Source organism: Saccostrea cucullata, unplaced genomic scaffold (assembly GCF_032062105.1).
Source record: "Saccostrea cucullata isolate Sc308-1 unplaced genomic scaffold, CSIRO_AGI_Scuc_v1 ctg31, whole genome shotgun sequence".
Classification (NCBI taxonomy): Eukaryota; Metazoa; Mollusca; class Bivalvia; order Ostreida; family Ostreidae; genus Saccostrea; species Saccostrea cuccullata.
Genome location: NW_026918875.1, coordinates 1393543 through 1465631, shown reverse-complemented (window position 1 = coordinate 1465631; position 72089 = coordinate 1393543). Strand labels below are relative to the sequence as shown.

The following is a 72089-nucleotide window of genomic DNA, read 5'->3' as shown; positions in this document are numbered from 1 at the left end:
TAATATCATACTATCTTATACAATTTTATTTCCCAAATTTTGATTCAGTTCAAATTGTGGGTAAAATTTACCTGATAAATGCATAATACAGATATATGTACTTTGATTTAAGTTGTTATTTATGACAATTCCAGATTTCCATGTTCATGATACGATAGTATGGATGAGGTGGGAAGGACTTCCTATCTTCTTTGGAATGGTGACTGCTGCATTTGAAGGGATTGGATTGGTAAGAATTAATTAATATAAAAGAGATAACATATTTTATGTTCATGTTTACATTGCTTAGAAGACAGTATTTTATAAAATTTGTGATGTTTAATGTTGCATTTTGGAAAACTAGGCCTCACAGGATGTTACGTTACATTTAACTTCAACTATTGTAGATCATCCCAGTTGAATCCAGTATGGAGGGAAATCGACACAACTTTGCAGCCTTTTTACATGGAGCCATTGGTGTACTGACCGTGATTCTGGGTGGATTTGGGGTTCTGGGATATCTCCGATTCGGTGAAGAGCTTAACCAGATGCTTAACACTAACATTCCAGCCTCCAGTTGGGTGTCTGTAGCAGTCAATATCTGTGCAATCCTAGGAGTTCTGTTAACATTCCCCTTACAAATTTACCCTGTGATAGAAATGTGTGAAATTTTCCTGTTTTCAGAAGGTAAGCTTGATAGTGTGAATTTTGCCAGAAAAATATGAATTGATTGAAGCATTTGGATTTGAATATTTTTCATTATCAGTTTCTTTGAAGAATTTTCTGCAAGGCATATTTATTTGAAATTTATTTCTGATGAAATATTGTTGGGGGAGATGGGATGAGCTCCCAAAAGTAAGGTTACATTACTTTGAAATATTACTATAAAGTACAAGAGAAAAAACCAAACCTGTTCATGTAAACAGTTGGTAACAGGTGTCTTTTTGACTCAGTTGGAATGGGATGGGAATCTTTGTAACTTGTATGTATTTTAGAGCCATTTCAAAAATTATCAATTTGCATGTAATTTACATCAAAAGATGCCAAACTTTCTAAACAGGGGCCTGCTGTGGACCTAAGAAGAAGACCTCCTTTCTAGATGAGGAGGGGGATGGTAAGGAGTCCCTCCTCCCTGACTCCTCAGATAAAACATCAGCTGCTCTCCCCATCAGTGTGGCAGCCCACATACCCAAGTCGGTAAGAACTTCGTCAATTACTTACAGTTACAATGACCATGGATAGAACTTATCTTGTGAAATTTATACTGATAAGTAATGTAGAATTTGCCTTTTTTTGTGCATTTGAACTGTGGATTCCGCTAACTTTTCGATCAAGCTGTAAATTACTTGCTATTTTAATTATTTTTTTAAAAACAAGATTCGGAATTCTTTCATATATTTATACATATATATTTTCATGCTCATATTTCTATGTTCACTTAATCATAGTTTGCTATTTGGGTAAGTTTAATAAAAAGCAAGGGATTGCTGAAATAACTTTCCAGTATTATATTCATCTTCATGATGTTTTAGCAAATCACTTCTCTGAATAAACAATGGGATCTTCTTTAGATTCGAAATATATAAAATGTACTGTGGTAACTTCAGGTGCCAAAGTCTTGTCAGATGTACAAATACTTAAATGAGTAAGAATTTTATTATGTGTTGGTTTTTTACCAAGATCATTTATGCATGAATTTGTTGAAAACTCTTCCAAGATTATTTAGTTTGAAACCTTTCTTATGTATTTTTTTTGTTCACGTTTTGTGGGCTATTTTGATTGTATTTATTGCATGTACTGATGATGTAATGATGAAAGAGCTTAAAAAAGGAAATTAAAAAAACTTTATAATTCCTTTCACTAATGAAAAAGAATTGAATAATATTGCATAAAAGGAATGAATAAATATGATGTTACGTATTTAAAGGTATTAGGTTACCGAAATAAATTATATAGAGTGGCATTTTACCTATAGGTACCGACCTGGAGGAGGAATGTCTTACGGATGCTGATTGTATTGACAGCTACAGGACTGGCTATTATATTTAGAAATAGTTTTGCTCTAGTAGCAGCATTTACAGGTTAGATTTTTTTCTAAATTATCTACCCACTTAAAATTTGACTTGTTATCAAGCAAGAGATAATTAAGCCGATAAACTGATAATTTAGTAAGAGCAAATTTATAAGAATAACAGTATTGTTTAGAGAGCAAAAGACACTTTCAAAGTATCTATTTTATGGTATGTTTAATGGACATGTACCTCAAAAAAATGTCTGTTACACAATATTTCTGACCCCCATAACTGAAGCAGTTTTGATTTTTTTTAAAAAGTCTAAGACTGCTTCATGACCTTGGAATCATTTTTTTTTTCATTTGAAATTTCAATATGACCAAGTTCAGACATTTATTCCCATTTATTTTAGGTGCCATAGGAAGCTCCATGCTGGCCTACATTCTGCCTTGTTTATTTCATCTGAAATTGTGTCACCGAGATCTGTCCTGGTTCATCTGTATCAAAGACGTCACCATCATCGTCCTCGGAATATTGTGTAGCGTCGTCAGTCTTTACTCAGTCATCATACAGCTGGTCAAAAACACAACTGTTTAGTCTTTCACTTTGCATATCACTTTATCTGTCTTCAGAGTCAGGAGAGTCTATTTATCTTGTTAATTTTCTGAATATTTATGATGCTTTTATTTATAATTTCATTGCTGCAGCTTACACTAAGTGGTGCTGTACTGTTAATGTAACTCATGATCATGTGTTAGTTTTAGCATTCCCCATGCACATTTCAAACATTGTACTTATCGAAAAACCTGGTCTGATCTTGATCTTTTTTAGCGTTTATTTTTGTAAAATGGATATCATAATTACTAAAAAAAAAAATGCAGTGTAGAATTCTTGCTACAAACAAATTTTTAAAGATGCTTGATTCCTGAACAAATTCTCTAAACTCTTCCACAACTTAGAATTTGAAGTCAGTATAGTAAGCCAAGAGCTAAATGTATGTTGTATGATTTGTTTAACTGAGAGAAAAATGATAGATGTATAGAGATATTAAATTGAGATTTCTGTGTATTATATAAAGAAATGATAATAATATCAGTGAAACAAAAATACATGTAATGTTGGAATGTTTGCATTTTTCTGGAGAAATCCTCGAGATAAAGCATAATGGCAATTCTAAAATATTATTATGATTCTGTATCAAATTCAGTATCCACTAAAAGTCTGATATTGTGTTTCTGAAGATGCGCCATCCCCCTCAGCTATGTTATTGTTTGTCTAATTATCATGTTTTTCATTGTTATTTGTTATGCTTATTTTTGTTGGATTTTTTTTTTTTTTGAAATAGAACATATATTTTTAATTGATGCTTAATATTTTTTATATCATGTTACACTATTGTTACAGAGATTGTTATAATATATGATATTAGAAAATCTTTTGAATGAATATACACATGTTTACGTACAAATGCAATGTAGATAATATTACTTCGGTGATTTAGTAAGGTCATATGGTTTATACAGTAAAACAGGCTTATAGCAAAATGCGGGGGACAGACAATTTTGTTTCGATATAACTGTAATTCATTATATACTTACAGTTCACATTATATTTTAAAAACATGGGTAAAGAAATCACTTCACTATAAGCAGAAATTTATTATAAGTGTGTTCGCTATAAGTGTGTTATACTGTATGTGCTTTGTATTTTAATCTGGTAAAATGGAGGATGGTGTGTGGAATTACAGGTAACTTAGAAATAGATTTATCTCAATAACATTTTGTATAAAAAATCTGAATCCTGCATATTTTTTACTGCACAAAATACACAAAGTTCTTTAAACTTGCTCACTTTTGAATATTCACTTTGTGTTTTCATTTGCGTAATGGTCTATATCACCAAACCTCTAGGATTAACATTTGTGTATTCATGACCCAATAGGATTAAAAAAATCAGATCGTCAGTTTGCTACTGTTGAATGTTGCAATATCTTGTATAACAACAATAGCAAAAAGAAGGAGCACAATTAGGATCTGATTTTTATCCTAATGGTTCATGAGCCTGTTCATAGGTGTGTGTGTGTGTGTAAGAAAAATGGAAATTTCTGGGGGTTTTTGCTAACGCTGTCGAGCGCTAGCAACTACGTTAGTCCAAATTCCTGGAACACGCATGCTCGACTTCACGGTCGTGCATTCTGGGAAAACTGTAAAGGTGGCAGAGGATAGTTTCGGATTAAGTAACGGTAAAAAATAAGAATAGAGAAACCTAACGTTTGAATGCATGTTATGTTATAATCACAGACCTTCCTTTCTGTGTTTAAAAATTGCTATGGCGCTAGCTCACCTATCTTTTTTAAAAGATAAACTTGTATTGTAAAAAAGCAATGCATTTAAAGATATTTTTCAGGAAAATCCGAAATGTATTCACAAGAATGTGGTAGAGATTATACCTAAAAAAAGATGGAAATCCATGCAATCATATTAGTTTAGTAGTTTACATATGTATTATTTATTAAGATTGAAAATTTAGTTCAGGTTTCTTATGACATTAATGAAGTTAAAATGGTTGTTCAAATTCGGCATCCTGAGTATATCTTGTATGTATTACACTTGTAGATTGAATGCATACATGTACTTTAAATGTTTCTACAGTATATCAACAGTTGGATGTTGAAACTAGAATGTAACTATATTTTATTCTCAATTTTGCTCAAAAAAAATATTGTTGTATGTATGCATAAATAAATACATGCAGAAGACATATAGGAGTCTTCCACAAATTTTGCTTATTTATATCATTTTACATACATCTGCATTATTGTTTATGGACACAATCAAGTTGAAGTTGAATATTTTTGATTATTATTTTGAAAATGGATGCATTTTTTAAAAACTTTTGACATGTCTCTTTTCATAATAAAGTTTTTCAAATTTAAATTCAAAATCTTTGGACAGTACATGTACCAAAGGACAAGATAGGGTAAGACCCCTATTTGGCCCATAGCTATGATTAGAACAATGCAATAGTTCATAACCAAAAACTGTTGTCATCTCTGTTAAAAATGAATTTTTCCCAGTGTTGGCATGTGCCAATTCAATATCAGTTCAAAACATTAGTTACATATATAGTAAATAATGTAATTGTTATGTTTAATTATGAAAAACATTCCAGATGTAATTGCCAAGACTCTTTTTTTACTCTCAGACATGTAATAAATAATTGAAATTCTTGTTTCCTTTTATTTGAATTAAATAGGTCTCTGTGGTTTGGTTAGAAAAATTTGAACAGAGATTTTGTTTCCTTTTGTATAGCAAATAAAATGCTTTATGGTTACAATTATGATATGATTCTTCAGGTAAATTACACATCTTGGATATTTTTATCATTAGTTAAATACTGAGGAGTGGGTATTGCAGAGCATTATATTTTCATTAGTACAATTTATTGATATTTACAAATCCCTTTTATTCAATTTCTGTTCCTTCGCCAAGCGCTCGGCACTAGAAGTGAAAGTCACGGGTCTTTCGGATATGACCCACGTAGGTCCCTTGTCATGGTTGGCGTTGGCACGATAAAGAACCCTTATTGCTCAATGGCCCTGAGTGCCGAGTATAGGTCTAAATTTGAAGCCCTTTACCGGCATACGGTGACGTCTCTGTATAAACGAAAAATTCTCGAATGGGACGTTAAACAATATACAATCATATTCAATCTTTGTTTGGTTGAATTTTTTGAATATTTGCATTGTGTTTAATTTCAGAATGCATGAATTTGTTTAGATCATAGGGAGTTGTGGTATTCATTGCAAAAGCTTAAAGGATTCTTGAGCTGTCTTTAAACAGAAGTGTGAAACACCTATAGAATGTAAAACTTTATGTCATTGACCTTTGACCTCGAAATCAAAGAGGTCACATCTAGCTCATAGAGAGGTACGGAACAAAATTTCATTAGAAGAGTCTAAAGGCTTCTTGAGATGTCTGGAGACGAAAGTGTGCAGCCCAAATTAAAATCCCCATTTTCAGTGAAAGCAGGAGACAAAAATGCAGGCAAAAGTGGGTTGATCGATAAATTTTTTGTTGTAGATTACGCCAGACGATGGGCCAGATATGAAAAAGAAGACGTTGACACTTTGTCAGAATGGATAAAATATATCAGATCCATGTTGAAATCGCGAATTAAAAGATTGAGGGGCAGTATGAAAACCATCTATCCTTCTGTATTCAGTAATCCGGAAGTGAAAAAAGAATTAAGATAGATTACATGATCACTACGTACTGGTCCCTGTTGACAAAGCAGGTAACAACATTGTCTTTGTTTGCAATGCTCATTATATAAAGTATTTAAGAAGAACTTGGAATTTATTCTACCAGTAGTAATCCAACTTATACTCCTAGTTCCCTTTCAAAGGAAGAAATTTTTTAAAATCATGTCAGTTTTGAAAATTTTTAATATCCCGAAGAACCAAAATGAATTTGAACAACCATATATATACTGAAAGGAAAAAGAAACGCAGGGTAAACTTTTGAGGTTAATTAAATTTATTTTCCTTTTTATTTTTGTCAGTATTCCTATCTAACTTATAAAATCATCTTGAAAGAAAAAGTAACCAATGTCCCATTTGATTTTGTCTTATAATTCATGAGTTATTGAAACTCATATAACGATACCCCCAAAAGTGAAAAATGAAAACTTTCATTATCCTCAATGTCTCCCCTGCGCATATGTCACAGCCTTGATTTTCCTTTTCATGGAATTCATCAGAGTGTTTATCTTTCAGACCTGTATCGGGCATGGGTAACCACGCCGAAAAATTGGTCAAACGACGCACGCAGTGAGAGGAACAAAAACGTAAAGTTGACCGGTGTCGCATAATATTTGGTCCGCCTCGTTTAAAGGTCCGGCCGGACCAAATACGATAACATATTAGGTCCGCCTTTTATAAGAAAAGGTCCGGCCCGTATAAGAAAAGGTCCCCCTACGTTTTAAGGTCCGGGTGGTGCAAAATGTGTTAATCTTGACTTTAACATATGATATTAAAGAGAATCAGTTTATACTATATGATAAGAAGGATTTACCCTATTGTGTTTTATTTTTTGTACAACATACACGTATCTCTAGACAAGAATCTACTCGTTTAGTGTGCTTTGCGCATTGCTGTTTAGGACCATAATTTCTTTAAAAATAATGCCACAAGTATTGTGCAAGTGTTTGTTTTTCCATAGAATTTACTTTGTGTGAATTAGTACGATTAAAGGTGTGAAATCTGTCGGTGTGTATAGCTAATAATACAATGGGGTGTGACGTATTTGTTTACCTGACAGGTATCCACAGGTACAGCCCGCAGCAGATGGCGCTGTCATTGAATGGTCGGTGAACCTAATGGTCATGTGTTAGCTTTATACATCAATAGATTTGAAGTTTTTAAATTAATAAATTATGCTAAGGAACAAAATATTCATGCGTACACTTCAAAACTGCGACATTTATAATAAGTATAATCGTATAGTCTTTACTTGAATATTTAAAGCTAAATATGGCGTATCATAATCTGAACTAAAATTTAAAAATACTAGATTAAACACCCAATTTTATGTTAACGCCCCCAAAATCTACCTGATTCAAGATCAATAATTTACCGCCTGTCAATCATTAAAAAAAAAATAGCTTCTGATTTGATTGACAGCTCAGCTACCTGTGCCTCCTGATAATCTGAGTTTGCATGTTTTGAAAACAATTCCCTGGTCACGCGTCAAACGCTTTCATGTACCCGCATAGTATACACGCGGATTAGAAAACTCCAGTATGTTTGAATTTTATTTCAAAAAATTATTGAAAGTAGATTATTAAAACATTGACATAATAAAATATTTCTTTTCTATCTTCATTGCTATTTGTCACTTGTAAGTTTTATATTGTCCACGTTTATGTAAGGGTTAATGTACGAGTAGCGCTCCATTCCTTAAAAGTAATGCAATATGTTTTCCAAGGCCTCGTTAGCTCAGTGAAAAGTTCTAGCAACTTAGATAGTCCTCTCCCATACATAATATCTCAATAGCCATACAACATTTACAAAATTTTACAATAATATATACATTTACATAGAAGAACAAAGACAATTGTTTTATGAATAAGGAAATAATATCAATTATTAATAATGGTGATAATAAATACAGTGTTGATATTATAAAAATATAATAATTTCAATAGAGATAACACAATTCATTGTTAATTAAAACGACCTGATTCCTGAATAAATTTTTGAACAATACCGAATATTTTTTCATTTTCCTGCGAAGATAAGGAATCATCTCCCCATAGTAATTTATGCACATTAATCATTTTTACATTATTAGTTACTAGTAGTGCATTCATCATTAAGCGTCTAGGTTCAAAATATTTTCTACAAACAAAGAAAAAATGATGACTATCCTCCTTCATACCACAAGAACAATTTGGATTACTTATGATATTACATCTATACAGATCATTATTTAAAATACAATTGTGTAAAAATAAAATAATTTCAATTTTGTATGTAAAATGTTCATTTTCCTGCGAAGAATACCTTCTACCATATGAAAAAATTCATCATTAAGCGTCTACTTTTCTACAAACAAAGGGAGGCTTATTATGATATTACATTTATACAGATCATTATTTAAAATACAATTGTGTCTTTTTTTGTATGTAAAATGTTCTCATGAAAAATACTTATTATCTTTATTATTACTCAATTTTCTTTTAAAACTTCCTATTGAGGTTATTTCCCTTGTTTCATTGCTCAGTGAATTCCATTTGCGTACAGTATCGGGGACAAATGATTTGTTGTATAATTCAAGCCTGCATTTAGGTAAAGAATAATCAAATGAATTTCGAGTATTGTAATTTGAAACAGTGTTTCTAACCATCGGTACAATGTTTTTTAGGTAATCAGGAGCTAGGTTATTGTGGATTTTAAACATTGTTAAAAGTTTGGCTTTGTCTCTTCTTATTATAAGAGGTTCCCAACCTGTTTCAATATACAACGAATTTCTTGATGCTAATACTGAAAGACCAGTCACTATTCTTGCGGCTGTCAGTTGAAGCTTTTCAAGTTTATCAATATCTGCCAGCGAACAGCCTGACCAAACTTCAGATGCATACTCAAGTTGTGGTCGAATAAAGGAAGTGTAAAGTTTGGATAACGTATCTCTAGACACTGAAAATTTAAGTTTTTTGAGAAGTCCTAGTTTTTTGTAGCCTTTACTGACAATACTATCAATGTAATCTGACCAACCTAATTTAGTTGAGAAAATAACACCTAGATGTTTATGTTGTGATACATATTCTAACTGACAGTCTTCAAAAAATAATTCAGGTAACTGGTTTGTATTTTTTAAGCTGAAAAATAATACTTTTGTTTTACTTGGATTAAATTTCAATAACCATTTTTTTGACCATTCATCCAGAATTTTTAAGTCATGATTTAGATGATGTTCAATGAGACGCACGTCACTCGAGCTTTTTTGTAAAGAATTATCGTCTGCAAATAGTCTGCAAACAGTTATCATGTTTTCGGCTACATCATTCACATATATCAAAAATAAAAGAGGGCCAAGGACAGAGCCCTGGGGTACCCCAGCATGCACATTTTTCACAGAAGAAAATAAATTTTTATACATAACTTTTTGTTTTCTATTGTACAAGTAACTTTCCAACCATTCTAACATATTACCGGAGATACCATACATTTTTAATTTATAAATCAAACCCCTATGCCAAACCCTATCAAAAGCTTTTGATAAATCACAAAAAACCATACAACAATGTTGCCCTTCATCAATACTTTTTACAATAGTATGATATGTTTCTAAAAGTTGGTACACAGTTGAGTGACCAGGCAGAAAACCTGCCTGATATTTGTAGAACAAATTATTTGTGTGAAAAAAATTATATACATGTTTGAATACAACTCTCTCAAATATTTTACTTACACAACTCAAAAGAGATACAGGTCTATAATTTGAAGTGACTGATGGGTCATCTTTTTTAAATAATGGAAGGACATGTGCTAGTTTCCAACTTTCAGGATAAACTTTGAGTCTAAGAGATTTATTAAATAACAGACAAAGTGGCTTAGCTATGGATTCTTTACAAGATTTTAACATTTTGTGGCTGATACAATCAGGGCCCACAGCTTTATTTACGGGCAGGATAGAAATAATATCAATAATCTCGCTTTCTTGGATATTTACGTCACAAAATTTTTCTTCATTTTTGGACTCAAAATCAGGTAGCTCATATTCTTCATCTTTTATATCAGAGATGGATGTAAAAAAGTTATTTAGTAATTCAATTTTCTCTTTATCGGAAAATGCGTATACAGGATCACCATTCTCATTCAACTGTTTAATAGGGGGTATTTCGGATGAAGTTTTAGTGTGAAAGACATCTTTTAGTAATTTCCAGTACAACTTGTTATTATTTTTATTTGCGTCGTTTAAATGAGAATCAATGTTGTCGTAGTAATTTGCTCTGGCATATTTTTTCATATTATTTACTTTATTTCTAGCTTTCCGAAATTCTTCTTTATCTGATTCTTTCTTGGTTTTCTGTGCTTTATTTCTTAATCTATTCCTAAGTCGTATAGCTGTTCTTAATAATGAATCCATCCATGGTTTGTCGTTTGGTCTTATTGTAACAGTTTTTTCGGGTATACATTTGTGTATAATTAGCATAAATTGTTGTGTAAAGTTTGTTGTTGCGGTTTCAATATCAGTTGATTTTGAAATAATGCTTTCCCAATCAAAGTTGTTTATTAAAATATTAAGTTCTTCTAAATTTGCTTCTTTATAGCTCCATACTTTACGTTTGTACGAAGAATTGTTACAGTAATTTTGTTTCACATATATATACGTAGCTTTGTGGTCACTGATATTTGTGTCAACCATTAATGTACCTGAATCGAACATAAATATTTCACGACTAATAATAATAGGGTCTATCAGAGTTTTTGTAACTTGTGTTACTCTCGTAGGTTCGTTTATTACGTTTAAAAGCCCAGCCATGTTCATGATATTATAAATTTCATGGTTTGGATTTATTTGAAGAAAATCTACATTAAGATCCCCAAGTATTATAATTTTGTTTGACATATCACTTATTCTTTCAATGGACCATGAAAATTTCCCCCAAAAATCATTGCTCGAGTTTGGTGGACGATAAACACAACAAATGAATAAATTATTGTTTGGTTGTTCAATTTCGATCCAAATACTCTCTATGCTTCGTGGTTCTAAATCTTCCCGTCGAGTAACTTTTAGAGAGTTAGAGACATATATCATGATTCCCCCTCCATATGAATTCCTATCCTTTCTAAAAATATTTCCAAATCCCTCAATATGAAGATCATCATTGCTTAAGTTTGAATTTAAATGGGTTTCTGTAAAGCATAATATATCAAAATCCTGTACTAAGTAAATCAACGAGTCTATTTTATTTCTGATACTTCTTATATTCAGATGTATTATATCAAGGGAGTTCTCAAAAGATGGACCAGGATTAATCTCAATATCCCCAGATAAGAGGATTTTCAAAAATAGGAAAAGCTGAGAAAGATAATTTATAATAATTAAATATGAACCCATTTTTTTAAGATGAATTCGAAATAATGTATTCAGTTTATGCAGAAAGTAAAATAAATCAGCAATGTTGAAAACCTTGAATGAGGACCTTTTCAGTATTCCTCTACATTTCATATAGAAAACCCCGATAGCGGAACGATATTGTTCTACAGTATTACCCATTATCAAAAAAATACAGAATGAACAAAATATAATAAAGCGCCGCAAACGGGGTGTCGAAGTCAGATGTAGACGTATGGCTAGTATGTGTTGTAAATTCAATATGTAAATAAACATGAAACATATAAAAACAATAGTGAAAAAAGTTAAAAATGAAAAAATAGTCAAAGATCATGCATGCTGTCACCACATAATAAAGGTGGCGGACTACAATGAAAAAACTCAAAATGGTGTAAACAAAGAAAACACAAACAAATGTCAAAAAGTGGCGACAGAAACTGATATAGTAGTAAACCTGGTATTTACAAAAAACGGCACTTTCATTGTAAGAAAGTGTAGCAAAACATTTAAATGTATTTGATCTGTTAAGACAGACTGCTATAACATATAGCATTAAATGAACACGTATGTACATAACAAATTTGGAATGTACTGGCGAAGCTCCGAAAAAAAAAGATTTTATTTGTTTATACATATGTTTCTATATTAATTTCTTTTTATCAGTTTTAAATTAAGAAGTGACAAACACAAAGCCAGTTTAAAGTTAAAATATAAGTTGTTATGCAACTGGCAGGAAAAACAACAACATGGTCTAAGTCTGTGTGTCTCTTGGGGCACCCTGTATAATATAATTAAGGTAAAGCGTTCAGAAGATCGGGATTTATTTATACACGTGGAGATATTTACATGTCGTTATGTCTACTTGTGAGCTTCACTTACAGGTGTTGAAGATTGGATTTCTTGTGCGTCTTCAATTGACAGATCGTTATCATCACATCCGCGAACATCTTCACCTGTTTGGAAAGGAATCAGATCTTCTTCTGAGCCTATAGTAATTTTCTTTCCCTGTTTACCGATTGTTTTTGCGAAAATCCTCCCGTCATAGGTCCAGCAGCTGTCCAGTTGATGTTCCTTCACTACGTTTCGCGTTTTCCACAATAGTGACGCTCTTTGTTTAGTTAGTGCCTCATTGATGAAAATGGAGCCTGTTTGTTTGGATGGATTTCGATTGTAGGATTTGAGATTGCTTTTTTTAGCATACACAATTGCTTTATTTCTGTAACTCAGAAATTTAACGATAATGTCTCTTGGTCTATTTGCTTTGGGGTTAAATCTGCCTACCCTGTGACTTCTAGAGATGTCGTTAATAGACATTTTCCCATCATTTTTTGTAAGAACTAGACTGTTAATGACATTTAACACAAGGTCATCTGTGTTTTCGTTTTTGTTTTCGGGTATCCCGGTAATTTTAAGACAATCTCTCCTGGAGTATTGTTCCATCTCCTCCATTCGAAATTTGAGTTCTTTTACTTCCTCACGGAGGGATGAAACCTCTGGGACGAGGACCTCTGTGATTGCGTTTTTGAAGTTTTCTTTTTGTAGAATTAAGGCTATTGCCTGCTTAAAGGAATTTTCATCCCCGGACATAGAGTCAAGCAGTTCGTTCAGTTGACTTAAATTCTCGGAGTTAGCACTGCTATCATACCTGAATCTCTTCAGCGGGTTGTCCTTTGTGTTTTTATTACTCGCCATTTTGGTGAGCGCGTACTCACGACCTTGTACAGTATCAGACAGAAGTTTATATTAGAGCGTTTTTTATATAAAATTATCTTCCATACCCAGAGTATTTAGAATATATACACAATACACTCACATCTGGTACATTTTCACAGAAATTATCCACTGGAAAAACACTCAATTAAACATTATACTTCGGAGCTCATAAAGCCACCTTCGCTCTATACATGCTGACCTCTGACCTCTCTGCTGACCTCTGACCTCTCAGCACAAATAAACGGCATAGCATAGTTTTTAAAAGATGTTTTATTTTGTACTATGGCTACAATCCGCACGATGTTGCACAGAAATTGATGTCAGAATTAATACTCGAATTTCCTCTAGCGTCTGTATATATGCGTAATGAAAATGTGAAGATAATTAAAAGTGATCGATTCTGAAAAGAAGTCTTTCTAACCGTAACATTTTGTTAACACACGAAGAATAAAAAATATGGAATATTTTGGACAACATTGTTGGCCATAAAAAAAATTCCGATCGCGGTAAATGCATGTTCACATGCTCGACAAATCATAAGGTGGATCAATAATTTTTTTTTATTTCAATTGTCAGACTTTTTTAATCAAGTGATTTCTTTTATTGAAGATTAAAAAAACGATAAATATTATTGATTTGTAGTTTTTACTCGTGAATTTTTCTTTTATGTAAGGAAAACATTTTCTAAAATGATATACATGAATCTTATCATTTTTTTTAATTCAAAACATTACCATGATTACGATGAAAGCGTTTAATTTACAATTAAATTCCATATTAAAATAATTATTTTACATAGTTTCACTCAAAACCAGACACAAAACACGTAATGTTGACCCTGATTACCAAACACAGACTTCCTGTGTAATGCTACATATACACAGATTTTTGACATCTTGGGTATTGGGGGTCTCCAGGTAAATAACACCACTGTTACTTTGACCACTCCCCCTCCTCAGGTAACCGTACGGTAAAAAAATTGGGTCTTTAAGCGTATAATAATTTACATGAGATTTGATATTTATGTTCAAATTTAAATTTTTACCGATATCGAACTTCAATATACCGACGTTTCTATTAGTTAAATTCAAACTAATTGAGTTAAAAATGTGTCTGATATTTAAATTCCGAGTCGATAAGAATCGGTCATTGTTTTAAATCTCTGATATCTATACATGAAACGCAATTGATTTAAATTTCGGTAATGGAAAATTTTAAAGAATAAAGTATAGACTAGTAAATCAAATGTCTTGGACATAAGTTCGGCGCAGTCTTTGACATTTAATTTAGTGTACAAAATGAATGAAAAAAATTCTGTTAACTAGACTTAGTGCTTCATGTACAGATGTATATATACAAAATTTTTATGTTAAAAATGTTGCGTATAATAATTTTTTCAAAATTCCTTTTCTACGTACATGTACCTGTTAAACATTAAATTGCCGGAGAGGTACCAAGCAAAAATTCCGGAAATGAAAAGAAATAAATGTCGGGAAAAAAGAGTAATTGTCGGAAATAAAAGAACGAAATGGCGGAAATGAAATGAAGCGGTTCTCTCTGTATATAAAAGAAAGATCTTTTTAATATTGTTAGTCTTAACTTATAGAAAAAAAAACGCCTTATATGATATAAAGAAATTCCTTATTCCAAGTGTGGAGTTTAATACTACATGAAAGATCGATAAAGGGTACATGTAATTCTCTGGTTTCCTGTAGTCTTTACATATACCTTTTGTTTTCTGTTTATAATCATATTTTGGTCCTTTATTATACCCCCCGCTTGAAAAGCGGGAGGGTATATAGTAATCGTTAATTCCGTCCGTCCGTCTGTACGTCCGTCAGTCCGTCTGTTACGCTTTGGGGTACCCATCTCTTATCCGCAACTCCTCTTATACCACTGAATGAAATTTGATGAAACTTTCACAGAATCTTTATTATATATTGCCATTGTGCACCTCCTAATTTACTTTTTGATCCGAAACATATTTTGGGTTTCCCATAGCAAAACATGGACGCTGCCATTTATACACATATGGGAGGCGGGGGGTATCATTTAGTGAGCCCATTGCTCACAGTACCTCTAGTTTGTGGATAGTGTAAAATATAACCTAATATTGAATTCGATCTCTATTTACATTTACTGCAGAAACAAAATACATGATTGTTATGTTCAGTTCAAGACTAAAGCAGCTCACACAATGTGGAAAACATATACATCAGGGGATTGTTTTACAAAAGAACTTACGACTCAGACCAAAAACTTAAGCTGATTGTATAATTTTATAAAATTAATGATTCTTTTTGAAATGACTGTAAATTATTTTCTATTATAACCGACATGGATCCTTTTGCGAAAAATTGTTTATAATTATTTATCTTACGCCTGTATGAAAAGGATTAAGCCTGAGGGGGAAAGTTTTTATAAGTTCTCGTCCATATACTCAAAAATAGAAGAAGAAAAAAGCATACATGTGTCTACAGTTGGATCCAGCATTGCATCACTTGACCCCCTTCATGTGTTGTGTATCAAGTATTTTTTATTTTTTTCCAACTACTGTCTACGGATAAAAACTGGAAAACATAAGAAAATACTTCGACAAAAAAGACTGATTTATTGATTAAATGCTGCTTACCGTCGCTCTCGAGAATTTTTCACTCATATAGGGACGCCACTACTTGCCGCCAGTGAGCTACAGATTTTATCCTTTACTCGGCACTTACGGCCATTGAGTAGGGAGGGATCTTTTTCGTGCCAGCACCTACTGCGACACGGGACCCCGGTTTATACGTTTTCATCCGAAGGACCGATTTCCACGTCCTAAAAAGGGATTCGAACTTGCGACGTAAGGATCAACTCCTTACTTCGACGCTCTAACCATGCACTCCATGTAATGCTATTGTTATGAATGTCATTTCTTTTTACAGTTTAATTTGAATATATAAGCAAGGAATATACTTATAAAATCTACGCAAGATAATACTTCCCTACACTGTAAAGACCATCTTTAGAATTTAAAATCTAGAAATAAAATTTCAATTGCTGTAACATCATTGGCGTCGGAAGTAAATTGGAGGGGGGAGGGGCTATTTCAAAGGGAAAAAAATTGTCAAACCTCAAAAAAAAAAACTTGACAAGCACAAAAAAGAAAAAGGAAATTTTAACCAGGGGGGGGGGGGTAGGTGATTTTAACTTTTTCCAGAACCAATTTTTCCCCAAACACTACCACTTACCCTTCTTTTACTACACTGCAACGTGCCCGTTGAAAGTGGGATTAAACATATGTCCCAATTTTCACTGCATATATCAATATAACTATCTATGCAAAAAAGTCCCCCCCCCGGTTTCGACGCCTATGTACATTGAGAGAGTAAATTTCTTAAATCGCACCTATTATTATATATACATGTAATTCATTGTTCTATGATGCTGTGAGTTCCTTTAACTTTTTCTGGTTCGTGACATACACTAGTAGTTTGTTTCTTTTTATACCCCCCGCTTGAAAAGCGGGAGGGTATATAGTAATCGTTAATTCCGTCCGTCTGTACGTCTGTCCGTCCGTCCGTCCGTCTGTCCGTCCTTCCGTCTGTCCGTCCGTCCGTCTGTTACGCTTTGGGGTACCCATCTCTTATCCGCAACTCCTCTTATACCACTGAATGAAATTTGATGCAACTTTCACAGAATCTTTATTACATATTGCCATTGTGCACCTCCTATTTTACTTTTTGATCGGACACATATTTTGGGTTTCCTGGCCACAGGAAAACATGGACTTTTTCACCAGTTATAACCATATGGGAGGCGGGGGGTATCATTTAGTGAGCTCATCGCTCACAGTACCTCTAGTTTTGTACAATTAAACTGACAAGAAGTCAAAACTGTAATGATTTCGGTTAACGATCCAGTGTATGTACAATTGAATATCTCTCTGAACGCAACAAAATAAACTATTTACAAACACACACAAGTTAAATTGATGCAAAGCATCAAATCGGCCGCGAACAAAATTCTGTATTTCAAAAAGTAATTTCACAATTAAAAAAGCATCTATGCTAGGAAAGCACACGATATTGAAAGCTGAAATAGTGATCATTTTTATTTCAGACTGCCTCAGAGGCGTAGTCACAAACTTAAAAGTGGGGGGGGGGGGGGAGGGCTCAACTCCAGAAATTCTTTGACAAACAAACCAAAAAAAAAGAAAAAAAAAAGATTGAAAGTTCCCAAACTCGAAAATCCTATTTCGTGGGGGATGGGGGGGGTGTTAGTGGCCAACTTTTTCAAAGGCAAGTTACTTTCAATTCCAGTTTTTTTCCCACAATTCTTAGATATCACTATACTATGGTCAAAAAGGAGGGGGGGAGCAACTATCCCTTCAATGAACATTTCCTATAGTAAAGGTTATGTTGGGGGAAAAAGTGTGTGTGTGGGGGGGGGGGGGGGCAGGTCTTGACGATTTTTAAATTACTATATTAAATTACTATATTATACAACTATTTACTTCAAGACAAATGCTTACTCAGTTGTTGAACATCAAAATATGCCATATCAAATTTAAAATAGCTGTGATTTTGTTCTTCATAAAAAAGTGGGGGGGCACAGACATACTCTTGCCCCCCCCCCCCCCCCCCCCCGATCTGAAAGTGGGGGGCTAGTGCCTCCGCTGCCCCCCCTGTGACTACGCCTATGCTGCCTTCAAAACAAAATAAATACATGTAGTTTAAAAAATAGATAAGTAGAAATTTTAGTACATTTGCTCATAAAATGGATTTATCGATGTAATAATTTCAATGAGAAATGATAAGAATTTATTGTCATCAAAATGAAGATGTAGGCCTCACAAGATGAACCACCTGGATCTTTGTCACATGATAATGTCACTGATTCTGCAGGATAGGCTATGCTGCAAGGCACGGTTCAAAATGAAGAGATATTATCCTTATGTCACTCTCAGCTCTAACATATATTCAAAACAATTTTTTACAAGTTGAACAACTTTTCAATTCTTATTTATGCACTTTTACAATGTCATTATTATCCGGAAAATTATGACGATATTCTTCCATATCTTACACACTTCCAAGTCAGGGAGTACCTATTTTAAACTCTTTTTTGTATAACCATAAATTGTCAATTATCTGACGAAAAATGACTATGAAGTTGAAACATAATTAACAACAATTAATATTTAGTTTAAACCAGTTTTTAAAAATATTTTACTCATGATTTTACACGTTATCATTTATCACGAAGTAGCTACAACCAGGCACGTAGCAACAGGGGGGCCAACATTACCTTTGCTTTAGAAAATGTCCATTGAGAAGATGATTGCCCCCCCCCCCACTTTTTACCACAGTTTATTTATAGCAAGGAAATATGGGAAAGAATTGGAAGTGAAAGGAAGTTGGCCTCGAAAAAAGTTGGCCACTCCCCCTCCCCCCCCCTCACGATATAGGATTTTCGAGTTTGGGCAATTTTTAATTTTCCGGGTTTTTCTTTTTTTGTTTTTGTTTTTTGTTTTTTTTTTTTTGCTTGTCAACTTTTTTTGGGTAAGTAAAAAATATTTTTTCTCAGGTTGGCCCCCCCACTACTTTCAAAAACGATGCTACGTGCCCGACAACGAAGTTTTTGATACGTCATGATATGAAAAGACTATTTCTATTTAATTTATAAAAAAAAAATGTATGCGTTTTAAGTTTCTCTTTAATATGTATTGGTTGAAAAAATTCTCCCTATAGCTCGTAAAGCAGTGGAAAGGGAGAAAAAAAATCTGTACTGAAGCAGTATTTCTCTGGTGGAAAATCAAGTCAGGGTTGTTTGTTAGATGCTAACGGGAAATTCTAGTATGCCAGGCTTCTGAAATTGGGGGTGTCTCTAAATGCAAGCTCTTTTTTCTGGGGGAAAAATGTGGGATATATACAGTGTATGTACATTACCGGTATTCTTTAATATTTTTAATTTTTTGACACGTATCCGCGTGATTTTACTACGCCCCCTCTCCTCCCCCCCCCCCCCCCGCCAAAAAAAAAAAACATTTAGGAGGGGCGTATAAAATAATAGGATTTTTATTGAAACCGAGAGACATAAGTATAAATACATGTATATCATTAATGCATTATATGAGCGACATGTATATTAAATATGAATAATAAAGGCATTTATAAATCCAGCAATCTATCAACTTTAGTTTGATTTCGCCAAGTAATGCACATTTACTTTGTCCTGGAGTAATATTTAGTGGGTCGCATTTCATTTCCGGAATTTTCAAAAAAAAAAAATCATTTCCGACAGTTTTTACATTTTAAAAGTTTTCATTTTCGACATTTGTCAAATTCATGTCAGTATTTTTTCGGCAATGAAAAAAAAATCATACTATGTCTTCCGTCATAAATAATATTATTTATTATATGATTGAATAATTTCCAACTCTCTGATTGCCTAAAATCCAAATATGTTAGAAAAATACTACATTGTATTGACCTGCATGTGACGTTCCAGGTCAATAAAAGGATTTATTTCCTCTACATTGATCTAAAAATAGATTGGGAAATTCCAAATTGATACAAATTGTTTTGGAAAGCTATTTAAACGACTGTGATTTTTTTTTCATGTGAAAAAAACATAAGCGAATATATATTTTAGGGTGAGGGTGGTAAGAGGGGATGCAGGGACCCCCCTCCAACACTTTAACTAAACAACATGTTTTTTTTTTTTTTTTGGCAGCCAGTTTTCCCTGATAATACCCCTTCCTTTCAAAATCTATCTTAAAAAAATACTTCAATTTTTTTTTTCATGGCAACTAAAATTGATAAAAAAAAAAACCATTTCAAATTTATAAGACTGGTTTATTCACATTTTAATTCTGTTTCTCTCTTGTATTTGGCGAGGACTTAATTAAATGCAAGTTAACAAGTAATGAGATGTATCATTTTATCAGTGAATCATATAATAAAACAATTATTGCTTTTTTTTTTCGGTCAATACTATGATTTAGCCATCTTCGAAGTACAATATTCACCTCGCCCTTCGGGCTCGGTGAATATTGTACTCCTCAGATGGCTAAATCATTGTATTGACCTCAAAAACCAGCAATAATTGTATAATAATACATATATACAATACCCTCTTAAAAATCTATTTCCATCTTTGTTATATATGTTAACCTTAAAGTGTCATAAAGTTATCTTTTAAAAATAATAATATCGGAAATGAAAATAAAAATGTCGAATTCCGAAATAATAACAAAAATTGTCGGAAAATGCAATGCAAAATTTAGGATATGAAATGCAAAGATCTAGTAGATATAATTATTAGCCTTTAAATACCCGGTAGGTAAGAAACAGTGTTAACTTATAAAAACACAGGGGATATCACCGTGTATATCCCAACATGCGGGGTGTATACTATGTTGTGCGCGGGGTGTATGCTTCCGAAGCGAGAGAAAGGGGGTCAATGTAGGTTCTTTGTCCATTTGCTCAACTTACGGATATTTTTCGCCAGAAACCATATGCCTACGGAAGAAAGCATTATCTAAGGAGTATATGGATACCTATGAAACCACTGGATACCTTCTAGTTTTATCAAACACCTCAACACAATTCCGAGGATCGGAGCAAGATTGACGCTACACTGTGTTTATGATCAAATATCAGAAGAAAGCTTTGCTTTATCATCACTTTTATATTATTGTTAAATACATGATTACTTTATAAACGTTTGTACAAATTGTCTGTTAATAAAACAGTTCGTATATGAAGATATTGACGAAAAATCAATGTTGTACGCGGGGTGTATACCCCATATTTTTCTTAGGATTGTTAGTGCAAAGTATCTATGGAAATATTATTTCCACAGGATTATAAGCGACAGGTAGTGTTGATAAAAGACCCTAATACTAATGCCAAACCAAAAAGTAAAGTCCATAATTATAAAACAATTTAACTAAATTTTTAAAAAATCAAAAGAATAAAAGAAAAACTAAAAACAAACTATCATATTCAAACATAATAGGCTCTAGATATGCAAGGAGAGATTGTTATCTGAATTAATGCTTCATTATAGGTGTAAATCTACGTAATCATAAAATCTCTCCAAAGGGGGCCCTCGCCCCCTCCCCCCCCCCCCCTCCCACCAATCCCTGCATTGAGAACACTTTGTCCTTTCTTCGCATCATTTTAATCTAAATATTTCGCCTGTTAAAAATAATAGAAACACAACATGAATGGTGTATTATGAATAAATCTCTTTTTTGTTTCTGCAACTTTTATGTTATCAATACATATAGCATTTATGACAGCGATGTAGAATCTTTATTGGAGGGGGGATACCTGGAAAAAAAAACCTTGACATAAGTTGACTAGCTATAAAAAAAGAGGGGGGGACTTATCGAAACTCAAAACTCCTATTTCAGATGTGGTTGAAGGTCCAATCTTTTTTCAGGAACAACTCTCCTTTTTTTACTTAAAATTATTACATAATCATTGTTTGACTATGCTGCCACAAAGCCGGGGGGGGGGGCAACATGAATTTAGATGAACAATTTCTGTAGTGAAAAAGTTTGTCTCGGACCAAAAGGGGGATGATACGTATGGTATATTAAATTAATTTTCCTTTCAATTTTTGCAATATTTGGACTCATTTTTCCTTATCTGAAAAGATTTCATATTTTACAAATCACAATAAACATGTAATGCACATTTGTAATAAGGGACAATTTTCTGAGGGCATGCACAGTTGGAAAAAAAACTGTTGTGGGTACAATTACAATTTTACGTTGACGTGTAATTAATATTAATTAATGTTCGTCCCTCCTCTACTTTATTATCGTATATACACGAAGTAAAGTTACCCCCCCCCCAAAAAAAAGTGACCTAAGACACAAATACACCTAGACAATATAATGCCTCAATATAAAAACAATAGTTTATTGCCAAATGTGACCTCCTGGGGTCAAAGTACACAGCACATAAATACTACATGATGGAAAACATTTTTTGCGGTGTTTATGACAAAAAGCTAAATATTTTTTATAAAAGAGGTGTGGAGATAACGAACATATTCAATCTCAAGTCCATAAAACAATACAAAAAATAAGAGCAGAGCAAACACGGACCCCCTAAACATCAGAGGTGGGATCAGGTGCCATGGAGGAGTGGGCATCCCCTGCTTACCGGTCACACCCGCCGTGTGCTCATTGTCATGATCGTGAAATAACGAAAAAATCCGTCTTCAATTCAGTGTATAATTAATGGACTAATTATAATTGGTATTGAAAACGTCACACAGCATTTGACTCAATGATAAATTGTATTTGCTGACAAAGCCATTGTATCGACCATAGAACTTACGAAATGATGACTTTAAACGAGACTGCTGATATTCTTGTTTCATTAACTTGCTTGTCAATACTTTACCTCGTTTAAGAAATTGTTCATACGTAGAGCATGCTCTTGCGTATCTAATCAATTGAGATATATACACTCCGTATGCAGTATCATTAAAAAATTGTTGAAACGGGTTAAGCAGAAATTATGAGAAAATGTAAAATGTTCAAAATGATGCATGAGTGAAGCATTTATTAAGGAATGATCTGAATAAGGTGTCTTTAAATTGAAGGGATGAATTGTTGTTTATCACATTAAACAGTTAAACAAAGCACCTGTACATTTACTTCCATGTGCATGCAACGCCAAAAGTGCGATGAACGTGTATCAATTTTTTCCCCGTACATCGAATTCATAAACCTGACTTTGTGCTATTAAAAAACTGGTGAATAATTTAAAAAATAAATAAAAATTTCACAAAAGTCAATTGTTAAGAATTTTTTTAATGATATTTCAGACAATGATACTATAGAGTAAAGAGAGGGGTATACACCCCGCGTATACAACATGTTGCATACACCCCAGACGAATGTCAGACTGCTCGGCCCAACGACACCTCGGCCCAACGATCCCTCGGCCCATTGACACCTCGGCTCCGACGGCTCGGCCCAAATTTGCAGACACCTCGGCTCACATAAAAGACACCTCGGCCCAAACACAAATATTATATTTTAATTAAATATATTTATTATCTATTCTGTTATATATCTATGAAATGCAAAAGAAAATTAATTTGATACATTTGCAATCTTCCAAGACGGCAAATTGACGGTAATTAAAGAAAGACAATCCATTAGTAACTTGATTGCAAGTGCTAATCATTAAACAAACAAGAAGACGCAGTGCAACCTCAAGCGCGTCATAGGGGGTGGTGACAATGAGGAGTTAATTACGAGAAGCCATAATTGGGAGACTTACTAATGTTAATGAAAAGTTCCTTTAAGAAACCATTGTTGATATTTTATTAAATTGATTTGGAAAAAAAATATGTTTTTAAAATTTAAAAGCAGTAAAATATATATATCAAAAATAAACAAATCAATAAATCTTGCGAACCAGGGCATAAACTTCTGTGTATACCTATTACATGTACCTCCCAATCAGCAGATTGTAATTTGATGTGCTGTGGTTTGTTAGAAACTACTGAATTTAATATTGAAATTATCGTATATTTATAATATACGTACAGTGATTAAATATACACATATAGTATACTTTTACATTACCGTGGCATAGAAAGTACAAAATAAAAAATCAAACTAATTTAAACAAAGTAAATTTTATTTTATTCCTAACGGGCCGAGCAGTCTTCGGTATGGGCCGAGGTGTCAATGATTTTGAGCCGACCTGTCAGGGCCGAGGTGTCAACCAGCACGGGCCGAGGTGTCGTTGGGCCGAGTAGTCTGTCTACCCCCCAGACACAACATTGATTTTTCGCCAATATCTTTGTATACGAACTGTTTTATTAACAGACAATTTGTACAAACGTTTATAAAGTAATCATGCATTTAACAATAATATAAAAGTGATGATAAAGCAAAGCTTTCTTCTGATATTTGATCATAAACACAGTGTAGCGTCAATCTTGCTCCGATCCTCGGAATTGTGTTGAGGTGTTTGATAAAACTAGAAGGTGTCCAGTGGTTTCATAGGTATCCATATACTCCTTAGATAATGCTTTCTTCCGTAGGCATATGGTTTCTGGCGAAAAATATCCGTAAGTTGAGCAAATGGACAAAGAACCTACATTGACCCCCTTTCTCTCGCTTCGGAAGCATACACCCCGCGCACAACATAGTATACACCCCGCATGTTGGGATATACACGGTGGATATGGTACTTTAGGTTTTCTCAAACGACACAATCAAGACTAACCCCTAACTGCCCAATCCGCAGGCATGTTGTTTTTACAATAACGGGTGTAGGGTAGTACACCGTGACATAAGCCCCTGTCACAGTGACCCCCACTTATTGACAACAATATTAAACGTAAAGAATGACAGATTTTATTAATAATATAAAGAAATATATTTTGAATGATGTGAATTTTTTTTTTGCGAGTGGAAGTCGGACGTTTATCATGTACTTGGAAAGAGAGTGTAACTTAATGATTTGTGTTGGACGAATTCTGGATGTTTCGGGACCCCGACGTTTCGGGACCTGACAACACGTTTCGGGACTTGGGTTAACACGTTTCGGGACTTGGGCTAACACGTTTCGGGACTTCTATATATTTTGTTAAGGAAATGAAATAAAACTTGTTTACTTTTGTTTTTAATATGTTTATATATGTATAATTTCTCAGTTTTATACACAATTTATCATTTAATTAAGAAGCACAGATTGGAATATTAGTTTGCATGCGGCATGGAGCACGCCTGCCGAGAAAATCAACCGCCCGCAATGTTGTCTCTACATTTCTTATTACAGCATTTGATATACATGATATATTACCTTTATAAAGTATTTGGTTCGCCAAATCTAATTCAAAAAATATATTTTAGAATTAGGCTACGTATTAATTTATTTATAGTGTTTGATACGAGAGTTTGCAGAATTAAAACCGGGAGACAGTCGTAACTGCTGTGCGAAGACCACGGACGTGTTTTTACTTCCAAGACTTTCTTTCTCTCCATTTTAATAATAATTTTAAGTGTTTGATTTCATATTTGTTTACAGAATTAACAAAGGCTCAAGCTAGCACATGTGCAGTAAAAACTTTACGTTTTACGGGTAGTTGTTATGTTTACTGTGTATACACAGACTACAAATCTCAATGAAACTTAATTATCATGATTATCGATCTTCGTATATACCCGACCAGTGCGTAATATTATGTGATGTTATATAATTAGGTACATGACACACTGTTTAAATGATACTGTAAATAAATACTAAATATTATTTAATTTGCAAATATTAAATTTTTCATTTTACATGTACGTTGTAAAAGTGTTTAAAAGACATTCCAGATTAAAAAAAAAATGACTACGTTAACAGGTCAACTTAAATTTTATTTTTTATTAAATTTCCACCTAGCCACATTAAATAGATAAAGCTATCATGATGAAATTTAGAATATTTTTAAAGACATTATTTCAAACGATATCAAATGAAATCATGTTGTTTATACCATTTAATATTCTTTTTTTTTAAAGTATGGTATTTAAAAATCTACATGTAGGGAAAATATTCTCGCAACATTTGTAAAATATGTTTATTTACAATGTTTTGGAAACTTTAAAAATGTTTTCGTAACATTTCCAGGGAGGAATCTTACAATAGATACTATGCTAAAACTTTATGAAAAAAAAAAATATTTGAAACTGTTTGGAAAAAAATAGAGAAAATCAATCAAAACATTTTGAAAACCTTTATATTTTATTGAACTTTTGATGATGGGAAAATTATTACTATTATATAAATATTGTTTGATTTGTAATCATTTCATTTACCAATAAACAAACGATATTTGTTTGCATATTTTTAGATTTTTATTTTCTTAAAATAATTTCGATAGAAACCACACATTCTTTTCAGTCCCCATTACCGGCGGCGTCTTTATACATGTACGTAACACTTCCCTATGGGATATGTGTACCTGGTCCTAGTTGTTGTTTTAACAATTCACTGACATATTTTTAAAGATATATTCGACGGTAGCTGGAGATCACTTGAATATTTTAAAATATATATCATCAACCTGAGAAGATTTAATTTTGGACCCCCCCCCCCCCCGTACTACACACACAAGAAAAAATAACTAATTCAAAAAAAATTGATAAGAAATAAAAAGAAATCAATACAAATATTGTAAAGATTTATTCTTATTCGTCTGTTATGAAAAAAAACCCATCAAAGTATATCTTTATGAACATTTTTATTTTATATATACATAAAAATTAAATATTACGTACTCTGTGTACTTAGAATAATATGCTATATCACCATAATAAAATAATTTGTTGAGATCCCGAAAAAATTTCTCTTTAATAAAGAGAAAAGGTATCTATGGCGATTAAATTATAAAAAAAATTATTTTATAAAGTTTAATGTCTGTCCATATATTTATCTAATGATACATTAATAAAATAAATAAATAATTTTAGCTAAATATGTTATTTATTTCAGTATTTATTGAAATCCCGAAAAATTTAACCCAAGTCCCGAAACGTCTTGCCGCAAGTCCCGAACCGTCTTATCGTTTGTCCCGAATCGTCATGTACCTAGGTCCCGAAACGTCGGGGTCCCGAAACATCTTGCACCCGTGTTGGACTTACGAACATTCATCTGTTCATTGCATACTGATTAATCTGCCAGTAAACAGGCGGTGAAGGTAAATGTATGTACATTTGTATTCTTAATATTTTTTGAATGACAATGTTGATACCAGTGTATTTAAACGACAAAATAAGCATGTCCCATCTTCCCGACAGGAAACTCGATCAATAAATCTATACATTTCTTTAATAAATATAATTATTTATGTATTAATTTCTTACTTATTGTTTACTACATTCTCTTGGAGGAAACACTAGCTATTAATACGACTTTATATCCTCAATTAATTTTAAAACAATAGTTTTTCAATTAATATCGAATGAACACAGGCATACAATTTGTATAATAGGCCGAGGGCGGACCTTTTCTTATAGAGCCAGGCGGACCTAATATGTTATCGTATTTGGTCCGGCCGGACCTTTAAACGAGGCGGACCAAATATTATGCGACACCGGTTTAAAACCCCAAATTGCGCAATTGGTTTCTTTCAGTTTTCGGGTGAATGTAATGAATATGATAGTCTACTGCATAAATAGCGGTTTTGTGAGGTGTCGATCGGTTAAACAGATGACAGGACGACGAATAAACCCTATCGTAATGTGACTCTGTTTTGCGTTAACGTCATCGTCACGGTTGATTGGAACCCATTCCAGGCTTTCTCTGACAACGGGTAACACGTTCTATGGGGGAAAATTTACAAGGAACTGCTCAGTAACCCGTTGTTGCCTTTGACATTACTTAGGCAATTCAAAAACCAGACCCAATGGAACTTCCGTATATTGTACCAAGATTGCAGGAAATTCATATCGTCTGTAAATATCGAAAAACAATGTGTATACTTGATGTGCATCAAATGGTACAGAAAGATTTGTTGACAAACTCGTCGTCATTAATTTCCATGTGTATTGGGCTTTTTGGCGTTTTCCCTAAGTGACGTACGTCATACATTTTACGGTTGAGTAATTCTGAACATTGATTTTCTGTGCATAGTAACTAACATTCTCATCTGACCGATTTTCGGTCATGCGGTCAAAAGAATTTCGAATATTATACTACTATATTAATATACGTTTCCTTTTCCTTTTAGTATATATTGGATTCCGAAACTTCGTAAGAATCCTTACAAACAAAGATACATTGCAGGTTCCAGTAAATGTTCAACCAAGCCTCTTTCTTTACTCTTAATTAAGATATTGACAATAGTGAAGGAAAAACATATATATATATATTCAAGAAGTAGTGTGAATCAGATGTTGATACTCAAAAATTCCAAGGAACTTTTGGACAATTTGAAATCACAAGATTTCACCAAAATCAACAGCTTAAAAACAACGACTTTTCAACTTTATACACAACCTTTCCCCACGATAAATTAAAGTCCAGGCTTTTTTTTAAATATCATTGGCAGCTGCTTTTTCAATAAAAATGAGTTCTTGAGTTTCTGATTGCACATACAAGTACTCTGAAGTCGACATCAAAAAGATGCTCGAGTTTCTGATTGACAATATATATGTGGTTTTTAGAGAACAGTTCTTCCAACAATCTATTGGAATTCCGATTGGTATCAATTGCGCTCCGTTATTAGCAGACCTATTTTTGTATTCATATAAAGCAGAATTTATGCAAAATCTTATGCGTGAAAAGAAGAAAACACTTTCTGTGGCCTTCAACTCGACATTTAGATATATCGACGACGTATTGTCAATTAACAATGATAATTTCCATTCCTATGTGGATACGATATATCTTGGTGAGCTTGAGATAAAAGATACCACAGAGTCTGACACATCTGTGTCATACTTGGATATTTTTCTTGAAAAAAAGACACTAATGGTAATCTAACAACCAAGCTTTATGATAAACGTGATGACTTTAACTTTTCTACCGTCAATTTCCCTTACCTATATGCGGTAATATACCTTCATCACCTGCATACGGAGTTTACATATCTCAATTGATTCGATACGCAAGAGCATGCACTACGTATGAACAATTTCTAAAACGAGGTAAATTATTGACAAACAAGTTGATGAAACAAGACTATCAGCAGTCTCGTTTAAAGTCATCATTCCGTAAGTTCTATGGTCGATACAATGACCTTGTCAGCAAATACAATTTATCATTGAGTCAAATGCTGACTGACGTTTTTCATACTAATTTTTAGTCCATTATTTATAAACTGAATTGACGACGGATTTTTCCACTATTTCCCGATCATGACAAGGAGCACACGGCGGGTGTGACTGGTCGGCAGGGGATGCTCACTCCTCCATGGCACCTGATCCCACCTCTGATTTTTTGGAGGTTCGTATTTGCTCTCCTCCTATTTTGTATTGTTTTATGGACTTTGATATTGAATACTGTTCGTTATCTCCATATCCTTCATGAAAAAGAAATGTTAAAATAAGGAAAGCACAAAAAGCAATTTCTTCAGTTTTAATCCCTAAAATTTTTTCTGTTTACCTAAACACACGTTTAAAGTCTTTCTACCTATATAATCAGAAATCCTCCGCATACTCTTTTTTAAATAATGTGCAAATTCTTCCATCAACTGATTTCTTGAATTTTTGGAATAAAAAAATATCTCGATTGACTGAGATCTATAGCAAATGCAGAGGATGGCTTTACATTACTTCTTTTAAATTTTCTTTATAATATATTCATGTACCTTTATACATATTTACAGCAACGTTGTTATATACAAATGTCAACTTTTGACAGTCATTTGGACTTCCTTCAAAGAAAAGCTGCTAAATTTTCTTCGATTTTGCAATTTTAACACTACCGTTGAAGGCCTTTCCTTTGGGTGTTGGTTTCCGTATTAATGGACCTCTTGACCATAAGCGTCAAGTTTGGAACTCTGGCTTCCCTTTGCAATAATACTATGACAACTTTCTTTCCGATTCCACTTTCTTTTCTTCTTTTGATGCACTAAAATGCGCATGTTTTGACATTAATCACTCAAGTTTTTAATATTTTCTTTTGTAATTATGCTTATTTTTTATAGACCATGGGTCGCGGCACAATTTTCCCTTTTGGGCTTCTATAAGGAAATACGGCACCAATCTAATAAAAATTGTTTTAGATTCATATTTCCTTTTTGTCAGAAATCTCTTTGATCCTGAAATGTTTACATCTAGTGTATTACCAATGTATTTCTCAGCTCAATTTATAAGGATAATACAGATCATCATGACATGTTGCTTTTTTTGATTTCCATACATTTTAATCGACCAGTTTATCGTCGATCTTGTAAAACTCCTCTTCTATTTTTAGATTCCTAAATCCACCAGTGAAAGACTTTTATATCCAGATATGAAATCCACAATTCACGTTGGTTCTTCAACGATTTTTTATATGAAACGATATTAACTTTTGATCCCCTCATTTTCACCTTTTTGGCAGACACCATTGTTGCACCATTTTTATATAGGGCCTAGTTTTCAGCTTAATTGTGCAGTGACATGCTTATTCACTTGAAAATATTAAATAATAAAATTTAAAATGAACGTGACATAGACATAATTATGGTGTCTGAATGGGCTACTTTGTGTACCTCACTAGAGTTTTGCATGAAAAGAAACGGTTTTACTTTACCCCAATGTACAAAATTATTCATATAAATAATTTTTTTTCGATAATGGATAGAATAAAGTTCTCTTAAACTGTCACTGTGTAATGATTTAACAATATTGCAGTCCATTACTCACCTGCTAGCTACTTCCGGCCCGACATCTTCATCATACAGACGTCATTAACGAAGCAGAAGAAGCACCTGTTGTACACGTATCTCCCACAACTAAAACATCGACATTTTCATCTAATTTTCTTATTTGTGGTTGTTTGTATGTGTTTTGCTCCAGATTCTCTCTTTGTTATTTATATGTTCTTTTTCTATTTCCATTTTGCAACAACCATTCTGCACAGTATTTTGATACAACAATCTCTGCTTTTTAATGCCTTAGACGCGAATCAGCGCTATATGGCAAGTTAAGAAGTGTAAAAAGTCATCCTTTATGGTTATGAATATCTTTTCCAGTGATTAAGTGTGTTCATGATTACCAGTATCAAAAATTGTAAATACTGAGCATATACTTTGACCCAGGAAAGCATTTGCACAACAAGGTGCATCATCATGTATGTCATCATTTTATCGTAATCATTTTTCAACTTGTTACCCCGAACTCTAACAGGAACGGGACATATGATATCCTTTTGCAAAGTGGACTAGATTGAGAGATCAAAAGATCCCGCCTCAGGTAATATTTTTCTTCGAGTTCTCTAAAAGTGCTAAAAGTAACTGCAATCTTTTGGAACCAGAGAAAATGCGAAAAAAATATTATTAGATAATTTCTTATGTAGGGGAAATTAATGAGAGGATAGGATATAAAATATATATTGAAAGGGTACGTATCCTGACAGTCTCGGTGACTGGATAACCATCTTTAGAAGATTGACGAAGAAACAAACACAAAAACTTTGCTTTACACTGAATGTATTTTAGCAGTCACTGCATGCATGTAAAGCAAAGAAATCTGTCTTGATTAAGGAGAATAGACCTAAATGCGCAATAGTATGCACAAAGATAGATGATCCGAACTTTCAGAGATAAATTTGCATCAGTTACTAGATATTAATCCAATTATTTTGTACAGGAATATTTCAAGAATGACAACAAAAAAACTGTTCCAGTTATTAATAATCCCTTTCATTTAAGGGTGGCTTGTAAACAAAAAATAATTTCAAAAGTGAAATTGAAAAACAAAATTACAAATTGAGATATTAAGAAAAAAAATGGTTCCATATGTTGAACCATGGTTAGAAGTGGTAACATAAAAAGCTTGCTAATTTGATTCCCAACAGAATGTTTACTGACTGTGGACGTAATGGCCAACTAACAACTAAACTATATGACAAACTTCAGCATTTCTACTGCCAGTTTTCCACGAGGAAGGTATTAACAATCTACTATCACCTGAATGTGTTTATGTGTCCAGAGGATTCAGTTTTTAGCCTGTTCCGAGTATACGTCTCCAATTTTTCCGATACTCGAGATCATGCTCTCAGTAGGATCAATTTTTAAACTAAGACTAGCGATGGCCAAATAATTTGATGTTACAGGGCTTTCAATCCACCTCGTTTAGAGTTAGCATCTGGAAAATGCAATGTTGTAAGTACACCACTGGCAAGTGAACGCTTACTCTTCCTTGTCAGCTGATGCCATCTATGGAAAGTTTCTAGAAGTCGGTGTTGTTTTGCCCTTTTTTACAATACTAGTATGTTCACGAAATATGAAAAAAATGAACAGTAATCATGATCCAAAGTCCATTGAGGCTATATAAATCAGTGGCAGAGCAAACACAGACCACTAAAAACATCAGAGATAGAATTAAATGCCATGGAGGTTTTAGCATCCTCAGGGTGAAAATAATGGCAATACAAATTGTATAAAACGTCAGTATACATTTGACTTACAGATAGTTTGTATTTGCTGACAATGTCAGTATATCGACCATAGATTGTTTTTTTTAAAAGAGACTTTTTCATGAACTTATTTGTCAGTAGCTTGTCCCGTTTCAGAAATTGTTCGAACTTAGAACATGCTTTTGCGTATCACATAAACTTCATATGTAGGTGATAATGATATTTTGCTGAACATAAATAAGGCAAGCCATCGATGGAAATGATGAAGTCATCACGTTTATCATAAATTTTGTTGTTAGATTACCATTGTCTTTTTATGGTAAAATATCCAAATATGAAACAGACATGTCAGAATATGTGATATAATATCTTTAATCTCGACTTCGGAGGGATATATCGGATCAACAAAGGAATAAAAATAATTGTTATACCTTTAAAATTTGTTACTATACAAATCTATACGGAAAAAGTCTAACATTTTTAATGTTTTGCTGAGCGGGCATAAAAAAATCGATGTTGGATCGCTGAGTGAGATGTTGGACCGCTCGGAGAGATGTTGGACCGCTTACGTCACAGAATGGGCGGAGCTTAATCTCATTTTCATTCGTTGGTGTAAAAGAGTGACAGACCTTTATATTACATTACGGAATATAGTAGAAAATACATTTATGTCAAAAAATATAAATTAAAATGAAAGGTAAACAAAACATATTAAAATGCGTTTTGTCGACCCTCGAACCAAACTGTCTGCCTTCGGCCCAACGGCCTCAGGCAGACAGTTTGGTTCTTGGGTCCGACAAAACGCATGTTGCCCTCGATCTCAGTCAATAAATGTATAATATTATCTTATGGCACGCCAACTTCACAAAAATGAGATAAACCTAGTTTCACAATTGATAAACTAGGTTTATCGACTGTAAACTATAGTTTACAAACCGTAAACTATAGTTTACGATTCGTTAAGTATAGTTAACGATTCTTAAGTATAGTTTTCATCTGTAAAACTATATTTAACGGTCGTTAACTATAGTTTACGAATGCTAATCTAAGTTTATCAGTCTGAATAAAGGGTTAACAATCGTAAACTATAGTTAAGAGTTGTTAATCATAGTTTCACAAATCGTGAAACTATATTTATCAGATCGTTAACTATAGTTAACGGTTTGTAAACTATAGTTTACAAATCGTGAAACAGTATTTATCAGATAATCTATGTTTTGCAATCGCAAATGATAGTTTTCGGTGTTAAGTATAGTTTACGGTTGTGAAACATAGATTATCGCGTTAACTATAGTTTACGGATGTAAAATATAGATTAACGTTGTTAACTATAGTTTACAGTCCGTAAACTATAGTTTACAACCGATAAACCTAGTTTATCGATTGTGAAACTATGATTTGCTCATTTTTGTGAATTTGGCGTGCCATACTATCTATAGACTCAAAAAATGAAGCTTTTAAATGAATTCTTCCTCATATGAATACAAAAATAAATCGCCTAATAATGAAACGCATGTAACCCTTGGGAATTCTAACAGATAATTGGAAGACGATCTCCAAAAACTTGTATAAATGTATTACAGGGGATTTATAAGATCGATTGCGATATCTTTCACTTTCGTTAGCAAAGGATTTAGTTTTGGCACTCAAATCAATTATAATTAATATGTTTCTAATAATAAAAATGTCTTAAGTATTGATATTTAAGCCAAAAGAAACAACAAAAAAAACAACAACAACAAAAACCAAACAAACAATCAAACAAAGTAAAAATAAATAAAACAAACAAACAAAAACATTCCTTTAGATACATGTATTGTAAATTTGTATAAGTACGATATCAAATTTTTCTATAAATAGACATACAAAATTATCAACTTATTCTATATACATAGGCACACAAAATTTTCTTAGAATTATGGAAATGCAGTGGCATAATAAAAATTATTCTCTCTTCATATATGTTTTAAAAGCTATAGAAAATTAAATTTTAAACCACACACCGGGCATGGATGGGAAATGACGATTCGTTGATTCATGTTATGTTCAGAAAATTGTGCTGGTATTCAAGATTTAAACATTTATCATATCTTGGGCCACGCAATATTTATTTTGAAGTAACAATTGTATGCTCAACGACCATGATAATTGCGAAACTATGAAACTATAGAACGTGATCCAAGAAGCAAAATTGCTGAAGCAGATACTAATAATCTGCTTCAAAATAATCTTTAAAGCTTGAGATTAATTAGTCCTATTCAAAAATTCAAAAAAAAAAAAATAATAATCGAAGAGTCGTTTAATTATCTATGACAAATAAAATCTATACTTACTTACTTAGGCCTGTCGTTCCTTGAGGAACATAGGCCATCAACGACAGTCTATACAATCTATATTTCTCTACTAAACATTACCCGTAGATTTTCTGATCTCGGACAGAGATTTAGAACTTTAAAATCAAAATATTTTCGTATTCACCATTGATACAACCAAAAATAAAAACACAATTATGATTTCTAATTCATGGATGGGTAGTATTTACCCTATTAAACCACCCAAAAACCACCACCTCCTTTTCTTGTCTTAATTTGACGAGTTGGACCAAACATTCAAAATAATAGAGTAATCTGTCCAATTTTGAATTAGAAGATTTCAGGTTGTTATTACGTTTTCACTAGATTTTTTTCATTATTTGTTCTAAAACTTAAGTAGTATTTTAATTTTATTCAGCATGCATATGAGAAGTTTATAATTTTTCGAAAAAATTCTCTGTAAAAGTTTGGCAACATCCCGTTTATTTCTTAATGGATTTATTGAAATGTATTGAAGACAAATTCTTTCACACTTTTAAATCTTACTCTAAAGCATCCTCTGATTTACGACTGTATGTAAATTGATTTCACTCAAGATACCTGCAATTTCTTTTATAATAGCATTTCGTCATCGGAATTATCAGGAGAGTCACGCACGGAATCTGAAGTCACTCACACGCGATACACTGAGGATGACGCATATCGTGTTCCCGCTTTATTGCGTGTTTCTTTATATTCTGGGAATTTACATACTAGTTAATTCTTATACAGGTAAGTATATTATATGACCAAAAGGGAACCGACTGAGGTTCCACATCTAGGTTTTACCTTCTGAATTTCGTTTGATTTATATACACCATGAATGGATGAAGTACGAAACGCAAAATGTATTCTGTCAAAGGTTGACCATTTTTATATCAATTTTAGATAGATTTATATTATCAATTTTATGTATGGAAATTTAAGGTAATTTTTTTTTTTGCACAATTATTGCTTGACCCGATGCACAAAAAATACGTGTAGAATATGATTTTTTTTAAAAATTAAAATTGTACAATGCTTTGCGAAACATTATTTAGATTAGATACCATAGGGAAAATTTAAAATATTTTCTCGAAATCAAGAAATGAATGAAAAAAATCAATTTTATTTTTTTTTTACCTGAAAGGTAAATATAATACCTCAAGTTTATTTTTCTACCTTCATAGTCAATATATGGTTTAGTTTACTAGTAATACGTAAACCAAACATTAAAAGTATTCAATTTATAGTATATGTTTTATGTTAGATATTGTAGAATGATCTAAATATTAATTTCACTTAATATACATAAAAAAAATCAAATGAAATAATAAAAGACATATTCTTATTACACTTCAATATTAATATCTGCCAATGCAGAAACACGTATCATCCATTCGATATGAAATGATTAAATTTTATATTCATTAATAGACAGCATTGTTCCAATTAGCAGCGAAGGACTTCAAATTCAAATCTTACTAAATTATACACCAGTTTGTGTTATCTATCCCACAGAATGTTCTTATCTAACTTAATACCTCCTCTTTTCCTAACTGATATGAAAAAGGTCAAAAGTCAAATGTATTTTATTCATCAAAATAAGGGTTTTGATCAAGAAACAAAAATTGTAGTTAACATAAGCATCAAAGGTTTCCAACAAAAATGGACAATTGTTCCTCACACATATAAAATATTTCTTACATACATGTATAATAATAACATAACACACTCAATATTAACTGTTTGCTGACAACCAATTTTAATTTCCTGCAATATGAATGGTTGTCGATTTCTCCAACACTGAAAAAGTTTCACAAAGGTATACAGTTATGCTAAAACCCCGGGTAGAAAATTGCTACAATTGTATCCCTGCAATCCTCACAGATTGTTATTCACATCAAGGTAATAAAGAGGTTTTCCATTGGTTGTCAGTGAGAAAGCACTTTCATCAACCCTTAACAAAAACTATTCCCCGAATACAAGCCCTCGGGAAATAGTTCCTGTTGCGAGGTTGATAGAGCTATCCCACTCAAAGCCAGAGTTGATAAGTTTATTTCATTGTTTAATGTTAAGGAATAAACAATGAAAGTTTTTAAATGACAGACTGGGCAGTTACTTAAGGGACTCCGATCCTCAGCCAGGAAGGACAACTCTTTGATTTATAATCTAATTTAAAAAGTCTCAAAATGAAGCTTAAAAATTAAATATTCTCATGCAAGAATTTTCATTATATACCTCTCAATGTGCTTCAAGGTTCTTTGAAATTCTTAGTAAAGTCTAATAAAAAGTCAAAATTGTTACCCCGTAAAAGCATTTTGAAATTACATATATCAAGAAATTGATGTTCATTTTAATCTAACCATAGATACCAATGTTTATTAACATGATGTGAAATTAGAAGTAATTTATGATGCTTCACAATGACAGGAGAATCTTTATATACTTTGCATTGTAAAATGATCGAAGTAAATAAAAGAAATTAAAGTACATTATATGTAAAAAAAAAAAAAAAAAAAAAAAAAATCGTAGAATTACTTCAAAAGCTTGGATACCTATGATTTTTATTTTTAAAATGTGTTAATTGATCAAATTTGAATTGGAAAATGCGTAGCAAGTGTTTTTATTCGCAATTCCTGAAAATATATTTGAGGTTTCCTAATTTTCTCTATATAATATGATTAACTTGAAAGATGAAGTTTGAAGAATTATTGTAGTTAAAAAAACCCGTTACTTTGAAAATTCAGATACATTTTTTTTTGAGCATTTTCAATAAGTCAATGCTTGATTTTCAGAACCCCGAGGATCGGAGTACCTTAAAATAATAAATTTTGAATTTTTCAAATTTTGATCTTTTTCATACTTTTGCACGTTGAAAACTTAAGTACACTCGATGATGGTCATTTCGGCATCTGTAATATTAAGGTCATCTAAGCCATTTGTGAGAAAACCACGGACCAAATTATAAGCGGCATGGTAGCAACATGCCTTCACGGCTACGTTTGGGGTTGACAGAACAATTAATAAAACTAATTATTATTGATTATGAATTTGATATACATGTGTGGTATTAAATCATTCTGTATATTTCCCGTGTTTTAAAGCAATAAGAGCTGCATGTTTGATATCGAAAAAAAATATTTCAAATTTGTAATTAACTATTTCAATGACAGGAAAATAGAACGTTTATAAACGTCTGTTGGTTATATTGCTATGGAAGAACTTTTAATAAGCTTTGATTGAAGCAAAATTGAATTTTTGTCGTCCTGTACAATAATGGTTTCTTATATAATGCTATATATTCTGTTGTACAGAAATATATCTTATGAAACATTTTTATATTTTATTTTGGACTTATTGATCATAAGGGTTTAGATTACATACAGATTAATCATTGTAACACATTTTACCACCAAAATAAAATTCTCAAAAATGCAGCTCATATTGCTTTAATAGGTGGTCAGCTCTAGCTCTGACTTAAATCTTAAAGTATAAACATTGTTGTCTTTGTCTCCTACCGGTGAAATCCAGAAAGGGGGTTATATATTCCCTCTTTGTCTGTCCATCTGTCTGCCTAGCTGTTTGTCTCTACATCTGCAGAGATGTCAATATGTCCCACTTAATTGGTTTTCCACATTGTTTCTCTCTAAATGCCTGCAGATATTGAACTGATTTGTAGTATGCGAGTGTATCTTTATGAGATACAGATCATGTTTGCATTTTGATTTTGGACGGAATAACCTTTTCCATTTTTAAGGGTTTTCCTCTTTTTTTCTTAGTGCTTCAAGATTTTGAGTTGTTTACATTGATGAGTTATAGATCAAGTTTGGATTTTGCAATACTCTAAGAATGAAGAAAAAACATAATGAGGAAAACATTTAACATTTAAAAAGAGGCCGGGATTCCGTTAAAAATCATTCAAGAAAACCTCCGGTACTTTAAGACAAAACATTGCAATTTCAATACTAATACCCAACCGGCAAGTGTTATTTAATACCATTACAAAGTGCAAATGCTACATTTCCGTCGCAAATCATGGAAGCGGAACAAAATGCAAACTTGATCTATAGCTCATCAAGATACACCCACAAAGAAAATAAAGAAAATCCGCTCAATATCTTCAGGGGCAAAAAAAAAAAGTTCGGAAAACCAATTGGGGCAAACTGACAGACGGACAGACTGATGGAGAGGCGCTGAGGAACCTATAGTCCCCAGCGGTTTCACAGACAGGGGATTAATAAGGAAGTGTTTTATCTTCTGAGCTTACCAGATTCCTAAAATTAACATTCGTTGGAATTTCAGTTTTTCGTCGTTAAATGGTAATTAATGGTTTGAGAAACCTTTTCGGTATACAAAAAGGTCTATATATTCGTATATTCTGCACCAGATCCATGTATTGTAATCTTCTGGAAGTAGAAAATCTTAAAATCAAATTCTGAAAAATGTTATAATAATTCTTTCAATGTCCTTGTCTTCACAAAATAAATCATGTGTAGCATCAATTTTATCAAAAACTGAATAACCAGTTGTACTTTTAAGGGAAAAAAGACATGTAAAATCAGTCTCGCCATTAACAAATGATTGCATTTGATTTATTGCTACTAAGATTTTGCAGCAATTTTGTTGACTAATGGTTGACACTGATCGAGTGAATGTGTTGTGCTGATGGGAACTGCATTGCTTTGTGACTGGGTTTGATAAATTGTAGAAAAACTGCATTTTGTATTAAAATAATTATTGCAGATTGTGTATGTAAATTAGTAAAGATTAACTAAATAACCGTCCGCGGATTACCCGGGGTGGTCAATTTGTTTATAATTTGCTGAATTTGATTGATGATTGATTGATATGTTGTTGATGCTGAAGTGGGTCTGCCAATGTTGTGTTGATTTGTTCGGTGACCCACGAATATTGCCACAATACTCACCACATACAAATGAATAATCATTAACTTTTGGGGGTGTTGAATTTTCTCTATATAAATAAATGGTAATTAGTGGTTTGAGAAAACCTTTTTGGTATACAAAAAGGTCTATATATTCGTATTCTGCACCAGATTTGTAATCTTCTGGAGGTAGAAAATCTTAAAATCAAATTCTGAAAAATGTTATAATAGTTCTTTCAATGTCCTTATCTTCACAAAATAAATCATGTGTAGCATTAATTTTATCAGAAACTGAATAACCAGTTGTTGTACTTTTAAGGGAAAAAAGACATGTAAAATCAGTCTCGCTATTAACATATGATTGCTTTTGATTTATTGCTACTAAGATCTTTGCAGTAATCGTCTTCATACGTACAGATTTGGCTTCGAAGTTGGTGAAATACCGCGAATAAGTTGTATTGTGCGTGAGATTCAATATAATAATCCAATTTATTGCCGTTTTATGTCAGATTGTCGTAAAATATCAAAGACATGAGGACATTAAATACGCATTACCTTCCATTCACCTGATTCCCAATGATCCATCTGCCGTAAACCGGATATGAACCATATTGATTCATATAGTTATGCTTTGAAAATCTGGAAATTTTCAACGTTTTTGTACATTTTCAGCATAGCCATAGCCAGAGAATAAAAGCTAGTAATTATTCAACTACAAACATCTGCAGTGAGTTCTGTTTCCCCTCCAATGCTCCGAATTTATCAAACTTCATTTCAAAATACGACTGTTTTACTAGAAACATTGAATATCAACATAAATATAGTGAATAAGATTTATATAAAGCCTTTTTTCTTCTCCAGTTCAAAGACAAGCAGCCCGTCAGGCTTTAGATTACGTGGCTTTCATTGAGAATTTGGACAACTGCAGTCTGGGAACCGGGGAATCCCTAGATCTCGTGTTTGACCACACTGTATGGAATCCCCACGCACTTGCTGCAGTCCGATTGGCCAATTTCATCTCCAAAATTATTTCCAGCAACAACAACAGCATGTCTTCTTTGTCTGATGACGTCCTTTTCGCTCTCGTCAGGAACAATGTTCACCTGAAATCGATCATATTTGGTTCGGGAACGCCATTTGAACCACACGAGTCTTTGAGATATCCCCTGTTTTGTCCTTATGCATACAGGGACGAAAACCAGACATCTGTTCTCTCTAAAGATATTGCTGTAGAGTATAATTACACAGACCCCAGAACCGAGTACTACAATGTACTCCGCTATAAGGACTTCAGCAATATATCCCTGGAGACAGATAAAATCCAGTTCAGGTAAAGCTAATTGAACATTACACTCATATAAATTAGTACCTTTTAATGAAATAAGCTTTTTTCATCTATTCGTTAACAACATGTACCCTTTGGTATTGCAAGAAAAAGCAAAATATGTAACATCGAACTGGCCTAATAGTGTAATTTTGAGTTGAGAACAAGTACTTTTCTTTCTCAAAATTTCAAATTAAAAAAATGTTTCCATGGCAACGGCAACCATTAGAAAATTTGAAGTGTATTATGTACGTATACACTTGATGAGTACCATTACTGTTCATATTCAAAATAACGGCAAGAGCATACAATGTTAAGGCTATCAATAAGCTACTTTGGTAAACATCCTGTGCATGCTTACTTGCAAAGAAATAAATGTACATATAAAATCGTTATTCCCAAATTAAGATTTTATTATTAAGGGTAGATATCTGTACATTTGAAAATAAGAAGCTTTATTTAAGGATCGAGAAATTATATACAATATAAAAATGCATCGGGGGAAAATTTCTCTATTTTTAAACCGAGAACCTCTGTTTAATCGTAGTTTAACGGATTTTTCAACTGAAAGTCTGAAACACATTTTAAGGATTTCTTGAAGATGTTGAAATTACTTTTCCTGTGAAAACTTTCATTCTTTTACTCTTTTAAGTTATAACTAGTTTTCTTTATTCAAATGCATATAAATTTCTTCTCCAGGAATCCGGAAGCAAAGTTTGGTTGGTATTTAATTATGAGATGATGAAAAATAAACAACAAACACTCAACAAACTATATGCACGTACAATATTTGATCAGAACTATCAATAAAAATGATTTGACTGAAAACATTAACGATAAAAAAAAACTCTTCAATCACTATATGAATTTAACAATTTTGCAGAACAGTTAAAAATGACCTCCAAAAATTAAGATTTTTTAAAATGAACAATTATCTGAGCAGATCTGGCGATTCTCTCCTTCCTGCTGTGGAGGTCACGCAGCCCGTGGCCACACTGGATGACGGCCATTGGACAAAGCCCTACTTTGACTGTGGAGGGGGAAATGTGTGGATGGTGACTTATTCATCTCCAATATTTGGACTAGCACCGGACAAAAAGTCCGTTGTTTTCAGGTACAGTTAGAGTATATCATGAGTTGAAGTATAACTCAAATCATTCCTTTATTAAAGTAATCTATATAAAGAACTATCCACTTGCTCTGTTTTGTTGCACAAATGCAGAAAATTGATATTATTATCCAACTGTATGTAAAACGTTGCATCAGAATATATTTCTTGTAACTTCCAATTTAAAATTGGAAATCTTGTCATTCATGTACGAATCTCTAAACCTATAAATCATTATTGAATCCCTGTGTGTCCATACACTGATCACGATAATTTTTTTGAACCGAGGCAGGTTAAAGACGTGTTATTTCAAAAACCCTTGTTAGCAAATATAACCTAACGATAGGTCGTATTATGTGTTTCACATGTGTTAGGCTGTGTTTTGGTAAACTTAATTTGACTATATGTATGGAATATTCCTTTTATCTGAGTATTACACAGCTCTCAACGTAGCTGATCAACAAATGATGCTTACTCTTATAAGTACCTAAATCCACCTCTGGTATATCTATTGTGCATGTTGTATTTCCTGTATACCAATTTGTATTGTTTGAAGATAAATTTTTGCATATAAAAACGGTTTCTCGGGTTTATTAATAACGTCTTTAAATCACACGATTTCGCATATTAGTCATAAGATTATCTCATATAAATGAAAAAAATAAAGATGAATAACAATTTTGCATGAAAATATTATTTTTTCAATATGATGGTCACCGCGTTCGTTTCAAGTGTAAATCAAAAGATTTTGCAAATAAATTAAATGATTATTGAAGATGGATCCCAATGAAGTTATGGTTAAGAGAAGATTTCGCTTAAAGATTACAAGTGCACAATGATGAATAAAAACTTTATAAACAATCAAACCTATAAGCACGCAAAAAGCTATGTTTAGCAATTGGTCAGGCAAAAATAGTAATTCACAGCCGCCATAAATTAAAAGCCTAACAAAACCATGAGATCTGTTTTTCAAAATAAAACTGAACAGTTATAGGTTTTTTATTCAAACAAGGTCTTCAAAACAACCAGAGATTTGTAATTGACGAGATTGAAGAGAATCATGTAGCATTAACTTTTGTCAGAAGCTTACTTAAGTTGAAAAAACTATCATATATATACTCTGCATAGCTTTTATGTACGAATCTGTTTGGAGTTATACATAAGCATAATTTGCAAGTGATCGTATTAGGTAAAAGAGAAGTTAACTATGGAAAAGTTGAAGTCGTTATGTTTTGTAAGCCGGTGCAAAAGTTTCCCATTAACGGCTATATAGTCAGTAAACATCCAGATATTTAATATTGAGATAAACTTTTTCTTATTGCTAAAACGACGATCACATAACTAAGTACTCTTCTTCAGCAATAGTTTCTTTCTCTTATGCAGAAGCGCTAAAAAGTTTTTAACTAATTTTGCTTTATATAAAGATTAAAGATATAAAGCTAGTAGATTGGTACAATTAATGTGGAATTCTACACATTGTTGAAAAACTTGGTTTTCAAAGACCACCTTTTAGGAAAATGTGTGAAGATATATATTGTTGAATACCATATATCGTATTATTCTTTTTAAAAATAGAGTTTAATACACAGTAATAAGATCAATGTAGTCTTTGTGGAAAACTAACATTTAATTTATTTCTTAGCAATTTGAATTTTCATTTCTATCCTTACAATGTAGGGGCGTGGCAACTATTGACGTAGAACTCACTAACGTTGACGTAAATCAGTGTGACGTTGATACAATCTCGACAAAGAAGGGGATGTTTGACATCTTTAGAGGAACTCATCTCTGTCAACCTTCCACAACAGTAGGTTCTCATGTCTGTCCCTAAATCTACGTTTATTTAGTAAAGCCATATATTGATATATTTCTGCAATTTTTGCTGCAAAGAAATCTGGCTTCCTTATACTGCTTACATTTTTGTCTATTTACTGATTCTTAGTGTGTTTTCACTCCTGGTCATGGGTTTGGTCGAGGAGCCTACATCTGTACATGCGCCAAAGGATATTTCTTTCCATTTATAAAAGCCGAAGAGAAGTTCTACAATGGTTCCGACATTGAAAACACTTCCAGTAACAATATGACGTCACTGTCGCAGTACACGTGTACTCCTTGCGCGCCAGGTTGTGCTGTTTGCATAGATTCGTCGCCTTGTCTGTTCACGAGAAACATTGCAATGAAAGGGATAATTCTTGTTCTGACAATGATCGTCATATTCCTGATTCTTTTAGTATCAGCTTCGGTATACCGTTTGAGAGAAAATAAGGTAGTTTGTACACCTGCTTTTACTGTTTTCCCTTCTTTGTACAGGAAACTGTATTGACTCTCTTATTTACTCTTAGGTACCGCTTGTTACATGTAGCTAGAAAAAGTTGTATTTTTTCTTTGTATTGAAATCATCGAGAGGTCAACTATATAGATTTAGCGCATTCTTAGAAAAACAAGATGTGTTTGTGAAACACTATGCGCCCGGCGGCAACAAAGTGCAAAAAACTACATTAAGCAGATAAGTCACAGTCAGGGTCACAAGGTCATTGACCTTGATGTCATTTGAAAGAACATAATTAGTGAAGTAAGCATACCAAATATGAAGTCTCTATCTCTCATGGTTCAAAAGTTATGGTGAAAGTTCTAAAAAGCTATTTTTAGCATATAGGTCAGTCAAGGTCACAAGGTCATGACCCTTGTGTCATTTAAAGCTTTATTAGTGGAGTATGCATACCAAATATAAAGTCTCTACCTCTCATGGTTCAAAAAGTTAGGGCGAAAGTTCAAAAAGCTGTTATTTTCATATAGGTCACAGTCAAGGTCACAAAGTCATGAATTTGATGTCATTTGAAAGAACTTAATTGGTTGAGTATGCATAGTATATATGAAGTCTCTACCTCTTATGGTTCAAAAGTTATGGCGAAAGTTCGAAAAAGCTATTTTTAGCATATAGTCACAGTCAAGGTCACAAGGTCATTGACCTTGATGTCATTTGAAAGAACTTTATTAGTGGAGTATGCATAATAAATATGAAGTCTCTGTCTCTCATGGTTCAAAAGTTATGGTGAAGGTTAAAGTTGACAACAGACAGACAGACAAGCAGACAAACAGATAAACAGACAAACAGACAGGGTAAAAAACAATATACGCCTCGGATCTATCGATCCGGGCGCATAAAAATAAATGCATTCTCAAACAGTAATAAGACCTAAAATTTCATCACACACACAAAGTGGATGAGAATTTAGTCTTAAAGAATGTAAATCTAGTAAGAATGACAATATTCTGTATATTATGTTCACAACTACAATCTAGTGTTGTTGTTTTTTTCTTATCTCTTAAAATTTTTAAAAGTAAAATGTCTGATTTCCTTTAAATGAAGTTTAAAAAGTACTGATACAAATTATTAAATATCATACGGTGAGCGCTATTGTATTAAGGAAGGCCCACACTTTTACGGATCCGGTTCTAATTTTACACATCAATATAAAATTCTGATTTTCACTTTTCTATTGATATAAATCTTTTTGGGTGATTGAAAATGATTTAGCAAGTATATATTTGTTTATTATAGTGTTATTGTGCATATGAAGCATTTAATATACATTATTTATGGAAATTAACACTTTGCACTCTGTCCATAAGATCTATATATGTCATTTAGTGCACACACAAACACAAAATTCTTAATTGCTTTTATGGACCTAAATCTTTTTCATTTTCTTTTAAGCAAACTAACCTGAGATTTGTTTTTATTGATTTAGAGCCTATATCATCCATTTAATTTTTACTTTTTAAAAATTTTGCATTGAATAATTGAAAAAATTGATATTCCAAAAATGGAGGTATACGTCTTCAAAAGACTGTTTTGCTAAAATTCTCTGGTCAACCATAATAAAGTAGCTGTTTTTGTTAACATTAGATATAATTCTTAATAGTTTTAAAGAAAAAATGGCATCTAAACATTTTGGATTTTGAGAATTATAAAAAATAAAGATATTTTGAGATTTTTTTCTGAAAGACATGGACAGATTCAACACCAATTTGTTAATGTTTTGCAGTAAAGATTTCAAAAATTCTCTCGTCAAATGAATATTTTTGATCTTCATAAGTTTTAACATAAATTTGATGTGATTTAGTGCATAACTGAGAGAAATATGAAATCACACTTTTCTATGTTCAATTTTGGCTGTTGAGTTTTTAGAGGTATGTGCGCTGAGACATGCTGTATGAAAATTAACCTGCAAAGATATGTCTTTTATGGGTGTTTTAGTAAGTTTAAGACTTGTTCTAGGTATTCAAATTGAAAAATTATCAGTTTGATAGAAAATTCTGAAAGTACGGACCTACCTTAATTATATTTATCTTTGAAACAACACTACATTAAAATCTTTAATACAGAACTATATATATTACCTTTATTTCAGGTAATGAAGAGTGGGAGTCCTATATTTCTCCTTTTGATGTGCATTGGAGGTATCTTAATGTGTTTGCAGGTAAAACTATGTTTTATGAAGAGATTACTTGTCAACTTTTATATATATAAAAATCTTTTTAAAGAAAACATTTTTCGTGTAAAGCCATGATTCCACAAGCTCTATGGTCGATTCAATGATCTTGCCAGCAAATACAAATCTATCATTAAGACAAATGTTAACTGACATTTGTCATACTAATTATTAGCCGATTATCTAAACACTGAATTGACCTCATTTGTATTGTTTGAGTGGACATTTGAGCTTGAATACTGTTCATTATCGCTACATTTATTCCATTCTAATATACCTAATATCTGCTGCATGTTCAATTGATTTACCTATTACTTTGAAGTATTCCAATTTCATGACGTGGATTTTTATAAACACATTTGAAACTGCTTCCTATTCTTATTACAAGAATATTAAAGGTGCATAGACACTGATTTGAGGTTAATTTTTTTTTCATCTAAAAGTTATTTATTAAACTTCTTTCGATAGGTTTGATTGACACATCACTGCACTCTCACAAATTTTAATTTTATTCTTAAAGGTGCATAGATACAGATTTTCTGTATAATATCACGACTTATATATTGTAATAGCATTTCACAAAAAAAAATAAACATCCTATTTCGTCTTAAATTTATTGAAATGTCAAATTCTTAGATGGTTTTGATTGACACATCCTTGCACTTTCACAAATTTTAATTTCATTCTTAATACTTTATAAAACTGTCAACCTTGGTGTGTATTTATGAAAAATATTAAAACTTTAATCCAGAAAATTTAGAGTATATACCCGTCCAAAAGTTTTAATAACATTTAGATGAAATGAAAGATTTTTAATATATTTCAACATATTTTCGTGTGAAATGTTATTAAATTATATGAGTCGTAATATTATACAGAAAATATTAATTTCAAATCTGTGTCTACGCACCTTTCATTGTCTTTCATTGCACTGTCTATGTCTTTTATTAGAATATTAGTTTAACCGAGTCCAGAGAAGTAAAGTTTCTAGCAAGATAATCAATTCGGTAACAAAGAACGGCTACACAAAACAGTTTATAGTTTTATAAAGGAAATCTGTCACGAAACATTGCCAGAGAAGGGTGGTTTTCTAATCATACTATGCTGAAATGTATTTTTTAATACTTCAGGACGTAGGATATTAAAACTGTGTTAGAAATTTTGAAACATTTGATGCACGCTTCACGGTACATGTATGATAATTTATTATAATTTAAAATTAAAAGATCTCAGAAAATTATCAATGAGAAAGTTATATTGTAAAGTACATATTCCACAATCACTTGCAAATATTGTTTAAGTCTTCGAGAAGATTTGATCCCCAAGGTCATATTTTGAGTATGACTTTGAAAAAAGTCAGAGTATATTGCAAATTCTCTAACGCCCTTGTTGCAATAACAATCTACGAGTATAGTTGGGTCGTATATTTCCACCCAGTTGATAAGCCACTGTTTTCACACCTTTTTGGACTCCGGATTTATTTCCATACGTAATGCAGTGTTCACTGTTAATTTGACCAGTGCCAGGAGATGTCCTCCCAGACACGTGATCTTATCACTGGTGTTTCCAGGTATCATTGCTTTTGCCTTATTTGCAACTCTTTTTTCCTTATAGATTTCTGAGTTGAATCACACATCTTTGCATTTTTCATATGAGTACACTGTATCATAGGTTTTAATACTTCTATTATATAACAATAGTGTTTTGTTGTTTTTTTTTTTACAGATGTTTGTGATGTTTCCTGACGCCAATGACATATTATGTACGATCCTACCATGGCTATATCATGTAGGATTTTTTCTGATGTATGGGGCACTCCTCTTAAAGACATGGAGGTCTGTGTCCAAGCTAACTATTATAACTGATAGGTCAACAGAGTCAAACTTTGTAGTTCATGAGAAGAAAATTAGATTTGTCAAGGATATTCAAATATACTAATGTTTGCCAGAGGACAGTATAATTTATTTAATCTCTTATATCTTCGACAGAATATCAGTAATTTTCCGAAGAGGACAACTAAAAAAAGTACATATAACTGATAAAACCTTATTACGTCACATGGGGGTGATCCTTGCAGCTGTAATAGGTTATTTGGTGGCATGGACTGCAGCCAATGACGAAACTTCAAAAGTCGTGAAAACTTCCTCAGGATTAAAGTTTGTGATGTGCACAGACAATTGGTGGTCGTATTCCGCGTATGGAAGTGAGTACAGTAGCAAAGTACAGTACACATACAGTATATATCTTTTGATAAAAAGAAACAGATTAATGTCTATCATTTAAAAACACTGTTCATAATGCCTTTGGCTTTGGTGCTTTATCAGACTCTATTATATTGAATGTTAGCCACAGACGGAAAATCAAGTTTTATATAGTGAAACAATCGCAAGTTGTTCCATTTTCAACCAGAATGGATGATTGCATTATGACATTGTTCAGTTTTGACAGCCTTTTACAAATAAGAACATAATTAATACCATCTTGGCATGTTATACAAGTGCATATCATTTTACCGCCATTAGTCCCCAGGTCTCACGCAATGGTCTATTTTACTTGTCATCAGAAAAGAGAAAAACTGTGTCACAAGAAGGTCTCTATTTGCGTTTAAGCCTGAAGATAACCACAATCTACTTGTCTATTGGCATAAGTACAGATGGTAAGACCCATGGGCTTATTATTCGAATACCAAGTTCCCTCTTTCCTGGAAAAGAAAAGGGCAGTGATCGAATTTCTGATGAACGACTTTTCTAGATTTATGAAAAAGTACCAGGTTCCACTTTCAAAAACGTAGAATTTGGTCGAGTCAATATTGATTATATCTTTGGTACTACATGTTTAAGCATATCTTTAAATTAATTGTAGGAAATGAAATTTCATACTTCGAAGATAATAATTTGTGGACTATATAAGTGAAAGTTTATCTTTCATGTTTTATATTACTGAGTAGTAATATTTGCTTTTATTTTTTTTTTTTTTTTTACTAATTACATATGAATTATAAAATTAAAGCTATTGTTTTCGAAACAAAGTCTGTATATTGAAATAGATACTATTTTTAAAATATTTTTATTTAATACAAGGATAAACTTGTATTGATATATTTTTTTGTTTTGACAGTGGAAGTTCTAATGTTGTTGTTCGGGGTATACTTATGTTTCACGGTACACAAAGCCCCAGCATCCTTTAACGAAAGTAAGCACATTTCATGGTCCATTTACAACGCCATCATCGTCAGTACCTTCATCTTGATCGTCAAGTAAGATTCTGAAATGGGTATTTAATAATTATCAATAAACTTATTTTTGTTTAATTATTAGTTTTGTTTAATTCTAATCCACTTGTTTTATAGTTTGATGATGATAAGGAAAAGTTATATCAAGTTTTCAGGATATTACAATGTATAAAAAAAGGTTTTCATAATTGTATATGCATTCATATACATTTATCTTCAGTTTCTCCACAGAATATCTATCCATTTGCACTTTACTTTTTACGAAAATAATCGTTAATCCAAAAGATTTTGTCTCTTTTTACAACCTGATTAAGATCAAGTTAGGTTAGGATCTTCCTTCTACAATCTGATTAAAATTAGATCCTTTGATCCGCTCCTAAAGATCACTACACAAGTATCTGATTTCAATCAGATTGTTCCCATATAAGTATCTAAATAAAACTGAATTCCATTACTCTTTAAAGATATAGAATACGTTTAACGTACTGCATTATGTGCCTGTATATTCAGATTTTTTCAGTTGCTTAATTATTATTAAATTATTCCAGTTACTTTACTGCTGAATCAGTAGGACCAGATTTGATATACGCCATGGTCTTTCTGAATTGTCAAGTTGTTGTGACAACGACAATAGCGATGATATTTCTACCAAAGGTATTTTCTCGGGAAAATTGTGGCGTAACGTTTATTTATACCAAGGGAAAATGGATATCTGCATAAAAAAGAATTTTTATCATAAGATATTTGTTCCGCTCCAACTAGACCGCGTGTATTGATTAGACTGAATAACTACAGTAATTATTTGTATTTGTATATCACGAAAATATTTGTTTAAAACAACTACTAGTACTCTTATTGTTCTTATAATTTATCGTCATTTTGTCTCTTATCTTTCTATCCCACTTTTTTTCAGTTTTATGCCGTTCATATGAAAGTAGAGGTTAAGCGAAGGGACAGTTTAAAAACTATTACAGGTAGGATGAAAACTTATACCAGCAGTGGCCAACATCGCTCTATAGCTGTCCAAACGATAAGTACTGGGGAGGAAACGGTAAGTTATTTTTTTGGTAAGATTTAGTTTCCATTGTTAAATATGTTACATGCAACAAAAATTGACAAGGCTTGGGTCAGCAACTCTAGACTGCTTACGTACATTGTTGTAGGAGAACACGGGTATTAGGAAGAGAGAGCAAAAGGAGAGTAAGCCAGCAGATGATTTAGTAAATGGAAAATTTGAGAAGTTTGTGCCCTTTGTGTATATTCAAGGCAGTGTTGAGCGCAAAGAACCATGAGGGAACCCTGTGTATACATCGAGCAACTCCGAAATGGAGCATGAAGTGATAATGTTATTAGAATTGAACAATTTACTCTTGATTATCTTAATTTTTGGTCTGTACTCTACCAGTTCCCAAAGAGACTTTCTGATAATAATTAATTATTCTAAACAATAATGAATATTCTCGAATCACTTGACAAAACTTCAGGGTAGATGTCTTGTAATTCTGTTTATATCTTGTAATACTTTTCAATCATATTATGTCACCGATTTTCATATTTATCAATGAATTAACTATTTTTATCTAAAAAAAAAAAAAAAGAAAGGAATATGTGCATATTTAAAAAAAAAAAAAACCCACAAATTTCGCAGAATTCATAATCTGCAGCTTTCAAACCAAACCCTTATGATGAATTTCAACAGAAACTGATGTTCAATTTAACTTCCAGTTAGATAATATGTACATGTAATATGATGTTGATACATATACGTCATAGTTTTCTTCATTTTGTTTAAGTGTCTTTGATGAAGATGAGAATTAGACCAAGAAAAAAAACACAGCACGCATTTTTCACAGGAACAGAATGACAAAAAATCTTTCACTGGACACATCTCTAGATGTATCTGATTCCTCCTTTAACTTGCAACCAATTTATCTTGAAAGATCAGTGGATTATTCTGAACAAAAACTTACCCAATACATGTATTCCTTACATTTAACGTGATATTGCAAACATCTATCGTCTAAGTTGATATAGAAATGGGTTAAATTCTTTATTCATAGTCAAAAAAAGTCACGGACAGAAATCTATTATTGTTTTACTATACATTACGAAAGTAATCTATAATCCGCTCTGCAAATGTTGTAAATCTTTGATGTTTGTTATTCCCGGCATTACAAATACTACATATTTAGTATGCTTAAAGTAGTAAATAAATTAATCTTTAAATAAAATTAGGACAGCTACAGGTGAAGGACTCGGTAACATATCTTGTATTACAATGAAAAGTACTAAAAATTTTCAGTAGTTTATAGTCAAGATTTCCCAAAATCTATGGCCGAGACAATGGAACCTTATCATCAAACACAATCTATGTCCAATGTTGGCTTACATTTGTCATACAAATTGTTATTCCATTATTTTCACACTGAATTGTCTACGGATTTTTCCGCGTCCCCGATCATGACAAGGATCACACGGCGGGTATGACCGGTTGACAGGGAATGCTTACTCTTCCATGGCATCTGATCCCATAATTGATGTTTTTCAAGATCTTGTTTTCTCTACTCCCAATATGTATCATTTCAATGGACTTTGTTTGTTATCTTCATATCTAATCTCACATAATGAGGACAAAGATAAGAAAGGTGGAACATTATTGTAACCTCACTGTCTAAGAAAGAGAGACGAAAATGAGGTTAAAAATCGTTTTCCTAATTTGCATATTTGGTGGACTTAATGCTTTGCAACAGGAAAAACGTCTCCTTGTAAATGACCCGCAGATGATGGAGACGCAAATTGTTGAACTCCAAAGACAGGTCCAACTGCTGAAAGAAGAAATGACCAAAGTTACACAGAATAATAATTATGGCAAGTAATTTCAAGTGCTCACTTTGGACTGGAACTCTTAAGCTAATTCTTTGCATTGAGTTATCAATGCTTATCATTTTTCTTCAGGAACAACGTACACAATATGGGGAAAGAGAATATGTCCTCAACTGAGCAACACCACAACTCTGTACAGTGGTAAGTGAATCTTTCCTGAAAGGATCTTTTAATATATAAATAGAATTATATATACTGTATTGCATCATACTAGTATCAGTTAAGTTTTTCAGCAAATTGCAAACTTCTTGGCTTCGCCCGTTATGCAATTGATGACATTAATGTCTTAAGTAACTTGAAGCAAAGCCGACAATCCGGTGCATGGTATGAAATATGCCTAGATGAGTCATTTGTACAAAACGTTGATTTTTTAACACATTTCTATAAAATTTTCATTTTTGTTTCACCTTTTCTCGATTATAAACGTTTTGAATGCATTCTAACTCTAAAGGAAGTATTTTTTTAAAAATAATGGAAAGAATGTCCCTGACAAAAAATAACTTTTTTAAAACACACCTTGTAAATGAGCTCATACTTTCATTAATAATATTATAATAAAACCATTTTGTAGTATGTTTCAGTATCACAGTGATGTTTAAGAAATAAGATATATTTTTTTACAGTTTCATTGGGATATGACATGAAGTTGGTCACGTGATCAAATCCTATAACGCCCGAAGGTCGTTATAGTAAGTTTTATTACGTACCAACTTCATGTCATATCCAAATGAAACTCTAAAAATGGTATTTTAGTTCTTATATTTATAACGTATTTTTATTCGTATTACAAAGAAAAATAGGTGTACCATTTAGATAAAACACAACATTACGTAACCACTGCGTTATGTGACGTTACAATCGGAACTTTCCAAATAGTTCCTGCAGTTTGCTTTACGTATGCAAGAAAGTCTGATCACATGACAAACTGCATTCATTCAAAAATGCATGTACCGGTAAATTTAATTTGTATTGTCATGTAAGGAAAGGCATTGGCAGATGTAAATATACCGGCATATTATATGTTGATATTCAAAGCATGAATTTATTGTACGCCAAACCTGCAGAATTCACTCAAAATACTCACATCTCCTTTACATGCAGCATTGCCAAGAAAAAAGACTAGAATATCTCTGATTCCTTTTAAAATGAAAAATAATACTAGCATATTTTTCTGTATACGGATGCTATATTAACGCCAAGTCCGCATCGTTGCCGTCTAAATTTTATTACTCGCCTTCTTCGTGAATATACATGTATTAGATGGAAGGCAAGGGACATCTTTTATCAGATACAGAGGTTATTTCATTTCTAGGCAAAACAAGATACCGGTATATGAACGGAATGTATAGGTTGGTACGTAGAAATTTTTATGTTAACACTTCTTGTTATTTATTATTTTGACATATATTAACCACTTTTTGTTTTCTCCCGCAGGCGTTGTAGCGGGAAGTTTCTTCACAGAGACGGGAAACGGAGCTAACACATTATGTTTACCACATGATCCGGATTCAGTTGACGCCAACTTTCCAATTCATCAGAGCGACGGCATTGCCCATCTCTACGGAGGAGAGTACCAGTTTAGTTTCAAGAATGTAGTATATCAGGATGATGTCCCATGTGCCGTCTGTCGCGTGACACAAGCAACGTCTGCATTAATTATTCCAGGAAAACTATCGTGTCCTTCAGGGTGGGTTAAACAATACCAAGGATTTCTGACTTCAAATGCATATAATGAACAAAAATCAGAGTACCTCTGCCTGGACGACAATCCGGATTTCATTGAGAGATCTAGAGTAAATGAAAATGGGAAGTTATTTCATCCTGTTATCACCGTATGTGGAACTCTGCCATGTCCACCGTACAAAAATGGCACCTATGTCCCATGTTCCATTTGTACCGCTTAGGAGGCTAATAAATGAAAAAAAAATCTTAATATTCTGAATAATTTGTTCTGTTCTTAATCATGTAAAACCCAGTCACATTTATAAAAGCGACCAACGACTGACGACTTTTGAAGCAAAATGGTATTTTTGGATGACAGTCAACAAATCATTGGCCGTTGTCTTGCCCGATTTTGACCTTTTTTCCTCGTCGGCCGACTAATTTTATGTCTATCGGTCCAAGTTATTATTTTTTCTGCATCGGTGGCCGATTTCTTCAATTGAAGCGATCCGTCAACCATCCTTCGATCATCGTAAGACCATTGGTGGTCAGTTTATAAAGTTGGTCGTTGGTTAAAATCACATCGTAGCTCAGAACTCGATAATTGGACGAGGATTAGCCGACTTATAAATAACCTTTACGGTTACATAACACAAACAAATGCATGGATTAATATATTTTGAAATGGAAATGACATAATCAGTTAATTATAATAATTCCATATATAAAATATAAAGAAAGCTTATGTTTTCTTTGCTGCTTAGGTATGTGTCTTTATGTCGTTTTCTATGTGACCCTGAACAAAATTTTGCCCTCCTTTTTAGCATTGTGACACAATCTTACATATTTCCTCCACCCTGCTTCTTTGAATATAGATCTATGAAATATATTACTGATTTCTGAAGAAAAAAATTATTTAGTCAAGTCACCGAAATTGACATCGCCACTGGAAATGTTTATAGTTTTTAACAACTTTTTATTGTTGTTTTTCAGTTTTAATTACGAACTGATTAATTAGCTTTTCCAGCGAAACCCTAGTACATGTATTTGGCCCTACAATGTAATACGCATTGGATCTAGTCATTGATAAAGGGCCAAGAAGGTACATATGTTTTTAATTTTTGTTTAAAGATCCGACAGAACAATCCAACGAGTTCAAAACTTATATAATGAAAAATGGGTTAAAATAGGTTAAAATAGGTATAAGCACAAATAATGTGCAAGTTTGAAAGTAAGCAATAAACATGATAAATACGTTAGTGAATAAAAAAAAAAGATGAAATAAAATTAGAAGATAACGATCATTGTCGTGCTCAAAACTCCATTTAAATCAGAGTAATTCCTAGCAGATCCAAGGGGGCCTCTGAAAACAGATTGGATCAGGTGACAAGGAAGAGTCAGCGGCCTTGTGATCTCTGCCTTATACAGGATCGAGTTAAAGGAAAAATGATGACTTTACAATATGTATAAAAGGCATTAATGAGCAATCAACTTAACGACAAAGGAAACGTCTGACAAAATCCAAGATTTTTAATAAATTTGATGCAGACTACCAAAAGCACTACGTATGACATCAGCATGTTCAATACAACACCTTCTCATTGACATGTTCTTAATTTATGATTATGGAGCTTGATAACTCTTCGTTTCTCCACATTTCCATTTAAATTGTGAATATTTTCACAATTAAAAAGTGATACTAGTATTTGCTTTTTATAAATTTCCAATGTCAGTGGATTCTTATTTTGCACTTGGAATGAAAAAGATTCAATAAAAATGATTTTATTTTCCTCAAAAAGTTATACACATGAATTAAAAGGTAAGAAGTTTAAAATAATTTATTCAAAATATATTCTTATACGTCTATCAATTAACCGGAGTAGATACCTTAAAAGTTGATAAATAACGCAAATAAAACACTTACAAAAATAATCGCGAAATAAAAAACGCAAACATTTTTTGTAATATACAAACTCTTTTGTAAGGAAAAAAAAATCCTTCCTTGTCTAATGATATTTTGTTCTTGGTGAAAATACGTTATAAATTAAGAGTTCGCCATGTTTTGTGGTTTAATATGTTTTTCTTGCCAAACCACTGGTTGGTTTAAGCTGAAACACCCCTACTAATGTGTTCGGAACCTTTTATTTTTCGGTATTCTGCAAATTATAAAACCCGATGAGTTCAGAGTAGCTCTGGCAGTGGCTCTGGCGAGAGTTAGCGAGACTTCAGCGAGATAGGGTAAATTATTCACGGAAATGGCTAGGAAGTGACTAGCACGTGGAGGCATGGTAAACAGAAAAGTTATGTTGCGTTTCAGTTTTCACCACCCTAGAATCAGCTGATAATGTCTGTTGAAATGTACTTCAGTCAATCGATCTCTTTTACATTCATTCAAACTTAAATATTATTAAGTATTCTCTATAATACAATTTTCTGCAGTCATGAATTCAAATTTCTTTTTGGACAAATATTTTTTCATGGGAACCCGGACTATATTTTTTGGCGTCAGATTAGCAAATGAGGCACCAGCACGATTTTAACTGACCAATCAGCTGAGTGAGTATTGCATTATGGGTTACTACGAATACTACAGGAATTTTACTCTTGAAAAAAAGGAAAATCTTATGGTAAATGAAAAGCATTTTTAAAAATATTATTTTCATGCTTATAATAACAAACAATTCATTTGTTAAATAAACGGCGGAAGTCTAGGTTTCTGAAGTCATACTGCAAAAGTAAATTGCGTCTGTACTTATTCCTTCGTTGTACTTTCGGTGAATACAGTTGCCAGGTGAATTCCCTGGCCGAACACGTGATCACGAACGTAAACAAAGTTTTGTCCATTTAAATGCATAAGAGATGCTGCTCGTTTTCCTTACCCTTGTGTTCTGAACTAGACACAAACTACATTTTATTAAACTTTTTTCCCCATTTAACAACAAATTAAAAACGCCCGTAACATCTTTCATAGTTTTTTATCTTTGTATTTTGTTCATTTCTTTTATATTGCAGCCCATTAACATGATCATAGATTGACCTGAACTACGTGTTCGAAGTAAAATGTAAACATGTATAATCGATTTACAAACAGCGTGACATTTTGCTTAATAGGGCGTGTGCTAAACTTTTGAATGCTGATTATCATATCACTCATCCACTGGATGTTTGATTTCAATGGAATCAATAATACTTTGCATATGAAACATAGAACCCAACAATACCACTGACAATACTGACCAATCGTATTGAATCACATGTTTACTGGCATACAGTAAACAACAGTTACACGAGGGTGGACAAAGCAAGTTTTACAACCTATAATGATGATATTGATAGATACATAGTACAACAGTAGCAGAGTAGTCTTACTAATTCAATTCTCTGAATTTTTTATACGTATATGAAACCATCCGGTCAAAGCATAACAAATATAATTTACATGCTTTTTTGAGGACAGAGAACGGGCTTTGACTGACCACGTGTTGCTGGTGAGTACAAATGCTGCACTGGAGAACAATCATTCAATGTGATTGGCCAGTATTCTCAGGATATTGTTGTATTCTGAGTTTTATATGCAAATTAGTATTGATTCAATAGAAGTAAAGCATCCAATCGATTAGTAAAATGAAAATCAGCACACAAAAGTTTAGCACGCCCCATCAAGCAAACTGTCACGCTGTTAGTAAAATGATAATATTTGGCGTAAACGTTGATATTCATTCAACGATTGGTCAGTTGCTCGTGGTGAGATCCCCTGTGCGAATTTATAACAATAACCATATAAGGCAAACAAAGGTTTGTCAGTGTAGATGATAATGCACATTTTTTACCACCGAATCGGTCACTAGTGAGCTCTAATTTTCGCCGAAAAGTATAAGATATATTGTTATTTTAACACCCGGGCCTCCTTTAGTCACCCATTTTCTGTTGAAAATCATGAAAGTCTTTCAAAAAGGTCTGGAACATTTATTACAGGACATCTTTTCAAAAGAAACAGGCTATAGCAATATCATGGTTTCTGCCGATTTTATTTATAAAACCGGTGTCATATAGTGAGACTTCCGCCATAGTGAGACTTCCCCCCGGAAGTCTGGCTATATAGTGAGTCTTCCCCCTGGGGGGAAATATGGCTATATAGCGAGACTTCCCCCCATAATGACCATAGTGAGTCTTCCCCCTTCGGTTTTCGGTTTGGATTTTATATACATTGACATAATTAAATATTTATTGTATGCTTTAGGGACCTTTTAACTTTTATAAATGTTATGAAGTATTTTTAGGATTTGTATTTCATTTTGAAATTAAATTTGCGTGATATTAATGAAATTACATCACTATAAAATCAAATAAGACGGATTTGAGTTCTAATACACTTTGAATCAAATTCTGACCGTCATGCATATTTTAGCAAAGGCACGGCCGGATGCATGGATTGGGCTTAACCCCACCCCCCCCCTTTTTTTAAATTTATGACCGGAAAAATTGTATGAAAACGTGTGCATCCCCTGCTCATCACACCCATACATCAATTCATACAGTTATTTTTTCATTTTAGTCGTGTTTTAAAAATTATTTATTTAAAGATATTTTATTAAACTGGGTTTGGACGATTGGATGTTTGAATACACGTATAAAAATACGTAAAATTAAAAGAAATATAAGTCTTAAAGTACTATAAATTTTTCTTCTTTTCGCTACATTTTTTTATGAAATCGGTTGAACCATATCTAATGTGTAAATAGCTAATGTTTGTACACAAACAGAAAAACAAAGAAACAAAACTATGCTATCAATTTTTTTTTTATTCAAATGCTGAAAACAATCAGAACATTTCATATAAGTGACTCGTGAACTAATAAAATTATTCGTCATCAATACATGTAAAGGAAAGGGTATACATATTATATATATTATATCATCTGAATGTACATGCATATGTTATAATGGATATCAAACAGTTAAAACGATATTCAAACTGTTCATGCATATAAAATAAATACCGGTATATAAATACATGTATATGTATGGAAGATAATTTCGTCATAAATTAACACTGTTAGAATTTTTTAAAATAATAAAACAATGTTCCGGAAACTATAATAAGAGGGGGAAGTCTCGCTATGAATGGGGGAAGACTGGTTATAAAGTGAGCCTTCCCCCCGGAAGAACGGCTATATAGTGAAACTTCCGTGGGGGAAGTCTCACGATATAGCCATTCTTCCGGGGGGAAGGCTCACTATATAGCCAGCCTTCCGGGGGGAAGACTCACTATATAGTGAGCCTTCCGGGGGAAGCCTCACTATGGGGGAAGTCTCACTATACGACACCGGTTCTACCCTATAACCTTTGAATAGATCAACCTAAACCACGTGTCTTGAATTTAAATCACAATAACATTAGTAGGGGGTGTGAAAGCTCGAGTAAGTTTTTTTTAAATCGTATTTTGTCTGTAGTCCGTTAGTCAGTCCGTCTGTATGTATTTTTTGGCATTTTCCGTTCTCCTGAAGAACTTGGCCAATTTTAACCAAACATGCAACAAAGCATCTTTAGGTGAAGGGGATTCAAGTTTGTTCAAATGAAGGGTAAGGGGAGATAATTCTGAAATATAGAAAATTTGGATTTACAGATCTTCCTCTCAAGAACCACTGTGCCAGGAAAGATGAAACAACATTTTCGGGTAGGGGAGACTCAAGTTTGTGCAAATCCTGAACCAACCTACCCCGCCCTCGTGGTGGCCACATTGGATGAGCAGAGTTTTTTTTATAGAAATATATAGAAAAATCTTTTGAAGTCTTCTTCTTAAGAACAACACAACCATGATTGGTCATATTTATATGGAGGCATCCTCAGGTAGTGTAATTCAAATTAGCTCCTATCATGACAACCGGTCGTAGGATGGGGTCACAAGGGACTAGCAAAGTTTAAATAGGAATATATAGGAAAAATCTTTAAAACACCTGATCCTACCTCAGATTTTTTTTTTAAGGTCTGTGTTTGCTCTGCTCCTATTTTGTATTGTTTTATGGACTTTGATATTGAATACTGTTCCTCATCTCCATATCCTTCATCTCAATAAAAGCAAAGCCATGATTAATCATATTCATATGGAAGCATCCTCAGGTAGTGTAGATTTATATTTGATCAAATCATGACCCCCTGAGGTAGGGTGGGGTCACAGTGGATGAGTAAGGTTTTGCATAGAAATATATAGAAAACGTTTTCAAAAGGCTTTTTTTCAAGAACAGCAAAGCCATAATTCGTCACATTTATATGGAAGCTTGTTGTGTAGTGTAGATATCTGAGGTGTGTTTGAATATTAAAGTACACTTACAGATTATACTTAAACAAGAAAAATAATGCAAACGTGTACGTGTTATTCCATTTGTTAGTTTACACGTACATGTACACCCACAGGTGAGCTTGCTAAACCTCTCTTTTAACAAGATCGGGTTAAAAGGAAAATTAATGACTTTAAGATATGTATAATTGATATCAGTCAACAATCGATATAACGACAAAAATAAAATAATTTCGAAAAAATCTAAGATATCATTCGATTCAGAATACTAAATGCCCTCCCTATGGCATCATATTAAAATACAACAGCCTCTCATTGGCGAATACTGAACTTACCTTTGATGTTAAATGATCGAATTCGTGTTTGCTCTGTTCTAAATGTAAGATGATTTATGTTTTTTGAGCATGACTGCTCTTTGATTTCTCCATATTTCTATTTAAAGCCTTTTGCATATGCCAAATATAGTCACAATTACAAGGAGATATTTGTTATTTTATAAGATACCGAATGTCAACAGACCTAAATATTAAATTTGTATTTGTCATAATTATTTTTAATCAAAGATACTAGAGTTATTAAGAGAAATCGATTTATCGACCACTGTTCAGTCATACTTGTAAAAAAATCATTACATATTACATCATTACAGTAAAACGTTTTAGCCAAGATTAAAGCTGTTGAAAGTAGGTGAAACTCTAGGATAAAGATCAAAACGTCACAACTCTTGGTATCCAACGGAAGGCTTTGTGGAAAGGATTAACCCTTTGGATACAATGGAACCCCACAGTACTAACTGTTTTAAAGTTATTGCTAAATTTTAAATTTTTAAACAGATAAAACTCTAAGGTTATTTTCAAAATTTGGGTAAAAATATTTATACCCCTAAAATGTCTTGCCGCAATGATTGACAAGATACACATATGTAATATATATGAAAGTCCTTTCTCTTTCCATTCAAGAGATATTACCAAGGTTAAAGTTTTTGTGACAGACGGACAGACGAGTGAGATCGAATGTCCCCTCGCTTTCTCAAAAGCATGGGACAATTACATGATGGAATCTCAGTCTTCAAACCTTCCCCAATCTATAATGATAAATTGTCAGGCATGGTTACTTGTAACATATGTAAGATACCTAAAGCATTTCTCTTTTATATGTTTTTATGTACATTTGACGCAAATATTTTTATAAGCCCTGGATTACCAGCAGTGCTATTGAATGCAATGCATGCGCAATCATAAGAAAAATTTACAGTAAGAAAACATTCTTGATCTGTTTTGAGAAGAGGTTGAATACTAAACTAAAGAACCCAATAGTGCTTCTCTGTATTGTATCGATGATTTAAAAAAAAAAACTTTTTAAGATATATTGTAAGAGGGCTGTTCAATAAATAATGTCATGAGCTCGATGACATAAAACATGATAGAAATCATATGAAACTAAGCTTGACTATCTCTCATTATTGAATCTTTAATGAATTGTAACAGTTTATGTGACTACTTTTCGTCACATAGTTTCATTGACAATGGGTATTCGAGACACTGCATTAAAAATGAATGATAAAGAATCAGTAAACTAGAGTGAAATTAAACACTTCATTAAAGGTGTGGTAAAGCTTGCTAAGAATCCCAAAGAAATATTCACTGAAATATGTGAAATTTACAGCAACCAATGTCTGTTTTATGCACAAATGAGCAGGTAGATTTCAATGATCAAAAAAGATATAATTGACATCAAAAATGGGTACCGTCCTTGGTGACAACGACTTACAACAACCAAATTGAACGTACTGTTTGTGAAAATTCAACAAATTATCACTGATTATGTCTGATTGACTTTAAGGCACAAAGCAAATTTGATAGGCATCATTTGGGGGGGGGGGGTACTTCATAATGTCTTAAAGAAACATTTGACTGTAAAAAAAAAATCTCAAAGGTCACACTATGTTTTGAAAATGAGTAAAAATGACAGCGTGTAATAAAACCACAGTAAATAATTATTTCAAAAAAATAAAAAATTGTACTTATCCACGTTTATGTGAAATTCAAACAGATAATGAAACTTGAATCCATTGCGATAAACCCTCAAAAGAAATTTACTATAAGATGCACTTGACAAAACAGCAAAGGCGTGAGAAGAGCAAAGAATTGCAAGAGTTTTATATACTATTTTCTTACATATTAGTGGTCTTGTTGTTCAAATTCTTATTCGGAGAGGCAGTTCAATTTCTGGAGAAGTTAAAGAAAGCAAAGTTAATGCAAAAAAAAAATCAAAAGATTTATGAGAGGATGGAACCAGTTTCAGGAATTCACTACATTAAATTTCTTCATGACAGCGTCCAAACCCACACGCCATGAAGAATAAAGGATTTTTTGGAAAAAAGGAAGTTTTTCACACCAACAACATTCGCCAGATCTTTCAACCTTTGACTTGTTTCAGTTCCCAAACTTGAAAAAAACACCTCTCAGAAAGAAAAAAAGTACAGGAAATCAAAGGATCTGCCATATTCCAGTATACCAAGGCCCATACTCAGGTTTGTGTTCTAAAACAATTAGAAATTTAATAAAAATTACAATATGTTAATCAATGTCATGTGCAAAAAATCACAACACGCCCGTGACTTAATTCGTTCTTAATGATGTTATAAGCCAGTACATGTACTAATTGTCACTTACGAAATACATCAATTGAAAATGAATTCATTTTATATAAATTCTATTTTCATCAAGTTGTTGGTCTTCAATGTACCAGTGTTTTGCTTTTCAGATTTAGAGTAGATTCATGAGATTGTACTTCTTCAAATGATACTTCTCCAATACACTTGCATTAGGATAATATATTGGTAGGTTGCGTATGCTGTTATTTTCTAAAGAAAATTGTAGTACATGTACATTTGTTGTTACCCTGGTTCCTGTGTCTTGGCAGACTTTCTTCTTCTTCAAAGTCCTCTTTTAGTATAAGCAGTAACTATTCATCTTTTGGAATATGTGGTGTCCTGTAGATGTGCAATAATGTTTTTGAATTTTTAATTTTACCCTGGGGGCATTACATGAGTAAAATGACGTTTTCTCTTCAACACAAGACCCATGACTATCTAACGTTTACCAGATTACTATGACCCCCACCTCCCATATGAATATAATGTCAGTTTCCATGCTTTGCTAAGGGAAACCCAAAATATGTTTCGGATCATAAAGTAAAATAGGAGGAGCATAATGGCAATATGTAAAAAAGATTCTGTGAAAGTCTCATCCAATATCATTCAGTGGTATATATGAGTGGAGTTGCGGATAAGAGATGGGAACCCCAAAGCGTAACAGACGGACGGACATCCCGATTACTATATACCCTTCCGCTTTTCAAGCGGGGGGTATAATGAACAGCTTATGTTGAGTAGAAAGAAGATTTTAAGTGAAGTTGAATAACTAACGTTAAGTTGTAAATCACATGTAGTGTTTAGTAACATTTCCTGTACAAAAACACATAAATACAATCGATTACACTTAATTAGAAACACAGATGAAAACTCACACCTCAAAAATTAGGGGGAAAAATGAATTCTATGGGTAAGTGCATCATCTAACATTTTTTTTTTACTTTTTTTATAGTGACTTGGAAATCTAAAAAAAATGCTCAACTTTCTATCCCATATTGCTTTTATTGGGCAGCCAGAACTAAAATCAAATTTTACCATCTCCCTTCCATGCGAAAGATTTTCTAAAATATACGTTAATATACAAAGATAGTGTGTGAACTTTTTGAGCACCCCTCGTATGTTTTGAAAGACGAAACAGGTTTCATTCTAAGATTGTCCGCGTGGCGCAGTGGTTGGAGCGTCTGCTTAAGAGTCGCGAAGTAACGAGTTGATCATTCCGTCGCGGGTTCGATTCCCACTGTGGGACGTGCAACCGGTCGGTCCTTCGAATGAGATCGTTTAAACCGAGGTCCAGTGTCGCAGTATTATGGAACGCCAAATAAACATATATTCAAATATTTGTACCCATCTTCAAATAATTGCACCTATTTTCAGTTGTTCCTATCTTCAAATGTATTGAAGATGGGTACAAATGAATTGAAGATAGGTCCAATTGAATTAAAGATAGGTACAATTGTATTAAAGACAGGTACAGTTGATAGTTCTAAATATTTATACATAGGTACAAATAAATTATATATTGTGTCATTTGATTTATAGTCAAGTTACCGAAATTAACATCAACATCGCCACTTAAAATGTTTATATTTTTAAACGACTTTTTCCCTGTTGTTCGTTTCGCTTATAAAGTCACTGACAAATTACAGGGCCAAGAAAGTATACGTTTTCATTTTCTGTTTAAAGACCCGGCAGTTCGATTCAACAAATTCAAAACTTTTAAATGTAAGTACTAATGTGAATGTACTTGAAAGTAAGTAATGAAAATGTTTTTGAGACAATAAAAGGATGAATAAAATTAGAAGATAATAAACAAAGTCCTGCTCATAAGTCCATTCAAATCATAGTAATTCTGGGCAGGGCCAAGATGAACCTTCGAAAGGACATTGGATCAGATGGCAAAGAAGATTCGGTGGCCTCTTTTGACAAATCAAACCCGCCTTGGGGTCTCTTCGATAGGATCGACTTAAAGGAAAAATAATGACTTTGCAATGCGTATAAAGGCATCAGTCAACAATCGACCTAACGACAAAAGAAACTCATTCCGACAAAATCCAAGATTTTAATAAATTCGATACATACTACCAAATGCACTACATATGACGTCAGCTTGTTAAATACAACTGCATATTGACCTCAACTCTGATGTTACAAGAGGTTCTTAATTTATTGTTTTTGAAGCTTAATTACTCTTCGTTTTCTCCATCTTTCCATTTAAAGCCTTAAATTATAAATATTCTTTTACAATTAAAAAGGGATGTTTCATGTTTTATAAAATACCAAATGTCAGTAGACCTAAACATTAGATTTCTATTTGTACTCAATTTTTAAAATTAATTAGAGATATCTTAAAGTGAACTCGATTTATCGACCACTGCTCAGTCATACTGACAACAAAAACAACTACATTATGTAATTGCAAAAAAAAAAATATTCGGAAACATTACCACGGATCCGGTTACGTTGATTTAAGAGAAAAATACAATATGCTTTCTGACTGGTATCCATTTTAAGCATTAACTTTTTAAATGAAACTTTTACAATGAAATATGTGAAGGTAACGAACAGAATTTGAGCTCAAAAGTGCATTTAACATTACAAAGAGTATCGGAGCAAACATGGACCTCTAAAACATCAGTGGTGAGATCAAGTGTCATGGAGGAGTGAGCATCCCCTGCCGCTAAAACTTCTGATTTATGCGAATTCCTATTTTGCAAACATTTATTCCCTACAATAGTTCAAAATGCATGCATAACACAAACAAAATTAAATGAAATTTAGCAATATATGTACCTAGGTTTTGATCAGCCTACTATGTACTAAGTGGCAACGCACTTTGAAAAAATTCGCACTTTGAATTTCTTTCAAAGTGCGTTAAAACTGAGACAAAATCAACGTACTTTGATTAAAAAAAAATCAAAGTAGGTTAAGAGTGTTTACTTACATTTTTAAACCATGGAGGCACTTTCAGCACTTTAAAAGAATGTATAAAACGAAATTAATTTCCTGACTTAAATTTTAGTAATAAAAAGCATTATTTTCTTATATTTCTTTCCAAATACTGATAGATTGATCTCCCCTAATCCAGAACGAGGAGAGACGTCCACTCTGCCCTTTTCTTTATCTTTCCTACCCAAATGTATATATTCATAAATATATATTCAAAGGTAAATATTAAATTCGTAAATAATTTTTTCATCCATCTTTATACTAATCTATTTTTTTTTATTTTAAAAGGCCATCGAAAATAAGAAAATAGACAATGTTTTATAGTTTAAAATATTATTAAAAAGACTATAATCTTATGCTGGTATACGTACCCCTAAGGGTCATATGTAAAACGTGTGTAGCTCAGATTCTGAAGTGAAGTCATCTCTGAAAAGTTATCCAACTGGGTTAAAATAATTTTTTATCAATTCTAAATTTTGCCAAAATATGAACAAAGTTATCACATTTTTTTTCAAAGTGCGTTAATAGGGTCGTCATTAACGCACCTTGAAAAAGAATGTTAAGCGTTAAATGGATCTCATTTTACGCACTTTGATTTTTTTTTAAAGTGCATTTTTTTTCAAAATGTGTTGTAACCGTGCTGATAATTATTCCCTCACAATGAAGCAATCGCAATCGTTTTTGTATATACATATATAACCTTTGCAAAACGGTAAAGACGTATTTGCATCATGATCCTAGTCGAATGATGTCTTGTTTTATAAAAACATGAATGTTCTTTGCAATGGGGCACTCAACTTTGCGGGGCCCTTACAAAACAAATTATATAATAAAGATACATCAAGTCAGAATTTTACAATTTTATCATGCTAAAGAAATATTCAGTGTTTTAGAGCTTTAACTGCATTTCATTCACATAAAATATGAAATCTGAGTTGGCATAAATGTGACTTGAAATCAAATGACCCAGATGTTCTAACATCTACAAATAATTTAATTCTGGTTGTAACGCTGTATTTGATTGGATAAAAAATTTACTTTATATCGTATAAAATGGGTTGCCTACGTCACAATGACTTGCGTCAAAAACGTATCAATCCGCCTGACGTTACATTCAAATTTTGTACAAACTGAAGTCATTTTGTTAGAACAATCATCTTTTTTTCTTACATCAAATGAAAGAAAATTAAATTATAAGCAATGAATTTAATAGCTACCCATTTTATACGGTATAAACTGGGTTGGAGCAGTTTACGCTTTAAAAGCGTAAACTGTTCCAACCCAGTTTATACCGTATAAAATGGGTAGCTATTAAATTCATTCCTTAATAAATGGCCAAAAATTTCATTGATATGCTTAACTCGCTGAGAGATTGAACAATGCATTTATTGACACCATTTTTTAGCGTGTAGTGTTTTGCTTCAGTTTGATTGTCACTTAAAATTAATATGTATTTTTAGTTTCCTCGTCAATATTTTCCTCATTTAACTGATAGTACCCTTTATTAGTTTCCAATGCTTGGTGAATACAAGACAGATAACATAAGAATGTTTAAAGATTTTCAACAAATGTAAAGACACTTTAAATACGGGAAATCAAAAAAGTTTATATCAATTTTGACATTGATTTTATTTGTATTCTGGGCCTCTAGGGTTCTTATCGTGCACTTGGAATGAAAAAGATTTATTTAATACAGATGTTTTTTTTCCTCAAAAAGATTATACACATATACTAAGATCACTAGGATTTTTAAAATAATTTATGTAAAAACTATTTCCTTTAAATTAACCCGAGTTAATGCCTTAAAAGTCGATCAGAAAATAAAACACTTAACAAACATTTTTTAAGTATTCAAACTGCTTTTAAGGAAGAAAATCCTTCTTTGTTTATGGTAACTTTTTTGATGGTGAAATAAGTTATAACTAGAGGTACTGTGAGCAATGAGCTCACTAAATGATACACCCGCTATATATTGCTATATATTGTTTTACGGTAATGTGTAAAGAGGAATAACTCCTCCTATCAAATGTTATCGAGAAGCTTTTATATGTAATGTAATAGGTAAACATATAATGGCAATGTCCATGTTTTGCCATGAGAAACTTAAAATACGCGTCGAATAAAAAAGTAAAATAGGAGGTGCACAATATCCTTCTTTGTTTATGGTAACTTTTTTGATGGTGAAATAAGTTACAACTAGACGTAGTTTGAGCAATGAGCTCACTAAATGATACCACCCCCCCCTCCCCCCCCCCCCGCTATATATTGTTTTACGGTAATGTGTAAAGAGGAATAACTCCTCCTATCAAATGTTATCCAGAAGTTTCTATATGTGACGTCATAGGTAAACATATAATGGCAATGTCCATGTTTTGCCATGAGAAACTTAAAATACGTGTCGAATATAAAAAGTAAAATAGGAGGTGCACAATGGCAATATGTAATAAAGATTCTGTGAAAGTTTCATTAAATTTCACTCAGTAGTATAAGAGGAGTTGTGGATAAAAGATAAAACGTAACAGACGGACGGACGGACGGACAGACGGACGGAAGAACGAACGGACGTAAAGACGGACGGAAATACCGATTACCCTCCCACTTTTCAAGCGGGGGTATAAATATAGAGTTTCCCATGTTGTATGGTTTGATATGATTTTTCCTCCCCTTCCCATTGGGTGTTTTAAGCTGACCTGAACTGAGGATAAAGTGAGCCTTTTGGATCACATTTCATTTTGTCTGTAGTCCGTCTCTCCGTCCGTCTGTATGTATTTTTTTTTTACATTTTCAACTTCTCCAGAACCAATTGGCCAATTTTAACTAAACGTGCCACAAAGCATACTTGGATGAAGGGCATTCAAGTTTGTTCAAATGAAATACAATGCCCTCTTCCAAAGGGAGATAGATCTGAAATATAGAAAATTGGGTTTTACAAATCTTCTCAAGACCCACTGTGCCCGGAAAGATGAAATTTAAGGGGTAACATTCTCAGGTACTGTATACTCAAGTTTGTTCAAATAATAATACCCCCCCCCCCATCTGGCGGGGCCACAATGGACGAGCAAAGTTTTGCATACAAATGTAAAGGAAAATCTTTTTCTCTTTTTGAAAACCATGATTGGTAATATCTATAAGGAAGCATCCTTAGGTAGTATAGATTAATGTTTGTTCAAATCAAGACTTTTCAAGGTTTTACATAGTAATATATAGAAAAAAAAATTCAAAAATCTTCTTTTCTCAAGAGCAGGAAAGTCATGATTGGTCACATTTACGAGGGCTGTTCAATAAATAATGTCCTGAACTATATGACATACATTACAGATATCATATGACATTAAACTTGATTTTCTCTCATTATTGAATCTTTCCTGAATTTAAACAGTTTATGTGACCACTTTTCATGAAATAGTTTCATCATGAGAAGCTGGGAAACAAGGGCTTTTCGAGACACTGCATTATAAATGAATGGTAAAGAATCAGTAAACTAGAGTGAAAATAAAAGATTCATTATAAAGCTGCCGTAAAACTTGTTAAAAATCCCAAAGAAATATTCACTGAAATATGTGACATTTACAGCAACCAATGCCTGTTTTATAGTCAAAAGGGCAGGTGGATTTCAATGTTAAAAAAATTATATAATGGGCATCAAAAATTGGTACCCTCCTTGCCAACAAAAATTATAACAACTTATGTACTGTTCGCCAAATTTCAAGAAATAATATTTGATGATGTATGATTGACTTTAAGACACATAGCAAATTTGATAGACATCACATCGGGGGTAGTTTACACTGTATTTAAGAAACGTTTGACGGTAAAAAAAAAAGCTTGATACTCAAAGGTCACCCTATATTTTGAAAAATGAGTGAAAGCGACAGCGTGTACGAAATTCTTAACAATTATTTTAAAATATCAGTAACTGTAGTTATTCACGTTTGTTTTAGTTTCAAACAGATATTGGAACATGAATCTATTGCTTAAAACCCTAAAAACAAAATTTACCATAAGATGTACTTGATAAACATGGCTAATGTCTGACAATTGCACAGGTATGCAATAGCACAAAGACAGATTTATATGTAATTTTCTTAAACATTAGTAGTATTGTTGTTCAAAATCGTATTCGGAGAGACAGTTTAATTTCTGGAGGAATCTAGAAAGCACTTTTTTGGCCAAAAAATCAAAAGGTTTATTAGAGGAAGGACCCAGAATCAGGAATCCACTACATTGAATTTCTTCAAGACTGCGTCCAAACCCGCATGCCCTGAAGAGTAAATGGGTTTTCGGGATAAACAGAAAGTTAACGTTTTTTTTTCACATTAACAATATTCACCAGATCTTTGACCTTTTGACTTGTTTCTATTTCCAAACTTGGAAAAAACACCTTTCAGAAGGAAGAAACAAGTCCGGGAAATCATTGGATCTGCCATTTTCCAGTATACTAAGGGTCATACCCAAAAATGAGTTATAAAAACGATCAGAAATTGGATAAAAAATGTTACGGACATGTATTTTACTTAAAAGAGATTAATTAGTAAAATCATGAAGACTAAATCATAGAAAAGCGTCTTTTGCTTCTTTGTGAGCACCGAGGACATTATTTATTGAACAGCCCTCGTATATGGAAGCATTCTCTGGAAGTGAATTGTAGACATCTGAAATGTATTTTAACATGAAAGTATACAATGTCATACAGATTATAGTTAAAAAAAGAAAAATAATGCACACTTGTACGGGTCATTTTATCTCGTAGTTTACACGTACATGTACAAGCACAAATGAGATTGCTTAACCTCTCTTTTGACATGATCGAGTTTAAAGGAAAAAACAATGACTTTACAATATGTATGATTGATATCAGTCAACAATCAATCTTACGACAAAATAAACGAATTTCGACAAAATCCATGATACCATTCGACTCAGACTACCAAATGCCCTCCCTATGACATCAACATATTAAAATACAACAGCCTCTCATTGGCGCATACTGAACTTACCCTTGATGTTAAATGATCGATCCGTGTTTGCTCTGTTCTAAATTAAAGATGATTTATGTTTTTGAGTATGGCTACTCTTTGATTTCTCCACATTTCAATTTAAAACCTTTTGTATATGTCAAATATATTCACAATAACAGAGAGATATTTGTTGTTTTATAAAATACTAAATGTCAACAGACCTAGATATTAAATCTCTATTTGTAATAATTATTTTTGATAAATGATACTAGAGATATTAGGAGAAATCGATTTATCGACCACTGCTCAGTCATACTAATAACAAAAATCATTACCTTATTTAAAAAGTTTTAGCCAAGATTATAGCTGTTGAAAATAGGTGAAACTCTAAGGTCAAGATCAAAAGGTCACAACTCTTGGTATCCAATGGAAGCTTTTGTGAAAAGGAATAACCCTGTAGATACTATGGAAGTCCTAGTACTAACTGTTGAAATTACTGCAAAACTTTTAAGTTTTTTGGAGTAGGTAAAACTCTAAGGTCATTAATTTGTCATTGGTTCAAAACTTTTAATACAACTAAAATGTCTTGCTGCAATGATTGACATGATACACATATGTAATATGAAAGTTTTTTCTGTTTCCATTCAAAAGATATTATCAAGGTTAAAGTTTAAAAAAAATATTGTGTATGTAACTAGTATTTGATAACAAAGTTAGCTCTTTACTAATTTTCAACCATTTTAACGGCCAAATTTTTAAACTGAAACCAGAATTATTAAATTATTTTAATTAACGTCATGTGCAAAACACACACACACACAAAACGCCGGTGACAATTCGTTCTTAAGGTTCATAAACCCTCTGCACACTCATATAAAATTTTTCTTTAACTTTTATGA

At 32.7% G+C, this 72089-nt stretch overlaps 3 protein-coding genes across 4 annotated transcripts in view; all 3 read left to right on the top strand.

Moving 5' to 3' along the window:
- The window catches only part of LOC134274037 (uncharacterized), an 8252-nt gene extending 4178 nt beyond the window's left edge, over window positions 1–4074 (top strand). Inside the window, exons 4-9 of one of the 2 annotated variants that reach the window (XR_009993544.1) lie at window positions 135–229; window positions 387–666; window positions 1040–1176; window positions 1587–1624; window positions 1955–2060; window positions 2404–2540. Coding sequence is in view for 1 of the 2 variants with exons in the window: in XM_062756278.1 (XP_062612262.1) it covers window positions 135–229; window positions 387–666; window positions 1040–1176; window positions 1955–2060; window positions 2404–2588 (803 nt within the window). In the remaining variant the exon portion in view is untranslated. Of the gene's footprint in view, window positions 1–134; window positions 230–386; window positions 667–1039; window positions 1177–1586; window positions 1625–1954; window positions 2061–2403 lie in introns of both variants that reach the window. The other variant, XM_062756278.1, reaches the window with a different exon arrangement.
- Window positions 4075–35413: 31339 nt separating this feature from the next.
- On the top strand, window positions 35414–51408 carry LOC134273449 (probable G-protein coupled receptor CG31760). Its single transcript, XM_062755646.1, has 12 exons — window positions 35414–35492; window positions 40489–40957; window positions 41895–42065; window positions 43737–43866; window positions 44002–44325; window positions 46475–46543; window positions 48281–48390; window positions 48544–48758; window positions 49673–49811; window positions 50336–50441; window positions 50701–50838; window positions 50951–51408. The coding sequence occupies exons 1-12, from the start codon at window positions 35414–35416 to the stop codon at window positions 51077–51079; spliced, it is 2079 nt and encodes a 692-aa protein (XP_062611630.1). The 3' UTR covers window positions 51080–51408.
- A 1069-nt stretch (window positions 51409–52477) lies between these two features.
- LOC134273439 (short-chain collagen C4-like) lies at window positions 52478–54574 on the top strand. The gene is made up of 3 exons (XM_062755633.1): window positions 52478–52655; window positions 52743–52811; window positions 54105–54574. Exons 1-3 carry the CDS (start codon window positions 52478–52480, stop codon window positions 54572–54574), a joined length of 717 nt encoding a protein of 238 aa, XP_062611617.1.
- Window positions 54575–72089: the final 17515 nt, after the last annotated feature.

Excerpts from the sequence above, each read along its gene's own strand:
- LOC134273449 (XM_062755646.1), top strand. The coding sequence starts at position 35,414 with ATGACGCATATCGTGTTCCCGCTTTATTGCGTGTTTCTTTATATTCTG. Across the intron at positions 35,493-40,488 it reads ACTAGTTAATTCTTATACAG|TTCAAAGACAAGCAGCCCGT; the intron begins GTAAGTATATTA and ends TTTCTTCTCCAG. Across the intron at positions 40,958-41,894 it reads ACAGATAAAATCCAGTTCAG|ATCTGGCGATTCTCTCCTTC; the intron begins GTAAAGCTAATT and ends TTATCTGAGCAG.
- LOC134273439 (XM_062755633.1), top strand. The coding sequence starts at position 52,478 with ATGAGGTTAAAAATCGTTTTCCTAATTTGCATATTTGGTGGACTTAAT. Across the intron at positions 52,656-52,742 it reads TACACAGAATAATAATTATG|GAACAACGTACACAATATGG; the intron begins GCAAGTAATTTC and ends ATTTTTCTTCAG. Across the intron at positions 52,812-54,104 it reads CACCACAACTCTGTACAGTG|GCGTTGTAGCGGGAAGTTTC; the intron begins GTAAGTGAATCT and ends TTTCTCCCGCAG.